General features: G+C 43.8%; 1 protein-coding gene across 1 annotated transcript; it reads left to right on the top strand.

Moving 5' to 3' along the window:
* The first annotated feature begins 36,416 nt into the window (after positions 1-36,416).
* LOC147095737 (zinc-binding protein A33-like) lies at positions 36,417-53,725 on the top strand. The gene is made up of 3 exons (XM_085973705.1): positions 36,417-36,496; positions 45,911-46,026; positions 52,888-53,725. Exons 1-3 carry the CDS (start codon positions 36,417-36,419, stop codon positions 53,430-53,432), a joined length of 741 nt encoding a protein of 246 aa, XP_085829831.1. The 3' UTR covers positions 53,433-53,725.
* The last annotated feature ends 18,364 nt before the right edge of the window (positions 53,726-72,089 follow it).

Genomic DNA, 72,089 nt, shown 5'->3' with positions numbered 1-72,089 from the left:
GATTGGGTTCTGGTTAATCTCACTATTGGAGATGACTGGGTTCTTGTTAATCTCACTATTGGAGATGACTGGGCTCTGGTTTAACTCACTATTAGAGATGACTGGGTTCTTGTTAACCTCACTATTGGAGATGACTGTTTTCTAGTTAACATCACTATTGTAGATGACTGGGTTCTGGTTAACCTCACTATTGGAGATGACTTGGTTCTGGTTAATCTCACCATGAGAGATGACTGGGATGTGGTTAATCTCACTGTTGGAGATGACTGGATTCTGATTAATCTCACTATTGGAGATGACTGGGTTCTGGTTAATCTCACTATTAGAGATGACTGGGTTCTGGTTAATCTCAATATTAGAGATGACTGGGTTCTGGTTAATCTCACTATTGGCGATGACTGTTTTCGGGTTAATCTCTCTATTGGAGAGGACAGGTTTCTGATTAAACTCACCATTAGAGATGACTGGATTCTGGTGAACCTCACCTTTAGAGATGACTGGGATCTCGTTAATCTCATTGTTGGCGATGACTGGATTCTGGTTAACCTCACTTTTGGAGATGACTGGGTTCTGGTTAAGCTCACTATTGGAGATGACTGGGTTCTGGTTAACCTCACGATTGGAGTTGATTGGGTTCTGGTTAAGCTCACTATTGGAGATGACTGGGTTCTGGTCAATCTCACTATTGGAGATGACTGGGTTCTGGTTAAACTCACTATTAGAGATGACTGAATTCTGGTTAATCTCACTATTGGAGATGATTGGGTTCTGGTTAGCCTCACTATTGGAGATGAATGGGCTCTGGCTATTCTCACTATTACAGATGACTGGATTCTGGTTAACCTCACGATTAGAGATGTCTGGCTTCTGTTTAACCGCACTATAGGAAATGACTGTTTTCTGGTTAATCTCGCTGTTGGAGATGACTCGGTTCTGGTTTATCTCACTATTGGAGATGACTGGGTTCTGGTTAATCTCACTATTGGTGATGACAGGGTTCTGGTTAACTTCACTATTGCTGATGACTGGGTTCTGGTTAATCTCACTATTGGAGATGACTCGGTTCTTGTTTATCTCACTATTGGGGATGACTGGGTTCTGGTTAATCTTACTATTGGAGATGACAGTGTTCAGGTTAACCTCACTATTGGAGATATCTGTGTTCTGGTCAATCTCACTATCGGAGATGACTGGTATCCGGTTAAACTCACTATTGAAGATGACTGGGTCCTGGTTAATGTCACGACTATAGATGACTGGGTCCTGGTTAATGTCACTATTAGAGATGACTGGGTTCTGGTTAATGTCACTATTGGAGAGGACTTGGTTCTGGTTAACCTCACTACTGGAGCTGATTGCGTTCAGTTAACCACACTATTGGAGATAATTGGGTTCTGGTTAATCTCACTATTGGAGATGACTGGGTTCTGGTTAACCTCACTATTGCAGATGACTGGGCTCTGGTTTACCTCACTTCTGGAGATGACTGGGCTCTGCTTTACCTCACTTCTGGAGATGACAGGGTTCTGTTTAGCCTCACTATTGGAGATGAATGGGTTCTGGCTAATCTCACCATTGGAGATGACTGGATTCTGGTTAACCTCACGATTAGAGATGTCTGGTTTCTGTTTAACTGCACGAAAGGAAATGACTGTTTTCTGGTTAATCTCGCTATTGGAGATGACTCTGTTCTGGTTTTTCTCACTACTGGAGATGACTGGGTTCTGGTTAATCTTACTATTGGAGATGACAGGGTCCTGGTTAACCTCACTATTGGAGATGTCTGTGTTCTGGTTAATCTCGCTATTGGAGATGACTGTAATCCAGTTAACCTCACTATTCGAGATGACTGGGTTCTGGTAAACCTCACTATTCGAGATGAATGGATTCTGGTTATCCTCACTCTTAGAGATGACTGGGTTCTGGTTAACCTCAGTATTGGAGATGTCTGTGTTCTGGTTAATCTCACTATTGGAGATGACTGGTATGCGGTTAACCTCACTATTCGAGATGACTGGGTTCTGGTTAACCTCACTATTAGAGATGACTGTGTTCTGGTTAACCTCACTATTCGAGATGAATGGGTTCTGGTCAACTTCGCTATTGGAGATGATTGGGATCTGGTAATCTCACTATTGGAGATGACTGGGTTCTGGTCAATCTCACCATTAGAGATGATAGGGATGTGGTTAATCTCACTGTTGGAGATGACTGGGTTCTGGTTAAACTCACTATTGGAGATGACGGGGTTCTGGTTAACCTCACTATTAGAGATGACTGGTTTCTGGTTAGCCTCACTATTGGAGATGACTGGGTTCTGGTTAGTCCCACTATTACAGATGACTGGGATCTGGTTCAACTCACTATTAGAGATGACTGGGCTCTGTTTAACCTCCCTATTCGTAATGACTGCGTTCTGGTGAACCTCACTATTAGAGATGACTGGATTCTGGTTAAACTCGCTATTAGAAATGACTGGGTTCTGATTAATCTCACTATTGGCGATGACTGGATTCTGGTTAACCTCACTGTTGGAGATGATTGGATTCTGGTTTAGCTCACTATTGGAGATGACTGGGTTCCGGTTAATCTCACTATTGGAGATGACTGGGTTCTGGTTAACTTCACTATTAGAGATGACTGAGTTCTGGTTAATCTCACTATTGGAGATGACTGGGTTCTGGTTAACCTCACTATTAGAGATGACTGGGTTCTGATTAGCCTCACTATTGGAGATGAATGGGTTCTGGCTAATCTCACTATCAGAGATGACTGGATTCTGGTTAACCTCACGATTAGAGATGTCTGGTTTCTGTTTAACCGCACTATAGGAAATGACTGTTTTCTGGTTAATCTCGCTATGGGAGATGACTCGGTTCTGGTTTATCTCACTATTGGAGATGACTAGGTTCTGGTAAATCTCACTATTGGAGATGACAGGGTTCTGGTTAACCTCACCATTGCCGATGACTGGGTTCTGGTTAATCTCACTATTGGAGATGACTCGGTTCTTGTTTATCTCACTAGTGGAGGTGACTGGGTTCTGGTTAATCTTACTATTGGAGATGACAGGGTTCTGGTTAACCTCACTATTGGAGATGTCTGTGTTCTGGTTAATCTCAATATTGCAGCTGACTCGGTTCTTGTTTATCTCACTACTGGAGATGACTGGGTTCTGGTTAATCTTACTATTGGAGATGACTGGGTTCTGGTAAACCTCACTATTCGAGATGACTGGGTTCTGGTTAACCTCACTATTGGAGATGACACTATTCTATTTAACATCACTATTGGAGATGACTGGGTTCTGATTAACCTCACTATTGAAGATGACTTGGTTCTGGTTAATCTCACTATTAGAGATGACTGGGATGTGGTTAATCTCACTGTTGGAGATGACAGGATTCTGGTTAATCTCACAATTGGAGACGACTGGGCTCTGGTTTAACTCACTATTAGAGATGACTGGTTTCTGGTTAACCTCACTATTGGAGATGATTCTGTTCTAGCTAACATCACTATTGGAGATGACTGGGTTCTGGTTAACCTCACTATTGGAGATGATTGGGATCTTTTTAATCTCACTATTGGAGATGACTGGGTTCTGTTTAATCTCACTATTGGAGAGGACTGGGCTCTGGTTTCACTCACTATTAGAGATGACTGTGTTCTGGTTAACCTCACTATTGGAGATGACTCTGTTCTAGTTAACATCACTATTGGAGATGACTGGGTTCTGGTTAACCTCACTAATGGAGATGACTTGGTTCTGGTTAATCTCACTATTAGAGATGACTGGGATGTGGTTAATCTCACTGTTTGAGATGACTAGTTACTGGTTAATCTCACTATTGGAGATGACTGGGTTCTGGTTAACCTCACTATTAGAGACGACTGGTTTCCGGTTGACCTCACTGTTGGAGATGACTGGGTTCTGGTTAAACTCACTATTGGAGATGACTGGGTTCTGCTTAACCTCACTATTAGAGATGACTGGGTTCTGGTTAGCCTCACTATTGGAGATGAATGGGTTCTGGTTAATCTCACTATTCGTGATGACCGGGTTCTGTTTAACATCTCTATTCGTGATGACTGGGTTCTGGTGAACCTCACTATTAGAGATGACTGGGTTCTGGTTAACCTCACTATTAGAGATGACTGAGTTCTGATTAATCTCACTATTGGTGATGACTGGGTTCTGGTTAATCTCACTATTGGAGATGACAGGGTTCTGGTTAACCTAACTATTGGAGATGTCTGTGTTCTGGTTAATCTCACTATTGGAGATGACACGGTTCTTGTTTATCTCACTATTGGAGATGACTGGGTTCTGGTTATTCTTACTATTGGAGATGACTGGGTTCCGGTAAACCTCACTATTCGAGATGAATGGGCTCTGGTTAACCTCACAATTAGAGATGACTGCGTTCTGGTTAATCTGACTATTGGAGATGACTGGTATCCGGTTAACCTCACTACTCGAGATGACTGGGTTCTGGTTAATCTCACTATTAGAGATGACTGGGATGTGGTTAATCTCACTGTTGGAGATGACTAGGTACTGGTTAATCTCACTATTGGAGATGACTGGGTTCTGGTTTTCCTCACTATTAGAGATGACTGGTTTCCGGTTGACCTCACAATTGGAGATGACTGGGTTCTGGTTAAACTCACTATTGGAGATGACTGGGTTCTGCTTAACCTCACTATTAGAGATGACTGGGTTCTGGTTAGCCTCACTATTGGAGATGACTGGGGTCTGGTTAGTCTCACTATTAGAGATGACTGGGTTCTGGTTAAAATCACTATTCGTGATGACCGGGTTCTGTTTAACATCTCTATTCGTGATGACTGGGTTCTGGTGAACCTCACTATTAGAGATGACTGGGTTCTGGTTATCCTCACTATTGGAGATGACTGGGTACTGGTTAATCTCACTATTGGAGATGACAGGGTTCTGGTTAACCTAACTATTGGAGATGTCTGTGTTCTGGTTAATCTCACTATTGGAGATGACTCGGTTCTTGTTTATCTCACTATTGGAGATGACTGGGTTCTGGTTATTCTTACTATTGGAGATGACTGGGTTCTGGTAAACCTCACTATTCGAGATGAATGGGCTCTGGTTAACCTCACTATTAGAGATGACTGCGTTCTGGTTAATCTGACTATTGGAGATGACTGGTATCCGGTTAACCTCACTACTCGAGATGACTGGGTTCTGGATAACCTCACTATTAGAGATGACTGTGTTCTGGTTAACCTCACTATTGGACATGACTGGGTTCTGGTTAATCTCACTATTATAGATGACTGGGTCCTGGTTAATGTCACTATTGGAGATGACTTGATTCTGGTTAACCTCACCACTGGAGCTGATTGTGTTCTGTCAACCACAGTATTGGAGATGATTAGGTTCTGGTTAATCTCACTATTGGAGATGATTGGGTTCTGGTTAATCTCACGATTGGACATGACTGTGTTCTTGTTAGCATCACTACTGGAGATGACTGGGTTCTGGTTACCCTCACTATTGGAGATGACTTGGTTCTGGTTAATCTCACTATTAGAGATGACTGGGTTATGGTTAATCTCACTGTTAAAGGTGACTGGGTTCTGTTTAATCTCACTATTAGAGATGACTGGGTTCTTGTTAATCTCAATATTGGAGCTGACTCGGTTCTTGTTTATTTCTCTGTTGGAGATGACTGGGTTCTGGTTAATCTTACTATTGGAGATGACTGGGTTCTGGTAAACCTCACTATTCGAGATGAATGGGTTCTGGTTAACCTCACTATTAGAGATGACTGGGTTCTGGTTAACCTCACTATTGGAGATGACACTGTTCTAGTTAACATCACTATTGGAGATGACTGGGTTCTGGTTAACCTCACTATTAGAGATGACTGGGTTCTGATTAGCCTCACTATTGGAGATGAATGGGTTCTGGCTAATCTCACTATCAGAGATGACTGGATTCTGGTTAACCTCACGATTAGAGATGTCTGGTTTCTGTTTAACCGCACTATAGGGAATGACTGTTTTCTGGTTAATCTCGCTATGGGAGATGACTCGGTTCTGGTTTATCTCACTATTGGAGACGACTAGCTTCTGGTAAATCTCACTATTGGAGATGACAGGGTTCTGGTTAACCTCACCATTGCCGATGACTGGGTTCTGGTTAATCTCACTATTGGAGATGACTCGGTTCTTGTTTATCTCACGAGTGGAGGTGACTGGGTTCTGGTTAATCTTACTATTGGAGATGACAGGGTTCTGGTTAACCTCACTATTGGAGATGTCTGTGTTCTGGTTAATCTCAATATTGCAGCTGACTCGGTTCTTGTTTATCTCACTACTGGAGATGACTGGGTTCTGGTTAATCTTACTATTGGAGATGACTGGGTTCTGGTAAACCTCACTATTCGAGATGAATGGGTTCTGGTTAACCTCACAATTAGAGATGATTGGGTTCTGGTTAACCTCACTATTGGAGATGACACTGTTCTATTTAACATCACTATTGGAGATGACTGGGTTCTGGTTAACCTCACCATTGAAGATGACTTGGTTCTGGTTAATCTCACTATTAGAGATGACTGGGATGTGGTTAATCTCACTGTTGGAGATGACTGGATTCTGGTTAATCTCACAATTGGAGACGACTGGGCTCTGGTTTAACTCACTATTAGAGATGACTGGTTTCTGGTTAACCTCACTATTGGAGATGATTGGGATCTTTTTAATCTCACTATTGGAGATGACTGGGTCCTGTTTAATCTCACTATTGGAGAGGACTGGGCTCTGGTTTCTCTCACTATTAGAGATGACTGTGTTCTGGTTAACCTCACTATTGGAGATGACTCTGTTCTAGTTAACATCACTATTGGAGATGACTGGGTTCTGGTTAACCTCACTAATGGAGATGACTTGGTTCTGGTTAACCTCACTATTGGAGAGGACTGGGCTCTGGTTTCTCTCACTATTAGAGACGACTGGTTTCCGGTTGACCTCACTATTGGAGATGACTGGGTTCTGGTTAAACTCACTATTGGAGATGACTGGGTTCTGCTTAACCTCACTATTAGAGATGACTGGGTTCTGGTTAGGCTCACTATTGGAGATGAATGGGTTCTGGTTAATCTCACTATTCGTGATGACCGGGTTCTGTTTAACATCTCTATTCGTGATGACTGGGTTCTGGTGAACCTCACTATTAGAGATGACTGGGTTCTGGTTAACCTCACTATTAGAGATGACTGAGTTCTGGTTAATCTCACTATTGGAGATGACTGGGTTCTGGTTAATCTCACTATTGGAGATGACAGGGTTCTGGTTAACCTAACTATTGGAGATGTCTGTGTTCTGGTTAATCTCACTATTGGAGATGACGCGGTTCTTGTTTATCTCACTATTGGAGATGACTGGGTTCTGGTTATTCTTACTATTGGAGATGACTGGATTCCGGTAAACCTCACTATTCGAGATGAATGGGCTCTGGTTAACCTCACAATTAGAGATGACTGCGTTCTGGTTAATCTGACTATTGGAGATGATTGGTATCCGGTTAACCTCACTACTCGAGATGAGTGGGTTCTGGTTAATCTCACTATTAGAGATGACTGGGATGTGGTTAATCTCACTGTTGGAGATGACTAGGTACTGGTTAATCTCACTATTGGAGATGACTGGGTTCTGGTTTTCCTCACTGTTAGAGACGACTGGTTTCCGGTTGACCTCACAATTGGAGATGACTGGGTTCTGGTTAAACTCACTATTGGAGATGACTGGGTTCTGCTTAACCTCACTATTAGAGATGACTGGGTTCTGGTTAGCCTCACTATTGGAGATGACTGGGGTCTGGTTAGTCTCACTGTTAGAGTTGACTGGGTTCTGGTTAAAATCACTATTAGAGATGACTGGGATGTGGTTAATCTCACTGTTGGAGATGACTAGGTACTGGTTCATCTCACTATTGGAGATGACTGGGTTCTGGTTTTCCTCACTATTAGAGACGACTGGTTTCCGGTTGACCTCACAATTGGAGATGACTGGGTTCTGGTTAAACTCACTATTGGAGATGACTGGGTTCTGCTTAACCTCACTATTAGAGATGACTGGGTTCTGGTTAGCCTCACTATTGGAGTTGACTGGGGTCTGGTTAGTCTCACTATTAGAGATGACTGGGTTCTGGTTAAAATCACTTTTCGTGATGACCGGATTCTGTTTAACATCTCTATTCGTGATGACTGGGTTCTGGTGAACCTCACTATTAGAGATGACTGGGTTCTGGTTAACCTCACTATTGGAGATGACTGGGTACTGGTTAATCTCACTATTGGAGATGACAGGGTTCTGGTTAACCTAACTATTGGAGATGTCTGTGTTCTGGTTAATCTCACTATTGGAGATGACTCGGTTCTTGTTTATCTCACTATTGGAGATGACTGGGTTCTGGTTATTCTTACTATTGGAGATGACTGGGTTCTGGTAAACCTCACTATTCGAGATGAATGGGCTCTGGTTAACCTCACTATTACAGATGACTGCGTTCTGGTTAATCTGACTATTGGAGATGACTGGTATCCGGTTAACCTCACTACTCGAGATGACTGGGTTCTGGATAACCTCACTATTAGAGATGACTGTGTTCTGGTTAACCTCACTATTGGACATGACTGGGTTCTGGTTAATCTCACTATTATAGATGACTGGGTCCTGGTTAATGTCACTATTAGAGATGACTGGGTTCTGGTTAATGTCACTATTGGAGATGACTTGATTCTGGTTAACCTCACCACTGGAGCTGATTGTGTTCTGTCAACCACAGTATTGGAGATGATTAGGTTCTGGTTAATCTCACTATTGGAGATGATTGGGTTCTGGTTAATCTCACGATTGGACATGACTGTGTTCTTGTTAGCATCACTACTGGAGATGACTGGGTTCTGGTTACGCTCACTATTGGAGATGACTTGGTTCTGGTTAATCTCACTATTAGAGATGACTGGGTTATGGTTAATCTCACTGTTAAAGGTGACTGGGTTCTGGTTAGCCTCACTATTGGAGATGACTGGGGTCTGGTTAGTCTCACTATTAGAGATGACTGGGATCTGGTTAAAATCACTATTAGAGATGACTGGGATGTGGTTAATCTCACTGTTGGAGATGACTAGGTACTGGTTAATCTCACTATTGGAGATGACTGGGTTCTGGTTTTCCTCACTATTAGAGACGACTGGTTTCCGGTTGACCTCACAATTGGAGATGACTGGGTTCTGGTTAAACTCACTATTGGAGATGACTGGGTTCTGCTTAACCTCACTATTAGAGATGACTGGGTTCTGGTTAGCCTCACTATTGGACATGACTGGGGTCTGGTTAGTCTCACTATTAGAGATGACTGGGTTCTGGTTAAAATCACTATTCGTGATGACCGGGTTCTGTTTAACATCTCTATTCGTGATGACTGGGTTCTGGTGAACCTCACTATTAGAGATGACTGGGTTCTGGTTAACCTCACTATTGGAGATGACTGGGTACTGGTTAATCTCACTATTGGAGATGACAGGGTTCTGGTTAACCTAACTATTGGAGATGTCTGTGTTCTGGTTAATCTCACTATTGGAGATGACTCGGTTCTTGTTTATCTCACTATTGGAGATGACTGGGTTCTGGTTATTCTTACTATTGGAGATGACTGGGTTCTGGTAAACCTCACTATTCGAGATGAATGGGCTCTGGTTAACCTCACTATTAGAGATGACTGCGTTCTGGTTAATCTGACTATTGGAGATGACTGGTATCTGGTTAACCTCACTACTCGAGATGACTGGGTTCTGGATAACCTCACTATTAGAGATGACTGTGTTCTGGTTAACCTCACTATTGGACATGACTGGGTTCTGGTTAATCTCACTATTATAGATGACTGGGTCCTGGTTAATGTCACTATTAGAGATGACTGGGTTCTGGTTAATGTCACTATTGGAGATGACTTGATTCTGGTTAACCTCACCACTGGAGCTGATTGTGTTCTGTCAACCACAGTATTGGAGATGATTAGGTTCTGGTTAATCTCACTATTGGAGATGATTGGGTTCTGGTTAATCTCACGATTGGACATGACTGTGTTCTTGTTAGCATCACTACTGGAGATGACTGGGTTCTGGTTACCCTCACTATTGGAGATGACTTGGTTCTGGTTAATCTCACTATTAGAGATGACTGGGTTATGGTTAATCTCACTGTTAAAGGTGACTGGGTTCTGTTTAATCTCACTATTAGAGATGACTGGGTTCTGGTTAATCTCAATATTGGAGCTGACTCGGTTCTTGTTTATTTCTCTGTTGGAGATGACTGGGTTCTGGTTAATCTTACTATTGGAGATGACTGGGTTCTGGTAAACCTCACTATTCGAGATGAATGGGTTCTGGTTAACCTCACTATTAGAGATGACTGGGTTCTGGTTAACCTCACTATTGGAGATGACACTGTTCTAGTTAACATCACTATTGGAGATGACTGGGTTCTGGTTAACCTCACTATTGGAGATGACTTGGTTCTGGTTAATCTCACTATTAGAGATGACTGGGATGTGGTTAATCTCATTGTTGGAGATGACTGGATTCTGGTTAATCTCACTATTGGAGATGACTGGGCTCTGGTTTAACTCACTATTAGAGATGACTGGGCTCTGGTTAATCTGACTATTGGAGATGACTGGTATCCGGTTAACCTCACTACTCGAGATGACTGGGTTCTGGATAACCTCACTATTAGAGATGACTGTGTTCTGGTTAACCTCACTATTGGAGATGACTGGGTTCTGGTTAATCTCACTATTATAGATGACTGGGTCCTGGTTAATGTCACTATTAGAGATGACTGGGCTCTGGTTAATGTCACTATTGGAGATGACTTGATTCTGGTTAACCTCACTACTGGAGCTGATTGTGTTCTGTTAACCACACTATTGGAGATGATTAGGTTCTGGTTAATCTCACTATTGGAGATGACTGGGTTCTGGTTAATCTCACTATTGGACATGACTGTGTTCTTGTTAACATCACTATTGGAGATGACTGGGTTCTGGTTACCCTCACTATTGGAGATGACTTGGTTCTGGTTAATCTCACTATTAGAGAAGACTGGGTTCTGGTTAATCTTACTATTGGAGATGACAGGGTTCTGGTTAACCTCACTATTGGAGATGTCTGTGTTCTGGTTAATTTCAATATTGCAGCTGACTCGGTTCTTGTTTATCTCACTACTGGAGGTGACTGGGTTCTGGTTAATCTTACGATTGGAGATGACTGGGTTCTGGCAAACCTCACTATTGGAGATGACACTGTTCTATTTAACATCACTATTGGAGATGACTGGGTTCTGGTTAACCTCACTATTGAAGATGACTTGGTTCTGTTTAATCTCACTGTTGGAGATGACTGGATTCTGGTTAATCTCACTATTGGAGACGACTGGGCTCTGGTTTAACTCACTATTAGAGATGACTGGTATTTGGTTAACCTCACTATTGGAGATGATTCTGTTCTAGCTAACATCACTATTGGAGATGACTGGGTTCTGGTTAACCTCACTATTGGAGATGATTGGGATCTTTTTCATCTCACTATTGGAGATGACTGGGTTCTGTTTAATCTCACTATTGGAGATGACTGGGCTCTGGTTTAACTCACTATTAGAGATGTCTGTGTTCTGGTTAACCTCACTATTGGAGATGACTCTCTTCTCGTTAACATCACTATTGGAGATGACTGGGTTCTGGTTAGCCTCACTATTGGAGATGACTTGGTTCTGGTTAATCTCACTATTAGAGATGACTGGGATGTGGTTAATCTCACTGTTGGAGATGACTAGGTACTGGTTAATCTCACTATTGGAGATGACTGGGTTCTGGTTAACCTCACTATTAGAGATGACTGGTTTCCGGTTGACCTCACTATTGGAGATGACTGGGTTCTGGTTAAACTCACTATTGGAGATGACTGGGTTCTGCTTAACCTCACTATTAGAGATGACTGGGTTCTGGTTAGCCTCACTATTGGAGATGACTGGGTTCTGGTTAGTCTCACTATTAGAGATAACTGGGTTCTGGTTAAAATCACTATTCGTGATGACCGGGTTCTGTTTAACATCTCTATTCGTGATGACTGGGTTCTGGTGAACCTCACTATTGGAGATGACTGGGTTCTGGTTAACCTCACTATTAGAGATGACTGAGTTCTGGTTAATCTCACTATTGGAGATGACTGGGTACTGGTTAATCTCACTATTGGAGATGACAGGGTTCTGGTTAACCTAACTATTGGAGATGTCTGTGTTCTGGTTAATCTCACTATTGGAGATGACTCGGTTCTTGTTTATCTCACTATTGGAGATGACTGGGTTCTCGTTATTCTTACTATTGGAGATGACTGGGTTCTGGTAAACCTCACTATTCGAGATGAATGGGCTCTGGTTAACCTCACTATTAGAGATGACTGCGTTCTGGTTAATCTGACTGTTGGAGATGACTGGTATCCGGTTAAACTCACTACTCGAGATGACTGGGTTCTGGATAACCTCACTATTAGAGATGACTGTGTTCTGGTTAACCTCACTATTGGAGATGACTGGGTTCTGGTTAATCTCACTATTATAGATGACTGGGTCCTGGTTAATGTCACTATTAGAGGTGACTGGGTTCTGGTTAATGTCACTATTGGAGATGACTTGATTCTGGTTAACCTCACTACTGGAGCTGATTGTGTTCTGTTAACCACACTTTTGGAGATGATTAGGTTCTGGTTAATCTCACTATTGGAGATGATTGGTTCTGGTTAATCTCACTATTGGACATGACTGTGTCCTTGTTAACATCACTATTGGAGATGACTGGGTTCTGGTTACCCTCACTATTGGAGATGACTTGGTTCTGGTTAATCTCACTATTATAGATGACTGGGTTATGGTTAATCTCACTGTTAAAGGTGACTGGGTTCTGTTTAATCTCACTATTAGAGATGACAGGTATGGTGATTATTTCTTGATTAGTAAAAGTATTGTGATTCGTTGTTTGTTAACTGCCTTGGGATATGTGTTGTAATCTCATTGGTAGTTGATGATCACATGACGTGTTGTGGCTACCTTAAATTCAGTCCTTTTCTAGCCTTAGTTGGGACTGGATGTAGAAATATATGCTGCCGATTTTAAAGTTAATAAAGCCTAACTTTGGAAGGCAAATCTATTCTTTATTTCAATTTATTAACTTTATGTTAGAATGGAGCGATATCTTCAACCAGAACGATTCAAGGCTGACCCCAATTCTGCTGGAGTGGATGATAAATGGAAACATTGGAATTGTACATTTAAAAACTTTTTGGGCGTGTTGGATCAAGAGGCTCTAAATAAGCTGAATATGCTGATCAACTACATTGACCCGGATGTATATAAATATATTTTGCACTGTAAAACTTATGAAGAGGCTACTTCTACATTGGAAAAGATTTTTGTTAAACCAAAGAATGAGGTATTTGCACGTCATCTTCTATCTGCCTGTAGGCAGCAGGTGGGAGAATCTTTGGATACTTATTTACAAGCACTTCGGTGCCTTAGTGTTGACTGTAATTATAAGGCTGTGACGGCTGAAGAATATAAGGACGAATCGGTACGGGATGCTTTTATTAATGGATTACTGTCTAGATCAATTCATCAGCGGTTGCTAGAAAATAAGACTCTGGATCTTAAAAGTGCTTTTGAGCAAGCTTCTACATTGGATATGGCTCAGAGAAGTTCGGATACTTATGCTCTTTTTAATCGGCCTGCGACTATGGTTTCGGCAGTTTCGGATGAAAAGGAATTATGTGGACTTAATGGGAGTGGTTTACTAGATTTTGAAACAGTTTCTACTTCGGCGGCCGTTGCCTCTAGGATTCAGAAGTGTTATTTTTGTGGGAATATCCGGCACCCTCGTCTGAAGTGTCCTGCTCGGGAGGCTGTGTGTAGTAAATGCGGCAAGAGAGGTCATTATGCACGTGTGTGCAAATCATCAGGTTCAATTACCTTCCCTTCTCCTGGTGTGGGAGGGTCTTCCTCCACTACCTCTTCTGTGACTAGTCAGCCTTTAGATAGGGCGTTTATTGCATCAATTTCTGCTGCATTTGCTCATGGCCTAAACAAAGCTATAGTTACGGCTCAAGTTAATGGGTTGGAAGTGAAGGCCCTTATAGATACGGGCAGTACTGAGAGTTTTATAAGTCTTCAGTTTGCGAAGGAGAAGCATTTGAAAATTTCGCCTGTTACGTATCAGGTGTGTATGGCTCAGGCGACCCTTACTTCACAAATAGCTGGTTGTTGCTTTGTGAAAATGGTTCTTCTAGGTAATACATATACTGATATACGCCTATCTGTTTTGCCTAATCTCTGTGCAGATATTTTGATTGGATATGATGTGCTTCAGTTACACGAGTCTCTTAGTCTTTCATTTGGAGGGACTAAGCCACCTTTATCTATTTGTGGATTAACCTCTTTATCTATTCCTTCATTATCACTTTTTTCCAATTTGATGTCGGATTGTAAGCCAATTGCTACCAAGTCAAGAAGATATAGTAGTCAGGATAGAGAATTTATTAATTCTGAAGTTCAACGTCTCTTATTGGAAGGAATCATTGAACCTAGTTGTTCGCCTTGGCGAGCACAGGTAGTTGTCACGACTAATGAGAGACATAAGAAACGAATGGTGATAGACTATTCCCAAACTATTAATAGGTATACTCAATTAGACGTGTACCCTTTGCCTAAGATTGATGAGCTTATCAATAAAGTATCTCAGTATAAAGTTTTTAGCACTATTGATTTAAAGAGTGCTTATCATCAGATTCCTATTGTTAAGAAGGATCAATCATATACGGTCTTTGAGGTTGGTGGAAAGCTGTATCAGTTTTGCCGAATACCATTTGGTGTTACTAATGGTGTTGCTTGTTTTCAACGGGCAATGGATGCTTTTATAAGTGATAACTTCCTCTCTCACACCTTTTCATACTTAGATGACATCACAGTGTGTGGCAAATCAAGGGTGGAGCATGATTCTAATTTAAAAAGATTCCTTCAAGCTGCGGAAAAAGTTGGTTTAACTTTTAACAAAGAGAAATGTGTCTTTTCGGCTACTGAGGTAAATCTATTGGGGTATATTATTTCGGGAAATAAGATTAAACCAGATCCAGAACGTCTGCGACCATTGATCGATTTACCTTGTCCTACTAATTCTAAGGCTTTTCAACGAGTTGTTGGACTATTTTCTTATTATTCTAATTGGATTGCAAATTTTTCACGGAAGATCTGGCCTCTTATTCGGGTTACGACATATCCTCTATCATGGGAGGCCAGGACATGTTTTGAGAATTTTAAAAAGGATATTTTAGGAGCAGTTGTGCATTCCATTGATGAGCAGGTTCCCTTTGTGATTGAGACGGATGCTTCGGATTTTGCAATTGGGGCTACTTTGAACCAAAATGGAAGACCTGTGGCCTTTTTCTCACGTACTTTAATAATAGTGAAAAAAGACATTCCTCAATAGAAAAAGAGGCATACGCAATAGCAGAAGCATTGCGTAAATGGAGACATTATTTATCGGGGTGACATTTCACGTTGGTAACTGACCAAAAATCTGTGTCCTTTATGTTTGATGTTAAACGTTTTGGAAAGATTAAAAATGATAAAATAATGAGATGGAGGATTGAGTTGGCATGTTACCATTTTGACATAGTTTATCGTCCGGGGAAGGATAATGCTGCTGCTGATGCACTGTCGAGGGCTTATTGTTCGGTGATTCACGGAGATACGCTTATTAATCTTCACAATGCCTTATGTCATCCTGGGGTTATGAGGATGATACACTTTGTACGCAGTAAGAACTTGCCTTTTTCAGTTGAAGACGTCAAGCGGATGACTTCATCATGTTCTATCTGTGCTCGGTGTAAACCGAATTTCTTTAAGCCTCAACAAGCTCATCTTATAAAGGCTACTTCTCCTTTTGAACGTTTGAGTGTTGATTTTAAGGGACCTCTTCCTTCAACTACTCAAAACCGATATATATTTACTGTTGTGGATGAGTTTTCAAGGTTCCCTTTTGCTTTTCCTTGTGCAGATGTATCAGCTGCTACAGTTATTAAATGTTTGACTCAACTTTTTGTCATCTTTGGGATGCCTGCGTATATCCATTCAGATCAGGGAAGTTCTTTTATGTCTTCCCAGTTGAAGGAATACCTTCAGAGTCGGGGAATTTCTACTAGTCGAACTACCCCGTATAATCCCCAGGGTAATGGACAGTGCGAACAATATAATGGGGTGATCTGGAAGGCAGTTATGTTGGTGTTGACATCCCGGAACCTTAAGAATACACAGTGGGAAATGGTACTGCCTGATGCCCTGCATTCCATTAGATCATTGCTTTCAACGGCTACTAATGTGACCCCCCATGAAAGGCTCTTTAACTATCCATGGAGATCTACTACGGGATATTCGGTACCTTCATGGCTTACTATGCAGGGACCTGTGTTGCTTCGACGCCATGTTAGATTGTCAAAATATGACCCCTTGGTGGAGGAGGTGGAGCTGTTGGAGGCAAATTCCCAATATGCTCATATTCGATTCCAAGATGGGAAAGAAAGTACTGTTTCAATTAAAGACTTGGATCCCTGTGGGGGCCAGCCCTCTTCTGAGGATAATAATAATGGTCATGATTCGGATAATGTGGATGCTGTTACAGATACTACGAATATTTCCAATCCGATTGCAGATAATCATACTTCTATTAGTCAGCCTTTGATAGATGTTTATGACCATCCCAGTTCATCTTCTGATGGGATTTCTAATCCAGAAACCGTTGAGAATCGGGATATGGATAGCCTTCCTGTTGAAGATACTTCTGTGCCTTCTGGCGTGGGAGGGCAAGGAATTTCACCAAGGTTAAGAAGGTCGACACGAACAAGATATCCAGTCGACCGATTGAAAATGGACTTTTAAATTGATAGTAATGTTTTAAAAATTGAAGTATTATAGTATATTGTTTTAGTTGAGAGATACTTAATACTTATGCGTAATGTTATTATTTGTTGTTGTTCATTTAGTATTGTGTTATGTAAATAGTTTTATTTTCGTGCATAGTTTAGTTGTAAACAATTAATTGTAAATTGTAAAAGTTATTAGGTTGGAGTATATTTTAAACGAGGGGTGAATGTGGTGATTATTCCTTGATTAGTAAAAGTATTGTGATTCGTTGTTTGTTAACTGCCTTGGGATATGTGTTGTAATCTCATTGGTAGTTGATGATCACATGATGTGTTGTGGCTACCTTAAATTCAGTCCTTTTCTAGCCTTAGTTGGGACTGGATATAGAAAGATATGCTGCCGATTTTAAAGTTAATAAAGCCTAACTTTGGAAGGCAAATCTATTCTTTATTTCAACAGGGTTCTGGTTAACCTCACTATTGGAGATGTCTGGGTTCTGGTTAATCTTACTATTGGAGATGACTGGGTTCTGGTAAACCTCACTATTCGAGATGAATGGGTTCTGGTTAACCTCACTATTGGAGATGATTGGGTTCTGGTTAACCTCACTATTGGAGATGTCTGCGTTCTGGTTAATCTCACTATTGGAAATGACTGGTATCTGGTTAACCTCACCACTCGAGATGACTGGGTTCTGGATAACCTCACTATTAGAGATGACTGTGTTCTGGTTAACCTCACTATTGGAGATGACTGGGTTCTGGTTAATCTCACTATTATAGATGACTGGGTCCTGCTTAATGTAACTATTAGAGATGACTGGGTTCTAGTTAATGTCACTATTGGAGTTGACCTGATTCTGGTTAACCTCACTCCTGGAGCTGATTGTGTTCTATTAACCACACTATTGGAGATGATTGGGTTCTGGTTAATCTCACTATTGGAGATGATTGGGTTCTGGTTAATCTCACGATTGGAGATGACTTGGTTCTGGCTAATCTCACTATTAGAGATGACTGGGTTGTGGTTAATCTCACTGTTAGAGATGACTGGGTTCTGGTTAATCTCACGATTAGAGATGGCTGGGTTCTCGTTAATCTCACTATTGACGATGACTGTGTTCGGATTAATCTCTCTATTTGAGATGACTGGTTTCTGATTAAACTCGCTATTCGAGATGACTGGGTTGTGGTTAATCTCACGATTAGAGATGACTGGGTTCTGGTTAATCTCACGATTAGAGATGACTGGGTTCTGGTTAATCTCACTATTGGCGATGACTGGTTTCTGGTTAACCTCACTATTAGAGATGACTGGATTGTGGTTAACCTCACTATTGGAGATGACTGGGTTCTGGTTAATCTCACTATTGGAGATGACTGGTTTCCTGTTAACCTCACTATTCGAGATGACTGGGTGCTGGTTAACCTCATTATTAGAGATGACTGGGTTCTGGTTAACCTCACTATTAGAGATGACAGGGTTCTGGTAAACCTCACGATACGAGATGACTGGGTTCTGGATAACCTCACTATAGGTGATGACTGGGTTCTTGTTAACCTCACTATTAGAGATGACTGGGTTCTGGTTAGACTCACTATTGGAGATGACTGGGTTCTGGTTAAACTTACTATTAGAGATGACTGGGTTCTGGTTAACCTCACTATTGGTGATGACTGGGTTCTGGTTAACCTCACTATTAGAGATGACTGGGTTCTGGTTAACCTCACTATTAGAGATGACTGGGTTCTGGTTAGCCTCACCATTGGTGATGAATGGATTCTGGTTAATCTCACGATTAGAGATGTCTCGTTTCTGTTTAACCGCACTATTGGAAATGACGGGGTTCTGGTTAATCTCACATTTGGAGATGAATCGGTTCTTGTTTATCTCACTATTGGAGATGACTGGGTTCTGGTTAATCTCACTATTGGAGAAGAAAGGGTTCTGGTTCACCTCACTATTGCTGATGACTGGGTTCTGGTTCACCTCATTATTAGAGATGACTGGGTTCTGGTTATCCTCCCTATTAGACATGAATGTGTTCTGGTTAATTCACTATTAGAGATGACTGGGTTCTTTTTAATCTCAATATTATAGATGACTGGGTTCTGGTTAATGTCACTATTGGAGATGACTGGGTACTGGTTAACCTCACTACTTGAGCTGATTGGGTTCTGGTTAAACTCACTATTGTTGATTGGGCTCTGGTTTCCCTCAATATTAGAGATGACTGGGTCTGTTAAACCTCACTATTCGAGATGACTGGTTTCTGGTTAAACACACTATTGGAGATGACTGGATTCTGGTTAACCTCACTATTAGAGATGACTGTGTTCTGGTTAGCCTCACTATTGGAGATGACTGGGTTCTGTTTAACCTCTCTATTCGGGATGACTGGGTTCTGGTGAACCTCACTATTAGAGATGATTGGGTTCTGGTTAATCTCACTATTAGAGATGTCTGGGTTCTGGTTAATCTCACTGTTGGCGATGACTGGGTTCTGGTTAAGCTCACTATTGGAGATGACTGGGTTCTGGTTAATCTCACTATTGGAGATAAATGGGTTCTGTTTAAACTCACTATTAGAAACAACAGCATTATGGTTAAGCTCACTATTGGAGATGACTGGGTTCTGGTTAATCTCACTATTGGAGTTGACTGGGTTCTGGTTAATCTCACTATGAGAGATGACTGTGTTCTGATTAACATCTCTATTGGAGATTACTGGGTTCTGTTTAATCTCACTGTTGGAGATGTCTGTGTTCTGGTTAATCTCACTATTGGAGGTGACTGGTTTCCGGTTAAGCTCACTATTCGAGATGACTGGGTTCTGGTAAACCTCACTATTAGAGATGACTCGGTTCTGGGTAACCTCATTATTAGAGATGACTGGGTTCTGGTGAACCTCACTATTAGTGATGACTGGGATCTGGTTAATCTCACTATTGGCGATGACTGGATTCTGGTTAACCTCACTTTTGGAGATGATTGGGTTCTGGTTAAGCTCACAATTGGAGATGACCGCATTCTGGTTAATCTTACTATTGGAGATGACTGGGCTCTGGTTAACCACACTATTAGAGACGACTGGTTTCTGGTTCACCTCACTATTGGAGATGACTGGGTTCTGGTTAAACTCTCTATTGGAGATGACTGGGTTCTGGATAACCTCACTATTAGAGATGACTGGGTTCTGGTGAACCTCACTGTTAGAGATGACTGGGTTCTGATTAATCTCACTATTAGAGATGTCTGGGTTCTGGTTAAACTCACTATTAGATATGACTGGGTTCTGTTTAACCTCTCTATTCGAGATGACTGGGTTCTGGTGAACCTCACTATTAGAGATGACTGGGTTCTGGTTAAGCTCACTATTGGAGATGACTGTGTTCTGGTTAATCTCGCTATTGGAGATGACTGGGTTCTGCTTAACTTCACTATTAGAGATGACTGGATTCTAGTTAACCTCACTATTGGATTTGACTGGGTTCTGGTTAATCTCACTATTGGAGATGACTGGGTTCTCGTAAAACTAACTATTAGAGATGACTGGGTTTTTGTTTAATCTCACCATTGGAGAAGACTGGGTTGTGGATAATCTCACTATTGGCGATGACTGAGTTCTGGTAAACCACACTATTAGGGATGGCTGGGTTCTGGTTAACCTCACTATTGGAAATGTCTGTGTTCTGGTTACTCTCATTATTGGAGATGACTGGTTTCCTGTTCACCTCACTATTCGAGATGACTGCATGCTGGTTAACCTCATTATTAGAGATGACTGGGTTCTGGTAAACCTCACTATTCGAGATGACTGGGTTCTGGTTAACCTCACTATTGGAGATGACTAGGTTCTGGTTAATCTCACTATTGGAGATAACTGGGTTCTGTTTAAACTCACTATTAGAAACAACAGCATTATGGTTAACCTCACTATTGGAGATGACTGGGTTCAGGTTAATCTCACTATTGGAGATGTCTGGGTTCTGGTTAATCTCACTATGAGAGATGACTGTTTTCTGATTAACCTCACCATTGGAGATGACTGGTTTCTGGTTAATCTCACTATTGGAGATGACTGGGTTCTGTTTAACCTCACTATTAAATGTGGCTGGGTTCTGGTTAACCTCACTGTTGGCGATGTCTGTGTTCTGGTTAATCTCACTATTGGAGATGACTGGTTTCTGGTTAACCTCACTATTCGACATGACTGGGTTCTGGTAAACCTCACTATTAGAGATGACTCGTTTCTGGTGAACCTCACTATTAGAGATGACTGGGAGCTGGTTAATCTCAGTATTGGCGATGACTGGATTCTGGTTAACCTCACTATTGGAGATGACTAGGTTCTGGTTAAGCTCACTGTTGGAGATGACCGGGTTCTGGTTAATCTTACTATTGGAGATGACTGGGTTCTGGTTAACCACACTATTAGAGACGACTGGTTTCTGGTTCACCTCACTATTGGAGATGACTGGGTTCTAGTTAAACTCACTATTAGAGATGACTGGGTTCTGGTGAACCTCACTATTAGAGATGACTGGGTTCTGGGTAACCTCTCTATTAGAGATGACTGGCTTCTGGTAAATCTCACTATTAGAGATGTCTGGGTTCTGGTTAAACTAACTATTAGAGATGACAGGATTTTGTTTAACCTCTCTATTCGAGATGACTGGGTTCTGGTGAACCTCACTATTAGAGATGACTGGGTTCTGGTTAAGCTCACTATTGGAAATGACTGGGTTCTGGTTAACTTCACGATTAGATGACTGGATTCTGGTTAACCTCACTATTGGATCTGACTGGGTTCTGGTTAATCTCACTATTGGAGATGACTGGGTTCTGGTTAATCGCACTATTAGAGATGACTGGGGTTTTGGTTAATCTCACCATTGGAGAAGACTGGGTTCTGTTTAATCTCACTATTGGTGATGACTGAGTTCTGGTAAACCTCGCTATTAGAGATGGCTGGGTTCCTGTTAATTCACTGTTAGAGATGACTGTGTTCTCGTTCATCTCACTATTATAGATGACTGGGTCCTGGTTAATGTCACTATTAGAGATGACTGGGTTCTGGTTAATCTCACTATTGGAGATGACTGGGTTCTGGTTAATCTCACTATTAGAGATGACTGGTGTTTTTGTTAATCTCACCATTGCAGAACACTGAGTTCTGATTAACCTCACTATTAGAGATGGCTGGGTTCTGTTTAACCTCACTATTGGAGATGTCTGTGTTCTGGTTAATCTCATTATTGGAGATGACTGGTTTACTGTTAACCTCACTATTCGAGATGACTGGGTTCTGGTGAGCCTCACTATTAGAGATGACTGGGTTCTGGTTCACCATACTATTAGAGATGTCTGGGTTCTGGTTAAACTCACTATTGGAGATGACTGGGTCCTGGTTAGCCTCACTATTAGAGATGACTGGATTCTGGTTAACCTCACGAGTCGAGATGTCTGGGTTCTGTTTAACAGCACTATTGGAAATGACTGAGTTCTGGTAAATCACACTTTTGGAGATGATTCGGTTCTGGTTTATCTCACTATTGGAGATGAATGTGTTCTGGTTAATCTCACTATTGGAGATGACTGGTTTCTGGTTAATCTCACTGTTGGAGATGACTGGGCTCTGGTTTTCCTCCATATTAGAGATGACTGGGTCTGTAAAACCTCACTATTAGAGATGACTGGGTTCTGTTTAACCTCACTATTGGAGATAACTGGGTTCTGGTTAAGCTCACTATTAGAGATGACTGGGTTCTGGTTAACCTAAATATTGCAGATGACTGGGTTCTGGTTAACCTCACTATTAGAGATGACTTGGTTCTGGTTAACCTCACTATTCGAGATGACGAGGTGCTGCTTAAACTCACTATTAGAGATGACTTGGTTCTTATTAAACTCACTATTGGAGATGACTGGTTTCTGGTTCATCTCACTGCTGGAGAAGACTTGGTTCAGGTTAACCTCACTATTGAAGATGACTGGGTTCTCCTTAACCTCACTATTGGAGATGGCTGGGTTCTGGTTAACCTCAATATTGGAGATCACTGGGTTCTGGTTAATTTCACTATTGGAGATGACTGGGTTCTGGTTAACCTCACTATTGGAGATGACTGGGTTCTGGCAAACCTCACTATTAGAGATGGCTGTGTTCTGGTTAGCCTCACGATTAGAGATGACTGGGTTCTAGTTAGCCTCGCTATTGGAGATGACTGGGTTCTGGTTAATCTCACTGTTGTCGATGACTGGGTTCTGGTTCATCTCACTATTGGAGATGACTGAGTTCTCGATAAACTCACTATAGGCAATGACTTGGTTCTGCTTAATCTCACTGTTAGAGATGACTGGGTTCTGGCTAATTTCACTATTGGCGATGATTGGGTTCTGGTTTAGCTCACTATTAGTGATGACTGGGTTCTGGTTAATCTCACTATTAGAGATGACTGGGTTCTGGTTAATCTCACTATTAGTGATGACTGGGTTCCGGTAAATCTCGCTATTAGAGATGACTTTGTTCTGCTTAATCTCACGATTAGAGATGACTGAGTTCTGGTTAACCTCACTATTAGAGATGACTGGGTTCTCATTAAATTCACTACTGGAGATGACTGGGTTCTGGTTAACATCACTATTGGAGATGACTGGTTTCTGGTTAACCTCACTATTGGAGATGACTGGGCTCTGGTTAATCTCACTTTTAGAGGTGACTGGTTTCAGGATAACTTCAGTATTGGAGATGAATGGGTTCTGTTTAATCGCACTATTAGAGATGACTGGTTTCTGTTTACTCTCATTATTGGAGGAGACTGGGTTCTGGTTAACCACACTATTGGAGATGACTGGGTTCTGGTTAATCCCGCTATTAGAGATGACTGGGTTCTGGTTAATTTCACTATTGGAGATGACTGGGTTCTGGTTAACCTCACCATTAGAGTTGATTGGTTTCTGGTGAATTTCACTGTTGGAGATGACTGGTTTCTGGTTAATTTCACTATTGGAGATGACTGGGTTCTGGTTAACCTCTCTGTTAGAGATGACTGTGTTCTGGTTAACCTCACTATTCATGGTGACTGGGATCTGGTTAACCTCACTGTTGGAGATGACTATGTTCTGGTTAACCTCACATTGGAAGTGAATGGGTTCTGGTTAATCTCGCTTTTGGAGATGACATGGTTCTGGTTAATCTCACTATTAGAGTTGACTGGGTTCCATTTAATTTATCTATTAGAGATGTCTGGGTTCTGGTTAATCTCACTGTTAGAGATGACTGTGTTCTAGTTAATCTCACTAATAGAGATGACTGGGTTCTGGTTAATGTCACTATTGGAGGTGACTGGGTACTGGTTAACCTCACTGCTGCATATGATCCGGTTCTGGTTAACCTCACTACTGGGGATGACTGGGTTCTTGTTAATTTCACTATTGGAGATGACTGGGTTCTAGTTAATCTCAATGTTGGAGATAACTGGGCTCTGGATAATCTCACTATTAGCGATGACTGGGTTCTGGTTAACCTCAATATTAGAGATGACTGGGTTCTAGTTAACATCACTATTGGAGATGACGGGGTTCTGGTTAACCTCACTATTGGAGATGACTGGATTCAGGTTAATCCCACTATTGTCGATGACTGGGTTCTGGTTATACTCACTATTGGAGATGACTGGGTTCTGGTTAACCTCACTATTGGGGATGACTAGGTTATAGTTAACCTCACTTTTAGAGATGACTGTGTACTTGTTAACCTCACTATTAGAGGTGACTGGGTTCTCGTTAACCTCACTATTCGAGATGACGGGTTCTGGTTAAACTCTCTATTAGAGATGACTGGGTTCTGGTTAAGCACACTATTAGAGATGATTGGGCACCGGTTAACCTCGCTATTGGAGATGACTGGGCTCTAGTAAACTCACTATTAGAGATGACTGGGTTCAGGTTAACCTCACTATTGGAGATGACTGGGTTCTGGCGAATCTCACTATTGGAGATGACTGGGGTTCGGGATAATCTCACTATTAGTGATGACTGGGCTCTGGTTAACCTCACCATAGTAGATGACGGTGATCTGGCAAAGCTCACTATTGGAGATGACTGGGTTCTGGTTAATCTCACTATTGGCGATGACTGGATTCTGGTTAACCTCACTATTGCAGATGACTGTGTTCTGGTTAATCTCACTATTGGAGATGACTGGGTTCTCCTTAATCTCACTATTAGAGATGACTGGGTTCGGGTTAACCTCACAATTGGAGATGACTGGGTTCTGGTTAATCTCACGATTAGAGGTGACAGGTTATCTGGTTCATCTCAATATTGGAGATGACGGGTTTCTGGTTAATCTCACGATTAGATATGAATGGGAACTGGTTAGCCTCACTATTGGAGATGACAGTATTCTGGTTAATCTCACTATTAGAGGGGACTGGGTTCTGGTTAACCTCACTATTAGAGATGACTGGGTTATGTTTAACCTCTCTACTTGAGATGACTGGGTGCTGGTGAAACTCACTATTAGAGATGATTGTGTTCTGTTTAACCTCACTATTAGAGATGACTGGGTTCTGGTTAAAACATTATTCGGGACAATTGTGTTCTGGTTAACCTCACTATTAGATATGACTGGGTTCTGGTTAACCTCGTTATTCAAGTTGACGTGGTTTTGCTTTATCTCAATATTTGAGATGACTGTGTTCTGGTTAATCTCACTATTGGAGATGACTCAGTTCTGGTTAACCTCTCTATTAGAGATGACTGGGTTCTGGTTAACCTCACTATTAGAGATGGCTGAATTCTTGTTAACCTCACTATTAGAGATGACTGGGTAGTCTTTAGCCTCACTATTGGAGAAGACAGGGTTCTGGTTAATCTCACTACTGTCGAAGACTGGGTTCTGGTTAATCTCATTGTTGGAGATGACTGGGTTCTGGTTAATTTCACTATTGGAGATGACTGGGTTCTGATTAGCCTCACTATTAGAGATGACTAGTTACTGGTTAATCTCACTGTTGGAGATGACTTGGTCCTGGTTAAACTCGCTATTGGAGATGACTGGGTTCTGATTAATCACACTATTAGAGATGACAGTGTTCTGGTTAATTTCACTATTGTAAATGACTCGGTTCTGCTTTATCTCACTATTGGAGATGACTGGGTTCTGGTTAATCTCACTATTGGAGATTACAGGTTTCTTGTTAACCTCACTATTGCAGATGACAGGGTTCTGGTTAATCTCATTATTAGAGATGACTGGGTTCTGGTTATTCTCACTTTTAGAGATGACTGTGTTCTGGTTATTTTCACTATTAGAGATGACTGCGTTCTTGTTAATGTCACTATTAGAGATGACTGGGTTCTGGTTAATGTCAATATTGGAGATGACTGGGTACTGGTTAATCTCACTACGGCAGATGATTGGGTTCTGGTTAATCACTCTATTGGAGATAACTGGGCTCTGGTTAACCTCACTATTAGAGATGACTGGATTCTGGGTAACATCACTATTGGAGATGACTGGGTTCTGGTAAACCTCACGATACGAGATGACTGGGTTCTGGATAACCTCACTATAGGTGATGACTGGGTTCTTGTTAACCTCACTATTAGAGATGACTGGGTTCTGGTTAGACTCACTATTGGAGATGACTGGGTTCTGGTTAAACTTACTATTAGAGATGACTGGGTTCTGGTTAACCTCACTATTGGTGATGACTGGGTTCTGGTTAACCTCTCTATTAGAGATGACTGGCTTCTGGTAAATCTCACTATTAGAGATGTCTGGGTTCTGGTTAAACTCACTATTAGAGATGACAGGGTTTTGTTTAACCTCTCTATTCGAGATGACTGGGTTCTGGTGAACCTCACTATTAGAGATGACTGGGTTCTGGTTAAGCTCACTATTGGAAATGACTGGGTTCTGGTTAACTTCACGATTAGATGACTGGATTCTGGTTAACCTCACTATTGGATCTGACTGGGTTCTGGTTAATATCACTATTGGAGATGACTGGGTTCTGGTTAATCGCACTATTAGAGATGACTGGGGTTTTGGTTAATCTCACCATTGGAGAAGACTGGGTTCTGTTTAATCTCACTATTGGTGATGACTGAGTTCTGGTAAACCTCGCTATTAGAGATGGCTGGGTTCCTGTTAATTCACTGTTAGAGATGACTGTGTTCTCGTTCATCTCACTATTATAGATGACTGGGTCCTGGTTAATGTCACTATTAGAGATGACTGGGTTCTGGTTAATCTCACTATTGGAGATGACTGGGTTCTGGTTAATCTCACTATTAGAGATGACTGGTGTTTTTGTTAATCTCACCATTGCAGAACACTGAGTTCTGATTAACCTCACTATTAGAGATGGCTGGGTTCTGTTTAACCTCACTATTGGAGATGTCTGTGTTCTGGTTAATCTCATTATTGGAGATGACTGGTTTACTGTTAACCTCACTATTCGAGATGACTGGGTTCTGGTGAGCCTCACTATTAGAGATGACTGGGTTCTGGTTCACCATACTATTAGAGATGTCTGGGTTCTGGTTAAACTCACTATTGGAGATGACTGGGTCCTGGTTAGCCTCACTATTAGAGATGACTGGATTCTGGTTAACCTCACGAGTCGAGATGTCTGGGTTCTGTTTAACAGCACTATTGGAAATGACTGAGTTCTGGTAAATCACACTTTTGGAGATGATTCGGTTCTGGTTTATCTCACTATTGGAGATGAATGTGTTCTGGTTAATCTCACTATTGGAGATGACTGGGTTCTGGTTAATCTCACTGTTGGAGATGACTGGGCTCTGGTTTTCCTCCATATTAGAGATGACTGGGTCTGTAAAACCTCACTATTAGAGATGACTGGGTTCTGTTTAACCTCACTATTGGAGATAACTGGGTTCTGGTTAAGCTCACTATTAGAGATGACTGGGTTCTGGTTAACCTAAATATTGCAGATGACTGGGTTCTGGTTAACCTCACTATTAGAGATGACTTGGTTCTGGTTAACCTCACTATTCGAGATGACGAGGTGCTGCTTAAACTCACTATTAGAGATGACTTGGTTCTTATTAAACTCACTATTGGAGATGACTGGTTTCTGGTTCATCTCACTGCTGGAGAAGACTTGGTTCAGGTTAACCTCACTATTGAAGATGACTGGGTTCTCCTTAACCTCACTATTGGAGATGGCTGGGTTCTGGTTAACCTCAATATTGGAGATCACTGGGTTCTGGTTAATTTCACTATTGGAGATGACTGGGTTCTGGTTAACCTCACTATTGGAGATGACTGGGTTCTGGCAAACCTCACTATTAGAGATGGCTGTGTTCTGGTTAGCCTCACGATTAGAGATGACTGGGTTCTAGTTAGCCTCGCTATTGGAGATGACTGGGTTCTGGTTAATCTCACTGTTGTCGATGACTGGGTTCTGGTTCATCTCACTATTAGTGATGACTGTGTTCTGGTTATTTTCACTATTAGAGATGACTGCGTTCTTGTTAATGTCACTATTAGAGATGACTGGGTTCTGGTTAATGTCAATATTGGAGATGACTGGGTACTGGTTAATCTCACTACTGCAGATGATTGGGTTCTGGTTAATCACACTATTGGAGATAACTGGGCTCTGGTTAACCTCACTATTAGAGATGACTGGATTCTGGTTAACATCACTATTGGAGATGACTGGGTTCTGGTTAACCTCACTATTGGAGATGACTGTCTTCTGGTTAATCTCACTATTGGCGATGACTGGGTTCTGGTTAATCTCACTATTAGAGATGACTGATTTCTGGTTAATCTCACTATTAGAAATGACTGCGTTGTGGTTAATCTCACTATTAGAGAAGACTGGGTTCCGGTTAATCTCACTATTGGCGATGACTGAGTTCTGGTTCATCTCACTATTGGAGATGACTGAGTTCTGGTTAACTCCAATATTAGAGATGGTTGTGTTCTGCTTAATTTCACTATTGGAGATGACTGGGTTCTAGTTAACCTCAGTATTAGAGATGATTGGGTTCTGGTTAACTTCACGATTATAGATGACAGGGTTTTGGTTAATCACACTGTTAGAGATGACTGGTTTCTGTTTAATTTCACTATTGGAGATGACTGGGTTCTGGTTAACCGCACTGTTAGAGATGACAGGTTTCTGTTTAATTTCACTATTGGAGAAGACTGGGTTTCGGTTAATTTCACTATTGAAGATGACTGGGTTCTGCTTAATTTCACTATTGGAGATGACTGGATTCTGATTAGCCTCACTATTAGAGATGACTAGTTACTGGTTAATCTCACTATTGGTGATGAGTGGGTTCTGGTTAGCCTCACTATTGGAGATGACTGGATTCTGGTTAATCACACTATTAGAGATGACTGTGTTTTGTTTAATTTCACGCTTGGAGATTTCTGGGTTCTGGTTACCCTCACTATAATAGATGACTGCGTTCTGCTTAATCTCACTACTAGAGATGACAGTGTTCTGGGTAATTTCACTATTGGAGATGACTGGGTTCTGGTTAACCTCACTATTGGAGATGACTGGGTTCTGGGTAACCTCACTATTAGAGATGGCTGGGTTTTGGTTAGCCTCCCGATTAGAGATGACTGGGTTTTAGTTAGCCTCGCTATTGGAGATGACTGGGTTCTGTTTAATCTCACTGTTGTCGATGACTGGGTTCTGGTTCATCTCACTATTGGAGATGACTGAGTTCTGGATAATCTCACTATAGGCAATGACTTGGTTCTGGTTAATCTCACTGTTAGAGATGACTGGGTTCTGGCTAATTTCACTATTGGCGATGACTGGGTTGTGGCTTAGCTCACTATTAGAGATGACTGGGTTCTGGTAAATCTCACTATTAGAGATGACTGGGTTCTGGTTAATCTCGCTATTAGAGATGACTTTGTTCTGCTTAATCTCACGATTAGAGATGACTGAGTTCTGGCTAACCTCACTATTAGAGATGACTGGGTTCTGGTTAAATTCACGACTGGAGATGACTGGCTTCTGGTTAACATCACTATTGGAGATGACTGGTTTCTGGTTAACCTCACTATTGGAGATGACTGGGCTCTGGTTAATCTCACTTTTAGAGGTGACTGGTTTCAGGTTAACTTCAGTATTGGAGATGAATGGGTTCTGTTTAATCTCGCTATTAGAGATGACTGGTTTCTGTTTACTCTCATTATTGGAGGTGACTGGGTCCTGGTTAACCACACTATTGGAGATGACTTGGTTCTGGTTAATCCCGCTATTAGAGATGACTGGGTTCTGGTTAATTTCACTATTGGAGATGCCTGGGGTCTGGTTAAGCTCACCATTAGATTTGATTGGTTTCTGGTTAATTTCACTGTTGGAGATGACTGGGTTCTGGTTAATTTCACTATTGGAGATGACTGGGTTCTGGTTAACCTCTCTGTTCGAGATGACTGTGTTCTGGTTAACCTCACTATTCATGGTGACTGGGATTTGGTTAACCTCACTACTGGAGATGACTATGTTCTGGTTAACCTCACATTGGAAGTGAATGGGTTCTGGTTAATCTCACTTTTGGAGATGACATGGTTCTGGTTAATCTCACTATTAGAGGTGACTGGGTTCCATTTAATTTCACTATTAGAGATGTCTGGGTTCTGGTTAATATCACTGTTAGAGATGACTGTGTTCTAGTTAACCTCACTATTAGAGATGACTGGGTTCTGGTTAACTTCACGATTATAGATGACAGGGTTTTGGTTAATCACACTGTTAGAGATGACGGTTTCTGTTTAATTTCACTATTGGAGATGACTGAATTCTGGTTAACCTCACTGTTAGAGGTGACAGGTTTCTGGTTAATTTCACTATTGGAGATGACTGGGTTTCGGTTAATTTCACTATTGAAGATGACTGGGTTCTGGTTAATTTCACTATTGGAGATGGCTGGGTTCTGGTTAACCTCAATATTAGAGATGACTGGTTTCTGGTTAACCACACTATTGGAGATGACCGGGTTCTGGTTGCTCACACGATTAACGATGACTGGGAGATGGTTAATTTCACTATTGGTGATGACTGGGTTCTGATTAGCCTCACTATTAGAGATGACTAGTTACTGGTTAATCTCACTATTTGAGATGACTGGGTTCTGGTTAACCTCACTATTGGAGATGACTGGATTCTGGTTAATCACACTATTAGAGATGACTGTGTTCTGTTTAATTTCACGCTTGGAGATGACAGGGTTCTCCTTAACCTCTCTATTAGTGATGACTGGCTTCGGGTTAATCTCACTATTGTAGATGACTGGCTCCTGTTTAACCTCACTATTAGAGCTGACTGGGTTCTGGTTAACCTCACTATTCTAGATGACTGGGTTCTGGTTAACCTCTTTATTAGAGATGACTGGGCTTCTGGTTAATCTCACTATTGGAGATGACTTGTCTCTGGTTAATCCCACTATTAGAGATGACTGGTTTCTGGTTAACCTCACTATTGGAGATAACTGGGTTCTGGTTAAGCTCACTGTTAGAGATGACTGTGTTCTGGTTAACTTAACTATTGCAGATGACTGAGTTCTGGTTAACCTCACCATTCGAGATGACGAGGTTCTGCTTAATCTCATTATTAGAGATGACTGGGTTCTTATTAAACTCACTATTGGAGATGACTGCTTTCTGGTTCATCTCACTGCTGGAGATGACTTGGTTCTGGTTAAACTCACTATTCAAGATGACTGTGTACTGCTTAACCTCACTATTGGAGATGACTGGGTTCTGGTTAACCTCACTATTGGAGATGACTGGGTTCTGGTTAACCTCACTATTGGAGATGACTGTGTTCTGGTTAACCTCACTATTAGAGATGGCTGGGTTCTAATTAACCTCACTATTAGAGTGATGCGCTATCAATTACTCATAAAAGACTGAGAGTTAGAAGAGTAACTAAAGGCTTTTATTAACAACAGAATGGAGGTCTGCCTCGCGTGGTCGACCGGTCCATGATACTAAGGGCTGGGGAGCAGTCACCTTTATACTAGGACCTGTGGGAGGAGTCAGCCGAGGCATGTCCAGGCATGTACACAGTGGAATACAAACAGGACAAACAGGAATACAAACAGTGGTTTACCACATTCACCCCTTGTTTAAAATTGAGTCCGGCGGGGTGAAGTGTATTAAAAGTTAGTGTATTGGAGTCTCTCCGGAGGTCTTGTCTGCCGCTGTGATCTGCGTGGCGACGGCAGGGGTAGTGAAGTTTCCGGTGTCGAGTCCAGCGTAGGCTGTGGCACAGGCGTGTCGTCCTCGTAGACGTCGAGCGGGTCGCGGGGCCCAGGCCTGCCGTCTGCTGGGGCTGGATATCGGATCGTGGGGGGGGGTGGTAGTGGGTAGTGGGTTACTGCGGCCCCCGAGGGTGCAAGGTCTCTTATGGAGACTGTGTCCTCCCGCCCGTCCGGGTATGCGATGTAAGCATACTTGGGGTTGGCGTGGAGGAGGTCGACCCTCTCGACCAGGGGGTCCGTTTTATGGGTCCTCACGTGTCTTCTCAGTAGGACCGGCCCTGGGGACGTCAGCCATGGCGGTAGCGATGTCCCCGATGTGGACTTCCTTGGGAAGACAAACATTTTCTCATGAGGGGTGGCGTTAGTGGCAGTGCAGAGCAGTGACCGAATAGAGTGGAGCGCATCGGGGAGCACATCCTGCCAGCGGGAGGTTGGAAGGCCCCTAGACTTTAAGGCTAGCAGGACGGCCTTCCAAACTGTCGCATTTTCTCTTTCCACCTGTCCGTTCCCCCGGGGGTTGTAACTGGTGGTCCTGCTTGTGGCAATACCCCTAGTTAGCAGGTACTGATGGAGTTCGTCGCTCATAAACGATGAGCCCCGGTCGCTATGGATATAGCTGGGGAAGCCGAACAGGGTGAGGAGGTTGTTCAGACATTTAATGACCGTGGCACTGGTCATGTCCGGGCAGGGGAAGGCGAACGGGAAATGGGAGTACACATCAATAATATTGAGGAAGTACACATTGCGGTCGGAGGAGGGGAGAGGCCCTTTAAAATTGACGCTCAGGCGCTCGAAGGGTCGAGTGGCTTTTATCAGGTGGGCCCTGTCTGGTCTATAAAAGTGCAGTTTGCACTCAGCGCAGACTTGGCAGTTCCTGGTCATGGTCCTGACCTCCTCAATAGAGTAAGGCAGGTTGCGGGCCTTGATGAAGTGGAAGAACCTGGTGACCCCCGGGTGGCAGAGGTCATTGTGGAGGGCCCGCAGTCTATTGATCTGCGCGCTGGCGCAGGTGCCACGCGATAGCGCATCCGGGGGTTCATTTAGCTTCCCGGGCCGGTACAAGATCTCGTAGTTGTAGGTGGAAAGTTCGATTCTCCACCTCAAGATCTTGTCATTTTTGATTTTGCCCCTCTGCTTGTTGTTAAACATAAAAGCAACTGAACGCTGGTCAGTGAGCAGGGTAAATCGTTTTCCGGCCAGGTAGTGCCTCCAATGACGCACAGCCTCCACAATCGCCTGGGCCTCCTTCTCAACAGCGGAGTGTCTGGTCTCCGGGCCTTGGAGGGTTCGTGAAAAGAAGGCCACGGGTCTCCCCGCCTGATTGAGGGTAGCGGCCAGGGCAAAGTCAGACGCGTCGCTTTCCACCTGGAAGGGGATGGATTCGTCCACTGCATGCATCGTGGCTTTGGCAATGTCCTCCTTGATATGGTGGAAGGCTAAGCGGGCCTCTGCCGTCAAGGGAAAAGAGGTGGACTTGATCAGCGGGCGGGCCTTGTCCGCATAGTAGGGGACCCACTGGGCGTAATAGGAGAAAAACCCTAGGCACCTCTTCAGGGCCTTGAGGCAGTGGGGCAGTGGAAGTTCCATAAGGGGACGCATCCGGTCAGGGTCGGGGCCGATGACTCCGTGTTCCACAACACAGCCAAGGATGGCGAGGCGGTTTGTGCGGAATATGAACTTCTCCTTGTTATATGTCAGGTTTAGGAGTTGGGCGGTGCGGAGGAATTTTTCGAGGTTTGCGTCATGGTCCTGCAAGTCACGGCCGCAGATGGTCACATTGTCCAGATATGGGAAAGTGGCCTGCAACGCATTTTGATCTACCATCCGGTCCATCTCCCTTTGGAAGACGGAGACCCCATTGGTGACGCCAAAGGGAACCCTAAGGAAGTGATAGAGGCGGCCGTTTGCCTCAAAGGCAGTGTACTGGCGGTCCTCAGGGTGGATGGGGAGCTGGTGGTACGCTGATTTCAGGTCAATGGTCGAGAAGACGCGGTACTGCGCGATCTGGTTGACCATATCAGCTATACGGGGGAGTGGGTAGGCGTCCAGCAGGGTGTAGCGATTTATTGTCTGGCTGTAGTCGATGACCAGGCGCTGCTTCTCGCCGGTCTTAACGACCACAACCTGGGCTCGCCAGGGGCTGGTGCTGCCCTCAATAATCCCTTCTTTCAGGAGCCGCTCCACTTCGGTTTCAATGAAAACCCTGTCCCCGGCACTGTATCGCCTGCTCTTTGTGGCGATGGGCTTACAGTCGGGGTGAGGTTAGCAAACAGTTGGGGGGGGGGTGACTCTGAGTGTGGAGAGGTTGCACCTGGTGCGCGGCGGGCAGTTTGGAAGCTGCTGGCTGCGGACTGTGAGTGGGGGTAGGGGTCCACCGTATGCCATCGTAACACTTTTAAGGTGGCACTGAAAATCTAACCCCAGCAGGACGGCAGCGCAGAGGTCAGGCAGGACCAGAAGTTTAAAATGATCGTACACGGTCCCGTCTACTACGAGTGTCACCACGCAGTAGCCGCCGATGTCCGCCGACTGGGACTCGGAGGCCATAGAAATCCGCTGTTGCACAGGCAGGACTGGGAGAGAGCAACGCCGCACCGTGTCGGGGTGGATGAAGCTCTCCGTGCTCCCAGAGTCAAAAAGGCAGATTGTATCGTGACCATTTACCTTAATGTCCATTGTGGAACTGGCCAGTTGGTGCGGTCTCGCTTGGTCCAGTGTAACAGATGCCAGCGTAGGGGTCGGTGTGTCGCTGCGGGTATCAGATGAGGCGGTGTCGGGGGCCTGCTGCATCCCGGCTGTCATCCAAGATGGCGGCGTCCATGATTCCCATGTGGCTGGAGGCGTCCAAAATGGCTGCTGTACCGGCGATTCGCACATGGCCGGGGAGGTCCAAGATGGCGGCCCGCATGGCCCACATGCGGCGCTGCTGGGGTTCGGGGTGGCTTTGGCCCTGCAGACGCTAGCGTAGTGTCCCTTCTTCCCGCAGCCCGAGCAGATCGCGTTTTTCGCCGGGCAGCGCGCTCTGGGGTGTTTTGCCTGGCCACAGAAGTAGCATTTCTGGCCTTGGGGCACTGCTGTCTGGCCTTGGGACACTGCTGCGGTAGTTGGGCCGTTGTTGGGGTGTGGCTGGGGTGGCACGGTGCTATGAGGCGGTCCTACTGTGTCCCAGGCTGTCATTCCCCGTGGCGTCCATGGTGCAGAGGAGTAGGCATCCATGCCCTGGTAGGCTGCATCCAACGATAGTGCGCATTCAGAGGCCTTGTTGAGGTCGAGGTTACTCTGCTCCAACAATCGTTGTCGGGTGTAATTGGATCTGTGGCCCGCTACAAAAGCGTCCCGGATAAGTTCCTCTGTGTACATGGCGGCCTTTACATCCTTACAACCACAGGCCCGGCCAAGCACAGACAGTGCCTGAAGGTATTCCACGGTCGATTCCCCAGGTTGTTGTTTACGACTCCCCAGGAGGTGCCTGGCGTACACTTCATTCACTGGGCGCGTGTACTGGTCCTTGAGGAGCTTGATAGCGTCCGCGTACGAGGTCGCATCTTGGATGACCGAGTACACTCGGTGGTTCACTTTGGAGGTCAGGACATCCAGTTTGTCCTCGTCCGATTTGATTGCTTCGGAGGCGGTCAGGAATTCTTCGAAACACTTAAGCCTGTGAGTAAACTTGGTGGATGAGTCCGCCTCCCGATGATCTAAGTCCAGGCATGCTGGTGTGAGGATCTTCTCCATTATAAAAATGTTGTTAATAAAATTGATGCGCTATCAATTACTCATAAAAGACTGAGAGTTAGAAGAGTAACTAAAGGCTTTTATTAACAACAGAATGGAGGTCTGCCTCGCGTGGTCGACCGGTCCATGATACTAAGGGCTGGGGAGCAGTCACCTTTATACTAGGACCTGTGGGAGGAGTCAGCCGAGGCATGTCCAGGCATGTACACAGTGGAATACAAACAGGACAAACAGGAATACAAACATTGGTTTACCACATAGAGTGGACTGGGTTCTGCTAAATCTCACTATTGGAGGTGAATGGGTTCCAGTTAACCTCACTATTCGAGATGACTGGGATCTGGTTAACCTCACTATTAGAGATTACTGAGTTCTGGTTAACATCACTATTAGAGATGACTGGGTTCTGGTACACCTCGCTGTTCGAGATGACTGTGTTCTGGTTAACCACAGTATTAGAGATGAATTTGCTCTGGTTAATCTCACTGTTGGAGATGACTGGTTTCTGGTTAACCTCACTATTCGAGATGACTGGTTTCTGGTTAACCTCACTGTTGGAGATGACTGTGTTCTGGTTAATCTCACTGTTCGAGAAGACTGGTTTCCGGATATCCTCACTATTCGAGATGATTATATTGTGGTTAATCTCACTATTCGAGATGATTTGGTTCTGGTTAACCTCACTATTAGAGATGGCTGGGTTCTTGTTAACCTCACTATTAGAGATGACTGGTTTCTATTTAGCCTCACTATTGGAGATGACTGGGTTCTGGTTAATCTCACTATTGTCGAAGACTGGGTTCTGGTTAATCTCATTGTTGGAGATGACTGGGTTCTGGTTAATTTCACTATTGGAGATGACTGGGTTCTGATTAGCCTCACTATTAGAGATGACTAGTTACTGGTTAATCTCACTGTTGGAAATGACTGGGTTCTGGTTAAACTCACTATTGGACATGACTGGGTACTGATTAATCACACTATTGGAGATGACTGTGTTCTGTTTAATTTCACTATTGGAGATGGCTGGGTTCTGATTAGCCTCACTATTACAGATGACTAGTTACTGGTTAATCTCACTATTGGAGATGACTGGGTTCTCCTTATCCTCACTATTAGTGATGAGATGACTGGGTTCTGGTTAGTCTCACTATTGGAGATGACTGGCTCCTGGTTAACCTCACTATTAGAGCTGACTGGGTTCTGGTTAACCTCACTATTCTAGATGACTGGGTTCTGGTTAAACTCACTATTAGAGATGACTGGGTTCTGGTTAAGCTCACTATTAGAGATGACTGGGTTCTTATTAACCTCACTATTGGAGATGACTGGTTTCAGGTTAATCTCACTACTGGAGATGACTTGGTTCTGGTTAACCTCACTATTCAAGATGACTGGGTTCAGCTTAATCTCACTATTGGAGATGACTGGGTTCTGGTTACCCTCACTATTGGAGATGACTGGGTTCTGGCTAACCTCACTATAAGGGATGACTGGGTTCTGGTTAACCTCACTATTAGAGATGACTGGGTTATGCTTAATCTCACTATTGGAGGTGCCTGGGTTCCAGTTAACCTCACTATTCGAGATGACTGGATTCTGGTTAACCTCATTATTAGAGATAACTGAGTTCTCGTTAACCTCTCTATTAGAGATGACTGGGTTCTGGTAGACCTCGCTGTTCGAGATGACTGGTTTCTGGTTAACCTCACTATTCGGGATGACTGGTTCTGGTTAACATCACTATTGGAGATGACTGTGTTCTGGTTAATCTCACTGCTGGAGATGACTATTTTCCGGTTATCCTCACTATTCGAGATGATTGGGTTCTGTTTAATCTCACTATTCGAGATGATTGGGTTCTGGTTAACCTCACTATTAGAGATGACTGGGTTCTGGTTAGCCACACTATTAGAGATGACTGGGTTCTAGTTAGCCTCACTGTTGGAGATGACTGGGTTCTGGCTAATCTCACTATTGTGGATGACTGGGTTCTGGTTCAGCTCACTATTGGAGATGACTGGGTTCTGGCTAATCTCACTATTGGCAATGACTGGGTTCTGGTTAATCTCACTGTTAGAAATGACTGGGCTCTGGCTACTTTCCCTATTGGCGATGATTGGGTTAAGTTCACTATTAGAGATGACTTTGTTCTGGTTAATCACAAAATTAGAGATAACTGGGTTCTGTTTAATCTCAGTATTAGAGATGACTTGGTTCTTGTTAATCTCACTATTAGAGATGACTGGGTTCTGGTTAATCTCACTGTGGCGATGACTGGGTTCTGGTTAAATACACTACTGGAGATGACTGGGTTCTGGTTAACCTCACAATTGGAGATGACTGGTTTATGGTTAACCTCACTATTGGAGATGACTGGGTTCAGGTTAACTGCAGTAATGGAGCTGACTGTGTTCTGGTTAATCCCTCTATTAGAGATGACTGGTTTCTGTTTAATCTCATTATTGGAGGTGACAGGGTTCTGGTTAACCACACTATTGGAGGTGACTGGGTTCTGGTTAACCACACTATTGGAGATGACTGGGATCTGGTTAATCTCACTATTAGACATGATTGGTTTCTGCTTAATTTCACTATTGGAGATGACTGGGTTCTGGTTAATTTCACTGTTGGAGATGACTGGATTCTGGTTAACCTCACTATTCAAGGTGACTGGGATCTGGTTAACTTCACTATTGGAGATGACTAGGTTCTGGTTAACCTCACTATTGGAAGTGACTGGTTTCTGGTTATCTCACTTTTGGAGATGACTGGATTCTGGTTAATCTCTCTATTAGAAATGAATGGGTTCCGGTTTATTCCACTATTAGAGATGACTGGGTTCTGGTTAATCTCACTGTTATAGACGACTGGGTTCTGATTAATGTCACTAATAGAGATGACTGGGTTCTGGTTAATGTCAGTATTGGAAATGACTGGGGACTGGTTAACCTCACTGCTGCATATGATTGGGTACTGGATAACCTCACTATTTGGAGATGACTGGGTTCTGGTTAATCTCACTACTGACGATGACTGGGTTCTGGTGAATCTCACTGTTAGAGAAGACTGGTTTCTGGTTAATTTCCCTATTGGCGATGACTGGGTTCTGGTTAATCTCACTATTCGAGATGATTGTGTTCTGGTTAATCTCACTATTAGAGATGGCTGAGTTCTGGTTAACCCCACTATTAGAGATGACTGGGTTCTGGTTAATTTCACTATTGGAGATGACTGAGTTCTGGTTAACCTCACTATTAGACATGACTGGTTACTGGTTACCCTCACTATTGGAGATGACTGGGCTCTGGTTAGTCTCACTATTAGATATGACTGGGTTCTGGTTGACTTCACTATTGGAGATGACGGGGTTCTGGTTAATCACACTATTCGAGATGACTGGGTTCTGGTTAATTTCACTTTTGGAGATGACTGGGTTCTGGTTAACCTCACTATTAGGGATGACTGGTTTCTGGTTAATTTCACTGTTGTAGATGACTGGGTTCTAGTTAATTTCATTATTGGAGATGACAGGGTTCTTGTTAACCTCACTATTAGAGATGACTGGTTTCTGGTTAATTTCTCTGTTAGAGATGACTGGGTTCTGGTTAAGATCACTATTAGAGATGACTGGGTTCTGATTAACCCCTCTATTAGAGATGACTGGGGTTCTGGTTCACCTCACTATTCGAGATGACTAGGTTCTGGTTAATCTCACTATTAGAGATGACTGGGGTCTTTTTAACCTCACTATTGGAGATGCCTGGGTTCTGGTTTATCTCACTACTGCAGATGACTTGGTTCTGTTTAGCCTCACTATTCAAGATGACAGGCTTCTGCTTAACCTCACTATTGGAGATGACTGGATTCTGGTTAACCTCACTATTGGTGATGATTGGGTTCTGGTTAACCTCACTGTTGGAGATGAGTGTGTTCTGGTTAACCTCATTATTGGAGATGACTGGGTTCTGGTTATCCACACTATTGGAGATGACTGGGTTCTGGTTAACCTCACTATTGGAGATGAGTGGGTTCTGGTTAACCTCATTTTTGGAGATGACTGGGTTCTGGTTAGCCACACTATTGGAGATGAGTGGGTTCTGGTTAACCTCACTATTGAAGATGACTGGGTTCTGGTTAATCTCAATATTGGAGATGACGTATTTTGGGTTAATCTCACTATTGTGCATGAATGGGTTCTGGTTCATCTCACTATTGGAGATGACTGGGTTCTGGTTAACCTCACTATTGGAGATGACTGGCTTCTGGTTAATCTCACGGTTGGAGATGACTGGGTTCTGGTTAACCTCGCTATTGGAGATGATTGGGTTCTGGTTAATCTCACCATTGGAGATGACTGGGTTCTGGTTAATCTCACTGTTGGAGATGACTGGGTTCTGTTTAACCTCACTATTGGAGATGACTGGGTTCTGGTTAACCTCACTATTACAGATGACTGGATTCTGGTTAATCTCACTGTTGAAGATGACTGGGTTCTGGTTAACCTCACTATTGGAGATGACTGGATTCCGGTTAATCTCACTGTTGGAGATGACTGGGTTCTGGTTAATCTCACTATTGGAGATGACAGGGTTCTGGTTAACCTCATTATTGTGGATGACAGGTTCCGGGTTAACCTCACTTTTAGAGATGACTGAATTCTGGTTAATCTCACTATTGTCGATGACTGGGTTCTGGATAATCTCACTTTTGGCAATGACTGGGTTCTGGTTAATCTCACTGTTAGAGATGACTGGGTTCTGGCTAATTCCACTATTGGCGATGACTGGGTTGTGGTTAAGCTCACTATTCGAGATGACTGGGTTCTGGTTAATCTCAAAATTAGAGATAACTGGGTTCTGGTTAATCTCAGTATTAGAGATGACTTCGTTCTTGTTAATCTCACTATTAGAGATGGCTGCAATCTCGTTAATCGCACTATGGCGATGACTGGGTTCTGGTTAATCTCACTATTGTAGATGACATTTTTCTGCTTAATTTCACGATTAGAGAAGACTGACTTCTGGTTAACCTCTCTATTAGAGATGACTGGGTTCTGGTTAAATTCCCTAAGAGAGATGACTGGGTTCTGGTTAACCTCACTATTGGAGATGACTGGTTTCTGGTTAACCCCACTATTGGAGATGTCTGGCCTCTGGTTAATCTCACTTTTAGTGGTGACTGGGTTCAGGTTAACTTCAATAAAGGAGATGACTGGGTTCTGGTTAATCTCACTATTAGAGATGAATGGTTTCTGTTTAATCTCATTATTGGAGTTGACTGGGTTCTTGTTAATTTCACTATTGGAGATGACTGGGTTCTGGTTCACCTCACTATTCAAGGTGACTGGGATCTGGTTAACCTCACTATTGGAGATGACTAGGTTCTGGTTAACCTCACTATTGGAAGTGACTGGGTTCTGGTTAATCTCACTTTTGGAGATGACTGGGTTCTAGTTAATCTCACTATTCGAGACGACTGGGTTCCTGTTTATTCCACTATTAGAGATGACTGGGTTCTGGTTAATCTCACTGTTAGAATCGACTGGGTTCTGGTTAATGTCACGAATAGAGATGACTGGGTTCTGGTTAATGTCAATATTGGAGATGACTGGCTACTGGTTAACCTCACTGCTGCATATGATTGGTTTCTAGTTAAACTCACTACTGGAGATCACTGGGTTCTTGTCAATTTCACTATTGGAGATGACTGGGTTCTAGTTAATCTCAATATTGGAGATAACTGGGCTCTGGTTAACCTCACTATTAGAGATGACTAGGTTCTGGTTAAACTCAATATTCGAGATGACTGGGTTCTAGTTAACATCACTATTGGAGATGACTGGGTGCTGGATAACCTCACTATTTGGAGATGACTGGCTTCTGGTTAATCTCACGGTTGGAGATGACTGGGTTCTGGTTAACCTCGCTATTGGAGATGATTGGGTTCTGGTTAATCTCACCATTGGAGATGACTGGGTTCTGGTTAACCTCACTGTTGGAGATGACTGGGTTCTGTTTAACCTCACTATTGGAGATGACTGGGTTCTGGTTAACCTCACTATTACAGATGACTGGATTCTGGTTAATCTCACTGTTGAAGATGACTGGGTTCTGGTTAACCTCACTATTGGAGATGACTGGATTCCGGTTAATCTCACTGTTGGAGATGACTGGGTTCTGGTTAATCTCAACATTGGAGATGACTGGATTCTGGTTTATCTCACTATTTGAGATGACTGTGTTCTGGTTAACCTCACTGTTGGGGATGACTGGGTTCTGGTTAATCTCACTATTAGAGATGACTGGGTTCTGGTTAATCTCACTATTGGAGACGACAGGGTTCTGGTTAACCTCACTATTGTGGATGACAGGTTCCGGGTTAACCTCACTTTTAGAGATGACTGAATTTTGGTTAATCTCACTATTGTCGATGACTGGGTTCTGGATAATCTCACTTTTGGCAATGACTGGGTTCTGGTTAATCTCACTGTTAGAGATGACTGGGTTCTGGCTAATTCCACTATTGGCGATGACTGGGTTGTGGTTAAGCTCACTATTCGAGATGACTGGGTTCTGGTTAATCTCAAAATTAGAGATAACTGGGTTCTGGTTATTCTCAGTATTAGAGATGACTTCGTTCTTGTTAATCTCACTATTAGAGATGGCTGCAATCTCGTTAATCGCACTATGGTGATGACTGGGTTCTGGTTAATCTCACTATTGTAGATGACATTTTTCTGCTTAATTTCACGATTAGAGAAGACTGACTTCTGGTTAACCTCTCTATTAGAGATGACTGGGTTCTGGTTAAATTCCCTAAGAGAGATGACTGGGTTCTGGTTAACCTCACTATTGGAGATGACTGGTTTCTGGTTAACCCCACTATTGGAGATGTCTGGCCTCTGGTTAATCTCACTTTTAGTGGTGACTGGGTTCAGGTTAACTTCAATAAAGGAGATGACTGGGTTCTGGTTAATCTCACTATTAGAGATGAATGGTTTCTGTTTAATCTCATTATTGGAGTTGACTGGGTTCTTGTTAATTTCACTATTGGAGATGACTGGGTTCTGGTTCACCTCACTATTCAAGGTGACTGGGATCTGGTTAACCTCACTATTGGAGATGACTAGGTTCTGGTTAACCTCACTATTGGAAGTGACTGGGTTCTGGTTAATCTCACTTTTGGAGATGACTGGGTTCTAGTTAATCTCACTATTCGAGACGACTGGGTTCCTGTTTATTCCACTATTAGAGATGACTGGGTTCTGGTTAATCTCACTGTTAGAATCGACTGGGTTCTGGTTAATGTCACTAATAGAGATGACTGGGTTCTGGTTAATGTCAATATTGGAGATGACTGGCTACTGGTTAACCTCACTGCTGCATATGATTGGTTTCTAGTTAAACTCACTACTGGAGATCACTGGGTTCTTGTCAATTTCACTATTGGAGATGACTGGGTTCTAGTTAATCTCAATATTGGAGATAACTGGGCTCTGGTTAACCTCACTATTAGAGATGACTAGGTTCTGGTTAAACTCAATATTCGAGATGACTGGGTTCTAGTTAACATCACTATTGGAGATGACTGGGTGCTGGATAACCTCACTATTTGGAGATGACTGGGTTCTGGTTAATCACACTACTGGCGATGACTGGGTTCTGGTTAATCTCATTATTAGAGATGACTGGGTTCTGGTTAATTTCCCTATTGGCGATGACTGGGTTGTGGTTAGTTTCACTATTAGAGATGACTGGGTTCTGGTTAATCTCACTATTAGAGATGACTGGTTTCTGGTTAATCTCACTATTAGAAATGACTGGGTTCTGGTTAATCTCACTATTCGAGATGACTGGGTTCTGGTTAATCACACTATTGGCGATGATTGGATTCTGGTTAACCTCACTATTGGAGATGACTGGGTTCTGGTTAATCTCACTATTAGAGATGGCTGAGTTCTGGTGAACCCCACTATTAGAGATGACTGGGTTCTGGTTAATTACCCTATTGGCGATGACTGGGTTGTGGTTAGTTTCACTCTTAGAGATGACTGGGTTCTGGTTAATCTCACTATTAGAGATGACTGGTTTCTGGTTAATCTCACTATTAGAGATGGCTGAGTTCTGGTGAACCCCACTATTAGAGATGGACTGGGTTCTGGTTAATTTCACTATTGGAGATGACTGGGTTCTGCTTAACCTCACTATTAGAGATGTCTGGTTACTGGTTAACCTCACTATTGGAGATGACTGGGTTCTGGTTAATCTCACTATTAGATATGACTGGGTTCTGGTTGACTTCACTATTGGAGATGACTGGGTTCTGGTCAATCATACTATTAGAGATGACTGGGTTCTGGTTAATTACACTATTGGAGATGACTGGGTTCTGGTTAACCTCACTATTAGAGATGACTGGTTACTGGTTAACCTCACTATTGGAGATGACTGGGTTCTGGTTAATCTCACTATTAGATATGACTGGGTTCTGGTTGACTTCACTATTAGAGATGACTGGGTTCTGGTTAATTTCACTATTGGAGATGACTGGGTTCTGGTTGACCTCACTTTTAGGGATGACTGGTTTCTGGTTAATTTCACTATTGTAGATGACTGGGTTCTGGTTAATTTCACTATTGGAGATGACAGGGTTCTGGTTAACCTCACTATTAGAGATGACTGGTTTCTGGTTAATTGCACTGTTAGAGATTACTGGGTTCTGGTTAAGCTCACTATTAGAGATGACTGGGTTCTGATTAACCTCTCTATTAGAGATGACTGGGGTTCTGATTCACCTCACTATTAGAGAGGACTGGGTTCTTTTTAAGCTCACTATTGGAGATGACTGCGTTCTGGTTAATCTCACTACTGCAGATGACTTGGTTCTGTTTAACCTCACTATTCAAGATGACTGGGTTCTGCTTAACCTCTCTATTGGAGATGACTGGGTTCTGGTTAACCTCGCTATTGGTGATGACTGGGTTCTGGTTAATCTCTCTATTGGAGATGACTGGATTCTGGTTAACCTCACTATTGGAGATGAGTGAGTTCTGGTTAACCTCATTATTGAAGATGACTGGGTTCTGATTATCCTCACTGTTGAAGATGACTGGGTTCTGGTTAATCTCAATATTGGAGATGACGTATTTTGGGTTAATCTCACTATTGTGCATTAATGGGTTCTGGTTAATCTCACTATTGGAGATGACTGGGTTCTGGTTTACCTCACTATTGGAGATGATTGTTTTCTGGTTAATCTCACTGTTGGAGATGACTGGGTTCTGGTTAACCTCACTATTGGAGATGACTGGGTTCTGCTTAATCTCACCATTGGAGATGACTAGGTTCTGGTTAATCTCACTGTTGGAGATGACTGGGTTCTGGTTAACCTCACTATTGGAGATGACTGGGTTCTGGTTAATCTCACTGTTGGTGATGACTGGGTTCTGGTTAATCTCACCATTGGAGATGACTGGTTTATCTCACTATTGGAGATGACTGTGTTCTGGTTAATCTCACTATTGGAGATGACAGGGTTCTGGTTAGCCTCACTGTTGGAGATGACTGGGTTCTGGTTAATCTCACTATTGGCGATGACTAGTTTCTTGTTAATTTCACTATTGGTGATGACTGGGTTCTGATTAATCTCACTATTGGCGATTACTAGTTTGTGGTTAATCTCCCTATTGGAGATGACTGGGTTCTGGTTAATGTTACTATTGGTGATGACTGGGTTCTGGTTAATCTCACTATTATTGATGACTGGGTTCTGGTTAACCTCACTCTTGTATATGACTGGGTTCTAGTTAACCTCACTATTAGAGATGGATGCTTAAAGGAGGAAGAAAATTTGTTTTAACTTTCAAAAAAATTGTATTCCTTCAAAGGTCCTACATGAAGTTTAAGAAACCAGCTGAGGTTCCTCTCAAGCTGCTTCTTGGCGAATTTGGCGGCCCCCTACAGCTCATCGTATGGAGACGGATGTTAAGTTTCATCAGTCCAGGTAACATCATCTTGCTTGTGGTGGAAGAGAATTATTTGTTTTCCTGCTCAATCTAATGATATGACCCTGATACCAATGGCCAATTACATGTGGGCCTTGTTGTTCAATGTTTCTCTGAGGCTTCACCAAATGCTTGGCTGGCTGTTGATGTTGACTGAGCGAGGATTGAGGGTCAAAGTAAAAACAGACCATGCTGGTAAATACTCAGCAGGTCATGGCAGCATCTGTGGAGATAGAGCGAGAGTTAACCTTTCAGTTCAATGAACTTTCATCAAAACTGGAAGAGATTTAACAGCTTTTAAGCAAGTACAAGGCAGAGAAAAGGGGGAGGGGTGGTGTGGGGAAGAAGGAATAAAAGAAAAGCAAAAAGAATGTAAGATTTGCATTTATACAGCACCTTTCGCAACCTCAGGATGTCCCAAAGCCCTTTACAGCCAATGAGGTATTTTTTGAAGTGTAGTCACTGTTGTAATGTAGGAAACGTGGCAGCCAATTTGCGTACAGCAAGCTCCCACAAACAGCAATGTGATAATGACCACATAATCTGTTGTAATGATGTTGTTTGAGGGATAATTATTGGCCAGGACACTGAGGAGATCTCCCCTGCTCTGCTTTGAAATCTTTTACATCCACCTGAGAGGGCAGACGGGGCCTCGTTTAACATCTCATCCAAAAGACGGCACCTCCGACAGTGCAGCGCTCCCTCAGTACTGCGCTTGGAATGTCAGCCTAGATCACGTGCTCAAGTCTCTGGAGTGGGGGCTTGAACCCATGACCTTCTGGCTCAGAGGCGAGAGTGCTACCCACTTTTATTTTTAATATACTTTATTGAACATTAAGAACATTTACAACATCATGATCATTTCTTTATATCATACAAATCAATTGCGCCGCTCTGCACAGCCATTCCGCCACCACATATTAACATCAAAACCTGAAGTTTAATTTGTCTCCTGTAACATATATTAATCGATTGTAGTTTAAAAATTGATTTAAAATACTACCTTTAAATTCCTTTCTGAATGAAACATCCACAGAGCCTTATAATGGTCATTTAGCTTATGTTTAAAAACTATTTTAGATTGATTCTCCTCCCCTTAAAAAACAGAGCATTCCTTCTTTGCACAATCACGAATCTAGCCAAACTGAACATTAAATTAATTGCCGCTCTGCTGGACTCGGGCAGACTCTCCTGCAATCCCCATCTCAAAATTGAGTCCCATGGGATTCCCATTCTCACTCTTCGGTCCCCACTGAGCAAAAATACTTTACACAACTGTTGAACATAGTACTTAAAATCATTTAACTGTGGACATAACACCAGTAAATGGGACAGAGTCTCATCCCGTGTCCCACACACTGGGCAAGTTGCCCCCTCCACTCGTCCAATCCTGCATAAGACTGTCATGGTAAAAATTCAGTTGTGAGCCAATTTGAAATCCAGTTAAATCCACTCTGGACATTTAAAATTCGCCCACATTCCCTTCCAAATCCTGTTGAATTCCAGCTGTCAGTATATACTCTGCCAAAACTCCTGACCAGCTGGTGTCTTGAATCTCCATTCTCTAAATACCTCATAGAAATCTCGAGTATTACAGTTCTCAAATTGGACCAACTCTCCCCCTTTCTCCAGCAGAAAGCTTGGAAAAGCGGGACACATTTTACTCCCTTTGGAAATTTCCGCATTTATTTCTTCCATCCAATCCTGTGGCATTGCCCTCACAATCTTCTCATACATGATTTTTCCTCTACCTCTTGATCCTCCTCCCACACCATGTCCCTCACCATCGCTTCCGGCAACCAACCTGGAATTACCTCATATAATACATCTTTCTCACATATAATACCAGCTTTTATAAAAGCTTGATTAAATAAAACCTCTCCTTCGATGCTGACCCACCTGTTCAAACATAAGGGCTGTTCTACAAATTCCTCAGCCCCCTTGGGCATAAACTGCACACTTTTTAAAAATTGGGCCCAAGTCTCTACAGCCCCCTTATAAAACCTAGGGAGAAGTTTAATCAATTTCAAAAACATATTATTGTATTCCATATACAATATCCCCTGCCTTCCTATCCCACTTCGTTTTAAAAAATGCTCAAAACAACTCTTCCAAAAACTTTTTTTGACTTCTGAAGAAATCTCTTCACCCATTTGATTCTAAAGGATTTTTTCTTCAAATCAATATCTGGGAAATTGAGTCCTCCCTGAGTTCTCCATCCAATGATGGTATTGTAAGCCACCAAGGCTGGTTTCCCTTCCCATAAAAACCTCACACAAGCCTCTCGGATGGACTTTTCTGCCCACTCAGGAATATCCTCCACCGTCAAGAAGTACCATAGCTTAGATAGCAGGAGAGCAGACACCACTGTCGCTCTTCCTGGCACTTTCAACCACCTTCTTTCCCATCTTCACAAAATCTTTTTAATTTTCATAACCTTCGGTTCCCAATTTAATCGATCCACTTCATCCCTGTCTTTCTTGCACCCCATATGCACCCCCAGAACTTCCAAAACTTCCACCACCTTAAAGGGACTTTCCCCAACCATTGCCCCCTACCCCTTCCTGCAGCCAGGCATTGGGACTTACTATAATTCACTCTGGCTCCTGAAGCTCTACAATATTCCTCCACTACATCCATAGCTTTCCTCAATGGCTCCTCATTTCTCAATGTTAAGGTTGTGTCATCTGCATATTGGTGTATCACCGACACCAGCCCGGAACTGGGAACCACAATCCCAACTACACCTTGTTTCTTTCGCATCATGTAACCTAATGGTTCTGCTACCAATGTGTACAACAATGGGGACAGGGGACAACCCTGTCTCACTGATCTCTGTATCGGAAAATACTTGGATAAAAAACCATTACATTTAACACAGCCAAATATGTTTGAATAAAAAATCCTTATCCACTCCATGAAATTTTCCACGAAACCAAATGCTTCCAAAACCTTCAATAAAAACTCATGAGAGACCGTATCAAAGGCTTTCTCTTGATCTATCTTTAATACATAAGCCTCCCTCCCACTCTCTTCCATGAGCTCTATCACATCTTGAATTGAGACCGCAGAGTCTGCGATGCCCCGGCCAATGACTCCATAGGACTGAGAGGGCAAAACTATCTGCGGCAACACCTCCTTCATACAATTTGCCATAACCCTCGCCAAGATCTTATAATCCACATTTAATAATGTGATGGGCCTCCAATTCTTCAGATCCCTTCTATCCCCTTTATTTTTATAAGCTAAGCTTATGACACCTCTCCTCATAGATGGGACCAGGCTTCCCTCAATTTTAATTTCCATAAAAACTTCTAAGAGCAATGGACACAAAATCTCAAAAAATTCTTTATAAAATTCTGCACTTAGTCCATCAGACCCTGGGCTTTCCCCCCCCCCCCCTTTGTTCCACTTATTGCTACTTTTATTTCCACTAATCCTACTTCTTTGTCACACATGCTTCTCTCATCCTCCTTTAAACCCTCTTCAAGCAGTAACGTTCTCCATCGCCAAATTGGAAATATCTTCTTTTGTATATAACTCTTGATAAAAGCTGCTAGCCACCTCTAAATCTCCCCACTTCCATGAATTATCTTCTCCCCAACCTTCAACTCTCCAATTAAATATAATCTCTGTCGCAGCTTCTCTTGCTCTAGAAAATATCTAGTGCTTCTTTCTCCCTCCAATGCATCTTTAGCCTTTGCCCGGAGAATGGTCCCCTTGCATTTTTCAGCTTGCAATAATTCCCACTCTTCCTTTAGTACCCGGAACTTAGTCTCAGCTCCCTTATCCCCTCCGTCAACTGCTTTACAGACATCTGTAAACCTTTTGTTTATATTCTCTTCTCGACGCCAGTTAGCTGCCGTTCTCTCCCATAACCTACCGAAAAAACTTTTACCTCATATTTGAAATTGCCCCACCAAACTCTTCTTTCTTTCAAGAACAAAGGTTCCTTCCGAGCATTCTTTATTATATTTAAAATCCCTTCTTTATAAGCAATTTCTTTCAGGTATTGATTGTTTAAAATCCACAGCCCTGAACCGATCTTAACTCTCCTGTTCCTAATTCTAAGAACCAAAGCCAAGTGGTCACTAAAAAATACTTTTTTATAATAAATCTCCATCACCTCAGAACTTAACCCTTCCCGCATTAACACAAAATCTATTCAGCTCTATTTTAAAACATCACCCACCCAACCTGTTCTGGAGAACTCCCTTTTTATGGGGTTCCGGTCCCTCCATAAGTCTCTCAAATTTAAATTTGCCATCATTTTTACAATCATCCCTCTGGAGTTATCATCCTTAAAGGTCATCTGGGCTGAAATGTCCATCCGAGATAAAAATACATTAAAATCCCCCACTATACAAGGATTTTCCACCTCTGCCACTTCAGTGAATAACCCCAAAAAAAACTCGCAACGCTTGCAATGGTCGTTCAGTGCATAGATATTAAAGAGATCGCAATTAAATTCCTCCATTTTTATCCTTAGCCATAATAATCTCCCCTCAGTGTCCTTGTTCACCAAGGCAACGTTCTCTTTTATGGGCAGACTCACCAAAACAGCCACACCTCTACGGTTATTTTTGCACAACTTGCAAACATCTCTCCCTTCCAAACCTTCTGAACTCTTTCTAGGATATCCTCATCCCAAAAGGTTTCTTGCAGACTCAACAAGTCCATGCCTTTAAAACCCTGCAACAACTGCTGCAATTTCTTCTCACCCCTCAGTCCGTTCACATTAATCAAGACCAATGTAATCATGGCTCCGAAGAAGGGAAGTATGCTTGATAATCTCCCCATCATTTAATCTCTGGCCCTTCCCTCCTCTCATGCTCCTTCCCAACTTTTCGGCCAGCTGTTGCTTTTTCCTGCAGCCTCCGACACTTTTTCACCTCCTGTTTGAACCTTCCCTGCTGTTTCAGCCTCTTCCTTGCATTAAGTTTGGGCCAAGGAGCTGCCCTTTCTCCCTCCTTCTGCCCCTCACTAACCTTTCCCTTTCCACATGATGCCAGCCCACCCCCCACTTCCATATCTCTGTCCCCCTCTAATTCCTCACTCAAGCTCTTCTGTAACCCTCTGTGCCTGCTTCCCGTCAGATACATAATCCTGCTCCCCATCAGATACATCATCTCCCACAGAGAGTCTTCCTGCTATCGCGGTTTCTCCAACAGTGCCTCTCCCTTTGACCTCATCTCCACGTCTGACCCTTGTTCCCTGATCCTTCTCTCTCTGGGACAATGGCATACCTATATTGCTCCCTTCTGGTGCCTTTGTCTCGCCGCTCCAGTCCTGCTGCCCATTTAAGGCACCTGCCTCTTGCACCCTATCCTTGTCTTGCACCCTCCTGCTCACCGAGATGTCCGACACCCCATCTTTCTTTGGAGTACTTACATTTACCACATACCCCGCTCCCTCTTCCTCTCCCCCCATGGACACCAGATTCTTTAGGGAGAGCTGAACTCTATTAAGGCTCGAGTCTGCACTCGACCCTTGCTGCCATCTGCTGTCTTTGTTCTTTTCCACTGTACTTGGTGTGTTTTCCACCATCTCCATCCTGTTCTCTGCTCTGCAATTTTCTGCCTCTTCCTGTGCTCTTTTCTCCTTCAATTTACCAGCTGTGTCCTCCGACTGCTCCACTCCTCCAGCCGTTCCACTCACACCTCCTGCTCCTTCTCCCATCTCTTCATCACTCATAGAGCTTCCTTCTGCCTCACACTCACAGCGGGTGGGGCCTTTGTGACACACCCCACAGCTCTCCGCCTTGCAGCTCCGAACAATGTGTCCAGACTTGCCACAATTATAACAGTACAAGTCTGGACAGTTTCTTACAAGGTGGTCGTGTCCAAGACAATAGTAACAAACTTTCACTTGGTTATCATGCAGTACTCGGAAGTACTGCACTCCTTCCAATGTCTCGAATTTCATGCTGTACGGTAATGACTTCACCCCCTCTGGGAACTGCACCTTTACGTAATGGGTTCCATCTGCTACCCATGTTCCTGGATAGTATCTCTTCTTTATTGCTGAGCAAATTTTAATGTCCCATGACTCCAACTTTTTGATTAGCACATCGTCCTCAATATAAACTGGTAAGTTTAAGAATGAGACCACCACCTCTTCCGAATATAGCAGAGATACCTCCAAGAACTTATCGCCAACTTTCAAACTGAGTAAAAAAGTCTTTCCACCTCCTCTCGGCCACTGACCATCACCTCGAACCCAACATTTGGCTTTGGTCGGCAGGCAAAGCAGCTTCCCTCACCACAGTCCTCATGTACCGCTTGGATAATATCCCAAACTTGTATCTCCTTATCCTCACACTGAACCACCACCGCGTTTTCTTTTCCAAACCTCCAGGGGTCCCAGCCCAAATCTTTGGGCTTTTTTCTTTCCCTTCCAACCACAGTTTCTCCCCTAATTAAATTCATCTTGGGAACACTGTCATCTGAGGGGCCCAGCACTCCGGACCCCTCAGCAGCCATCTGGCTGTTGTTTATGAGCCAAAAAGGCCCTACAACCTGAATAGAAAACCCACCACCAACCTTTTACAAACTCACTCCAACTCCCTGCAGAAATCAGGCAACCAGTAGCACCTGCTCACTCCTAGCCCCACCCACCTAGAGAGTGCTACCCGCTGAGCCACCGCTGACACTTTAAAAGTAAGGGGCCCAAAGCCATCCAAAAGTGTCTAACTAACCACCAGATGGACAAGGTGGCAAAAGACCTTTGTTCTTTCCGTTGCCCATGGGTTGTATCTCCCTTGTATCTGGGCATGGATGGGAGAGGTTTAGTGAGAAGGGGGGGAAGGTAGCACATCCATTGAAAGTAACACCCGTCTTCTCTTTCCATCCCTCTCTCAGTCCCGGCCGCCCTGACCCTTGAACCCAACACGGCACACCCCGAACTCTTGATCTCCGAAGACTTCAGGAGCGTGCAGCTCAGCGACACGTGGCAAGACCTCCCCGACAACCCCGAGCGCTTCGATGACTGCGTCAGCGTGCTCTCCGCCCAGGGCTTCGGCTCGGGCAGGCACTACTGGCAGGTGGAGGTGGGCAACAAGACCATGTGGGACGTGGGCCTGGCCAAGGAGTCGGTCAGCCGCAAGGGCAATATCATCCTGTCACCCGAGGACGGGTTCTGGACTATCTGGCTGCGTAACGGCAATGAATACGAGGCCCTATCCACGCCCTCAGCCTTCCTGTCTCTCCGGGTCAAACCCAAGACGATCGGGGTCTTCTTGGACTACGAGAAGGGTCATGTCTCCTTCTACGATGCCGACGACATGTCCGTCATCTACACCTTCACTGACACGTTCAACGAGAGACTCTTCCCTTATTTTAGCCCAGGCGAGAGCGACGGTGGTAAAAACGCAGAGCCCCTAAAGCTGTGCGTCCTGCGCTTATAGAACTTCCAGTTTACCAAAACATTAGACGATTCAGGAGCCTGTATGTTTTTCACAGAAAATATATGCCATTGTGTGTATATTTTGATACAGCGTTGTGGAAAGATTTCATTTTTTTTTTCTCAATGAAGTTACGGTTTCGATAGCGTGTCGGACTTTCCGGTCGACGTGATGGGAAATTTCAACGACAGGTGTTCAGCAATTCGCTCCCTGTGTTTCTAGGCTGGCTGTTTAAAAAAGAAAAATGTGATCTGTACAGTTTAAACGCTTTGGCGGGGAACGTATGTGTGTTCGATCCCTCTCCCCCCACCATTTACAACCTGAGACAACTGTGTTTGCTTCATTGATTCCTGATGTTCACCGCAGGTCTGTTCAGTTTCCTATTCATGGTCCAGTTGGATCTGTTTGTATCTGTTGTACTAATCACCTCTTCCGCTCTCCTCCCATGCCCCCACACCACCCTCCCCAGCCCCCCAAGCCCTCACACCCTCACCCCCACACCGTAACCCCCATCCATCGACCACCCCAACCCCTGACATCCCCCAACCTCATCCCCATCCCCAAACCCTCACCCCCACACCCCAACTCCTTAACCCCCGCCCATCAACCACCCCAACTCTTGACATGCCCAGCCCCAAACACTCACCCCACTCCTTAACCCCCACCTATCGACCACCCCAACCCCTGACAACCCAACCTCATCCCCCAGCCCCAAACCCTCACCCCAACTCCTTAACCCCCACCCATCGACCACCCCAACCCGACATCACCCAGCCCCAAACCCTCACCCCCACACCCCAACTCCTTAACCTCCACCCATCGACCACCCTAACCCAACATCCCCCCAACCCTCCCCAGCCCCAAGCCCTCACCCCCACACCCCAACCCATCGACCACCCCAACCCCTTACATCCCCCAACCCCATCCCCCAGCCCCAAACCATTACCCACCACATTCTATCCTCCACCTCCACCTCTTTAGCCTCACCCGCCACACCCCCCATTTTAACTCCCTACACCCACCCCTCTCCCACCCCAACCTCTTACTCCCAACCCCTTCCTTCCCCACTCCGCACCCCCACCTCACCCCAGCCCCTTACCCCACCGCTACTCTCCAGCTCCCCCACCCCCGACCACACTCCACACCTGCCCGCTAACAATGGGGAGCAGTTGGGTGCTTCTCTGTGACTTGCCATTGGCTTCCTGCTGCCAGACTATCAAGCGTCCCACTTTCAGTTCCCTTGCGCCCAGCGTTCGTGTGGATCCGCAGGCACCGGGGGCAGCCAATGGCGAACAATTTTAACCCAACCCGTCCGTCGGGAAACTGATGGGATGGGGATATGGGGGGGAGGGGCAGAGCCGCTTTTACACCCCGCTCCGATTTTTTTTGGAGTCAAATATATTTATTTAAATATGATAGTACCTGTTACAACTCATCAATTACATAACAAATCCATTACATTCATTGCAATAAAACAAAGCCTTAAGAACAGAACAGTATAAATGCAGTTATACATTTTTGCAGATAAATCAATATTAACAGTACAGTACCCTTAGTAAAATAAACAATTTTGCACCAGTCCTATTGGCAATCTAGTGACTCCTCGCTTTTCCGCTCCGATTTTAGTGGAGTCAGCGGAGAGTAAATACCGGGCAGGGTGTAAAACTGGCGTTCCGCCCGATCCGGTGGGATTCCTGCCCGGCGAGTTAGGTTAAACTGAACCCACGGTGCTTTTCGTAGTTGGACCAGTGCGGATTTCGCAGCTGCTGTTGTGGGGAGGGGTCGATGCTGCTCTCTATAATGTGGATTTTGGCAGCGACGCAGGAGAGAATGTGTTCCGGGGTGTGGGGGTGTTTATGTGGCCTCTCTCAATGCAAAGAAGCCATTAAATGCGTGGTAACATTACACCAGAGTATTACGTTTAAGGATATGTTACAAAGAGGGTATTTTATAAGATTTCTCAAATGACAAGGGAGCAATAATGAGCACATGTTTATATATCCGTGTAAGAAAGAAATTCTGCTTATGAACCTTTATTTGCAAGTTAAAGGGTCTTTCCTTCGAGCTTATAAGTATATGATGTTAAGAGTTTCTGGTTTTCTTTGATTAGGGACTGCATTTAATGATCGCTTCTTGTAATGACTGAGTTCGAGCCCGTGTTATTTTGTTGGAGTTTAGAAATGTCGTGAGTAAGAATTCATCCCTTCCCTGCACACTGCAACATCGCCAATTCACGCACCAAGTTCCTCTCCCGATCCTCTGGCTCATCCAACACTCCTGTCCCATCCTCATTGAACTAGATTGGCTCCCTGCATACTTCCACCCCACCTCTCCCTCTCCCTCTCCCTCTCAGTGCATTCAATTTAAAATCCACGTCCCCATTTTCAGACCGCTCCAGCACTTTGCCCCACTCTATCTCTGAAAGCTCATCCAGTCCTAGATATATATAAACATATAAATAGAAAGCACTCACGTGTGAATAGCGACCTCACTCTCGGCTGACTAAAGGGGCGGAGATCCGGGCGGGAATTTCCACCGTCCCAAGCCCAGGGACTTCAGGGCTCAATCGGTTAGCAGTTGCCAATCCTGATTTTACTGATTTTTGTCATTTTAACTGTGCGCTCTTATTCCAATTCATAATTCCCATCGTTCATTGCCGATGAATTTGCTTCGGATTAGGGCTCATGATTTTAATTGTTCAGCAATTAAAAGAAAGAACTTGCGTTTCTACATCGCCTTTCGCAACCTCAGGCTGTCCCAAAGGGCTTTACAGCCAATGAAGAGCTTTCTTTGTTGTGTAGTCACTGTTGTCATGTAGGGAAACGTGGCAGCCATTTTTGCGCACAGCAAGATCTCACTAACAGCAATGTGATAATGGCCAGATAATCTGGGTTTTATTTTTTAAGTGATGTTGGTTGAGGGATAAATATCAGCCCCAAGACGGGGAGAACTCCGCCCCCCCCCGCTCTTCTTCGAAATATTGGACGCGGGATCTTTCACGTCCACCCCCTGTGAGAACAGAGGGGGCCTCGGGTTAACGTCTGATCCGAAAGACGGCACCTCCGACAGTGCAGCACTCCCTCAGTACTGCACTGGGAGTGTCGGGCTGGATTGTATCACTTTTGGTTAGGATTAGGAACCTAGAACAGGAGGGGGCCATTCAGCCCCTCGAGCCTGTTCCACCATTCAAACTGATCATGGCTGATCTGTAGCCTAACGACATTTACCTGCCTTAGCTCCATGTTCCTTGATACCCGTACCTAATTAAAAATATACCGATCTCCAATTGAAGGCTCCAATTGACCTCCAGCATCCAGAGCCTTTTGAGGGAGAGTGTTTCAGATTCCTGACTATCCTTTGTGTGGAAAAACTGCTTCCTGATTTCATTCCTGAATGGCCAAGCTCTAATTTTAAGATTATGCTCCCTTCTTCTGGATTTCCCCCACCAGAGGAAATAGTTTCTCTGTGTCTACCCAATCGAATCATTTTATCATTTTAACCACTTCCATTTGATCATCCCTCAATCTTCTAAACTCAAGGGAATACAAGCCAACTTTATGCAACCTGTCCTCATAACTTAAACACTTTAAGAAATTCACCTTCCTTAATTTAAAAAAAGATGAGAGTCTAATTATTTAGCAATGACCATAATAGCCTTGAAATCACTCTAGTGATGTTAGTGGATAAATACTTAACGTGCTTGTCTGAAATTCCCGGCTGCTATTTAGCTTGAAGTGTTAACCCATTTAAAATAAATGGACTGATGTCTCTGTTTAAATAGGAGAGAGCAATGCCTCACAAACGCATCAAACATTCATCTGCTAACATCGCCAATAACACTTACATTTAGCTGAAAGCCATTTATTGCATCAAGCGATGTGACAATTCAGGGTATGGTAGTGCGGTGGTTCTGTTACTGGGTCAGAAATTCAGAGGCCTTGGATGTATAATCTAGGTGAATGTGAGAAGGGAATTTGAATTCGGACACCGGGAACAGTAGCATGGTGGTTATGTCACTGGACTAGTAATCCTAGCTAGGCCTGGACTAATGATCTGTGAGACATGAGTTCAAATCCGCACAGCTGGGGAATTTATATTCAGTTAATTAAATAAATCTGGCATTAAAAAGCTAGTATTAGTGATGGTGACTATGAAACTATCGGATTGTGGTAAAAACCCATCTGGTTCACTAATAACCTTTAGTGGAAGGAAATCTACTGTCCTTACCCGGTCTGGTCTATATGTGACTCCAAACCCACAGCAATGTGGTTGACTCTTAACTGGCCCAGCAAGCCACTCAGTTGTATAAGATGGCTCACCACCACCTTCTCCAGGGCAATTAGGGATGGGCAATAAATGCCAGCTTTGCTGGCAAAGCCAACATCCCATAGAACGAATAAAGAAAAATTCACTTTTTTAAAAATCTGACAGTAAAAAGCTGGTCTCAGTAAAAGTGACCATGAAGTTGCCCGAATTGTCGTAAAAAACCCAACTGGTTCAGTTTGGGGAAGGAAAGCTGCCATCCTTACCCGGTCTGGCCTCGATGTGTCCCCAGTCCTACTCTGAACTGCCTTCTGATGTGGCCCAGCGAGTCACTCAGTCATATCAAAGAAGGTGGGTCACCACCACCTTCACACAGCAACTAGGGGACGGGCAATAACAGGCTGGCCTTGCCAGCGACACCCACAACCTTAGAACGAATAAAAAAAAACATTAAAAAGCTTTTAGCATTAAATTCCTGTTTTCCTATCTTATTTACATTACTTAATTTAAATGACTGGATAGTTTAAAGGCTTTTAGTGCCTTTGAATTATCGAAGGCAGGGAGGCGCGGGGTGGGGGCGGGATTTCCTCAGGGTTTTGACCGTTGCGGCTCTCTAACTATGGTGGCAGCTCAGCGGGGATGCTGTTTACATGTGCAAAGGGGGATTCCGCCAAACCACAGTGGAGACGGAGGCGCTGAAAGGAGATCAGCCCAACAGCAGTCGAGTGTAGTAACTCTGATCGTTCACATTGTAGATTTTATATCAAGACTGTTTTCGTACCTCGCTGCTGATATGGCAGAAGATTTGTTCCGTTCAATATTTAGCGACACTGTGAATCCATTTTTTATACAAATGTTCATGATTTCCCTGTAAAGGTCCCCCACTTCTCCCTCTGATGGTTCCTGGTCCCTTGATGAGTTTTACGTGGACCATGTGATATTATGGCCATGAAAGATGTTAATATAATCATAGTCTCTGATCAGCACTGTCTCTGAAACAATGTGAACAGGGTTCAGGGGAATGAGGGTTCCTCTGTTAGTAGCACTGGACAATAATTGACAAAATGGTATAATGACAGTTTGGTATATCACACTATATCATGGTGAGGGGTGTGGTATGTCACAGTGTGTTATGGTGAGGGGTGTGGTATATCAATGTGTAATGCTGAGGGGTGTGGTATACCACAGTGTTATGGAGAGGTGTGTGGTACATCACTGTGTAATAGTGATGGGTGTGGTATATCACAGTGTGTAATGGTGAGGGGTATGGTATATCACAGTGTGTCATGGTGAGGGTGTGATATATCACAGTGTGTTATGGTGAGGGGTGTCGTATATCACTGTTATAGTGAGGGTGTGACAGTGTGCTATGGTGAGGGGTGTGGTATATCACAGTGTGTTATGGTGAGGGGTGTGGTGTATCACTGTGTTATGGTGAGGGGTGTGGTTAATCACAGTGTCTTATGGTGAGGGGTGTGGTATATCACAGTGTGTTATGGTGAGGAGTGTGGTATATCAGTGTATTATGGTGAGGGGTGCAGTATATCACAGTTATGGGGAGGGGTGCGGTATATCGCAGTGTGTTATGGTGAGGGCTGTGGTATATCAGTGTGTTATGGTGAGGGCTGTGGTATATCACAGTATATCACAGTGAGTTATGGAGAAGGTGTGATATATCACAGTGTTATGGTGAGGGATGTGGTATATCACTGTGTTAGGGTGAGTGGTGTGGTATATCAGAGTGTGTTATGGAGAGGGGTGTGGTACATCACAGACCACACCCCTCACCATAACACAATGTGATGTACCACATCCCCCTCATAACACACTGTGATATACCACACCACTCACCCTAACACAGTGATATACCACATCCCTCACCATAACACACTATCACAGTTTGTTATGGTGAGGGGTGCGGTATATCACTGTTTTATTGTGAGGGGTGTGGTATATCACAGTGTATTATGGTGAGTGGTGTGGTATATCACAGTGTGTTATGGAGAGGGGGGTGGTATATCAGTGTTATGGAGAGGGTGTGGTATATTGCAGTGTGTTATGGTGAGGAGTGTGGTATATCAGTGTGTTATGTGAGGGGTGTGGTATATCATGGTGTGTTATGGTGAGGGTTGTGGTATATCACAGTGTGTTACGGTGAGGGGTGTGGTATATCACAGTGTATTATGGTGAGGGGTGCAGTATATCACAGTTATGGGGAGGGGTGCGGTATATCGCAGTGTGTTATGGTGAGGGGTGTGGTGTATCACAGTGTGTTATGTGAGGGGTGTGGTATATCATGGTGTGTTATGGTGAGGGTTGTGGTATATCACAGTGTGTTACAGTGAGGGGTGTGGTATATCACAGTGTGTTACGGTGAGAGGTGTGGTGTATCATGATGCGTTATGTGAGGGGTGGTGTATCACTATGTTCTGGAGGGGGGTGCGGTATATCACAGTGTTACGGTGAGGGGTGTGGTATATCATGGTGTGTTATGGTGAGGGGTGTGGAATATCACGGTGTGTTATGGTGAGGGGTGTGGTATATCACGCTGTGTTATGGTGAGGGATGTGGTATATTACAGTGTGTTATGGTGAGGGGTGTGTTATATCATAGTGTGTTGTAATGAGGGGTGTGGTACATAACAGTGTGTTATGGTAAGGGTATGGTATATCACAGTGTGTTATGGTGAGTGGTGTGGTATATCACAGTGTGTTATGGTGAGGGGTGCGGTATATTGAAGTGTGTTATGGTGAGGGGTGTGGTATATCACAGTGTGTTATGGTGAGGGGTGTGGTATATCACTTTGTAATGGTGAGGGGTGTGATATATCACAGTGTGTAATGGTGAAGGGTGTAATATATCACAGTGTGTTATGGTGAGGGGGTGGTATATCACAGTGTGTTATGGTGAGGGTGTGATATATCACAGTGTGCTATGGTGAGGGGTGTGCTATATCAGTGTTATGGTGAGGGGTGTGGTGTGTCACAGTGTATTATGGTGAGGGGTGTGGTATATCACAGTGTATTATGGTGAGGGGTGTGGTATATCACAGTGTGTTATGGTGAGGGTGTGATATATCAGTGTGTTATGGTGAGGGTGTGATATATCACAGTGTGCTATGGTGAGGGGTGTGGTGTATCACAGTGTATTATGGTCAGGGGTGTGGTATATCACAGTGTATTATGGTGAGGGTTGTGGTATATCACAGTGTGTTATGGTGAGAGGTACGGTATATCACAGTGTGTAATGGTGAGGGTGTAATATATCACAGTGTGTAATGGTGAGGGTGTAATATATCAGAGTGTGTTATGGTGAGGGTGTGATATATCACAGTGTTATGGTGAGGGGTGTGGTGTATCACAGTGTGTTATGGTGAGGATGTGGTATATCACTGTTATGGTGAGGGGTTTGGTATATCACAGTGTGTTATGGTAAGAGGTGTGGCATATCACAGTGTGTTATGGTGAGGGGTGTGGTACATCACAGACCACACCCCTCACCATAACACACTGTGATGTACCACACCCCTCTCATAACACACTGTGATATACCACACCACTCACCCTAACAGTGTTATACCACATCCCTCACCATAACACGCTATCACACTTTGTTATGGTGAGGAGTGCGGTATATCACTGTTTTATTGTGAGGGGTGTGGTATATCACATTGTGTTATGGTTAGTGGTGTGGTATATCACAGTGTGTTATGGAGAGGGGTGTGGTATATCACAGTTTTATGGAGAGTGTGTGGTATATTGCAGTGTGTTATTGTGAGGGGTGTGGTATATTGCAGTGTGCTATGGTGAGGGGTGTGGTGCATCACAGTATGTTATGTGAGGGGTGTGTTATATCACGGTATATTATGGTGAGGGTTGTGGTATATCACGATGTGTTATGGTAAGGGATGTGGTTTATCATGGTGTAATCTGTGAGGGGTGTGGTACATCACTGTGTTCTGGAGGGGGGTGCGGTATATCACCATTTTACGGTGAGGGGCGTGGTATATCATGGTGTGTTATGGTGAGGGGTGTGGTACATCATGGTCTGTTATGGTGAGGGGTGTGGTATATCACGCTGTGTTATGGTGAGGGATGTGGTATATCACAGAGTGTTATGGTGAGGGGTGTGTTATATCATAGTGTGTTGTAATGATGAGTGTGGTATATAACAGTGTGTTATGGTAAGGGAATGGTATATCGCAGTGTGTATGGTGAGTGGTGTGGTATCATAGTGTGTTATGGTGAGGGGTGCGGTATATTGAAGTGTGTTATGGAGGGGGTGTGGTATGTCACAGTGTGTTATGGTAAGGGGTGTGGTATATCACAGTGGGTTACGGTGAGGGTTGTGGTATAACACTGTTATGGTGAGGGGTGTAGTATATCACTGTTATGGTGAGGGGTGTGGTATATCACAGTGTATTATGGTGAGGATGCGGTATCTCACAGTGTGTAGTAATGAGGGGTGTGGTATATAACAGTGTGTTATGGTAAGGGTATGGCATATCACAGTCTGTTATGGTGAGGGGTGTGGTATATCACTGTGTTATGGTGAGGGGTGTGTTATCTCACAGTGTGTTATGGTGAGGATGCGGTATATCACAGTGTATTATGGCAAGTGGTGTGGTATATCGTAGTGTGTTATGGTGAAGGTTGCGGTATATCAAAGTGTGTAATGGTGAGGGGTGCGAGATACCACAGCATTTTATGGTGAGGGGTGCGGTAGCTGGTATATCACAGTGGTGTATCGGTATTATGGTGAGGGGTGTGGTATATCACTGTTATGGTGAGGGCTGTGGTATATCATGGTGTGTTATGGAGAGTGGTGTGGTGTATCACAGTGTGTTATGGTGAGGTGTGTGGTATATCACTGTGAAATGGTGAGGTGTGTGGTATATCTCTGTGTTATGGTGAGGGTGTTTTATATCACAGTGTGTTATAGTGAGGGGTGCTTTATATCAGTGTTTAAGGTGAGGGGTGTGGTATGTTGCAGTGTGTTATGGTGAGGGGTGTGGTGTATCACGGTGTGTTATGTGAGGGGTGTGGTATATCACAGTGTGTTATGGTGAGGGGTGTGGTATATCATGGTGTGTTATGGTGAGGGATGTGGTATATCACAGTGTGTAATGGTGAGGGGTGTAATATATCACAGTGTGTTATGGTGAGGGGTGTGGTATATCACAATGTGTTATGGTGAAGTTGTGATATATCAGAGTGCTATGGTGAAGGGTGAGTTATATCACAGTGTTATGGTGAGGGGTGCGGTGTATCACAATGTGTTATGGAGGGGGTGTGGTATATCACAGTGTGTTATGGAGAGGGGTGTGGCATATCGCAGTGTGTTATGGAGAGGTGTGCGGTATATCACAGTGTATTATGGTGAGGGGTGTGGTATATCACAGTGTATTATGGTGAGGGGTATGGTATATCAGTGTGTTGTAATGAGGGGTGTGGTATATCACAGTGTGTTATGGTAAGAGTATGGAATATCAGTGTGTTATGGTGAGGGGTGTGGTATATCACTGTGTTATGGTGAGGGGTGTGTTATCTCACAGTGTGTTATGGTGAGGATGCGGTATATCACAGTGTATTATGGCAAGTGGTGTGGTATATCGCAGTGTGTTACGGTGAAGGTTGCGTTATATCACAGTGTGTTATGGTGAGGGGTGCGGTAGCTGGTATATCACAGTGGTATATCAGTATTATGGTGAGGGGTGTGGTATATCACTGTTATGGTGAGGGCTGTGGTATATCACGGTGTGTTATGTAGAGTGGTGTGGTATATGGTGAAGTGTCTGGTATATCACTGTGAAATGGTGAGGTGTGTGGTATATCACTGTGTTATGGTGAGGTGTGTGTTATATCACTGTTATGGTGAGGGGTGTGGTATATCACAGTATGTTATAGTGAGGGGTGTGGTATATCACAGTGTGTTACGGTGGGGGGGTGGTATGTTGCAGTGTGTTATGGTGAGGGGTGTGGTGTATCACGGTGTGTTATGTGAGGGGTGTGGTATATCACAGTGTGTTATGGTGAAGGTGTGATATATCACAGTGTGCTATAAGAACATAAGAACATAAGAAATAGGAGCAGGAGTAGGCCAATCGGCCCCTCGAGCCTGCTCCGCCATTCAATAAGATCATGGCTGATCTGATCCTAACCTCAAATCTACGTTCACTCTCCATCCCACCCGAACCCATGTGATCTCCCGGGAGAGGCGAAAAACCAGATAAAAAACCCAATGTGCCAATTTGGGAGAAAAAATCTGGGAAATTCCTCTCCGACCCATCTAGGCGTTCGAAACTCGTCCAGGAGATCACTCTGCCCCGATATTTCCTACAGTACTTACCTTCTGTAAGAGGTGATCTCCACCCCAGCCAGGAACAGGCCCAATTTACCCTTGAAGGACTCCTAGCTGGCAGCCTGTTCCCGAGGTCTCCACTAATCCCTGTGAATAGAACATTCTCCTGAAATCTAACACAGAATTAGAACACAAGAAGTGGAGCAGGACCAGGCTACACGGCCCCTGGGCCCGCTCCGCCACCCACAGGGCCATGACCGATCTGAACCTAACCTCATGTCCGATTTCCTGCCCGCTCCCCGTAACCCCTAATTCCCCTTACTTCTAGGAAGCTGTCTATTTCTGTTTTAAATTTATTTAATGATGTAGTTTCCACAGCTATCTGGGGCAGCAAATTCCACAGACCTACCACCCTCTGAGTGAAGAAGTTTCTCCTCATCTCAGTTTTGAAAGAGCAGCCCCTTATTCTAAGATTATGCCCCCTAGTTCTAGTTTCACCCATCATTGGGGACATCCTCACTGCATCCACCCGATCAAGCCCCTTCACAATCTTATATGTTTCAATAAGATCGCCTCTCATTCTTCTGAACTCCAATGAGTAGAGTCCCAATCTACTCAACCTCTCCTCATATGTCAACCCCCACATCCCCAGGATTAATCGAGTGAACCTTCTTTGTACTGCCTCGAGAGCAAGTATGTGTTTTCTTAAGTATGGACACCAAAACTGTATGCAGTATTCCAGGTGTGGTCTCACCAATACCTTGTACAACTGCAGCAATACATCCCTATGGTGAGGGTGTGATATATCACAGTGTGTTATGGTGAGGGGTATGGCATATCACAGTGTGTTATGCAGACTTGTGTGGTATATCACAGTGTGTTATGGTGAGGGGTGTAGTATATCGCAGTGTGTTATGGAGAGGGGTGTGGTATATCAGTGTGTTATGGTGCGGGGTGTGGTATATCACAGTGTGTTACATGAGGGGTGTGCTACATCACAGTGCATTATGGTGAGGGGTGTGGTATGTCACAGTGTTATGGTGAGGGGTGTGGTATATCGCAGTTCGTTATGGTGAGGGGTGTGTTATATCACAGTGTTTTATGGAGAGGGGTGTGGTCTATCACAGTGTGATATGGTGAGCGGTGTGGTATATCACTGTGTAATGGTGAGAGGTGTGGTATATCAGTGTGTTATGGTGAGGGGTGTGTTATGGTGAGGGGTGTGGTATATCACAGTGTGTTATGGTGAGGGTGTGATATATCAGTGTGTTATGGTGAGGGTGTCATATATCACAGTGTGTTATGGTGAGGGGTGTGGTATATCACAGTGTGTTATTGTGAGGGTGTGATATATCACAGTGTGCTATGGTGAGGGGTGTGGTATATCAGTTTTATGGTGAGGGGTGTGGTATATCACAGTGTGTTATGGTGAGGGTGTGGTATATCACAGTCTGTTATGGTGAGGGGTGTGGTATATCAGTGTGTTATGGTGAGGGTGTGGTATATCACAGTTTGTTATGGTGAGGGGTGTGGTATATCACAGTGTGCTATGGTGAGGGGTGCGGCATATCAGTTATGGTGAGGGGTGCGGTACATCACAGTACATCACAGTGAGGGGTGTGGCATATCAGAGTGTGCTATGGAGAATGTGTGATATATCAGTGTTATGGAGAGGGATGTGGTACATCACTGTTTTATGGTGAGGGGTGTGTTATATCATGGTGTGTTATGGGGAGGTGTGTGGTATATCATGGTGTGTTATGGAGAGGGGTGTGGTATATCACAGTTTTATGGTGAGGTGTGTGGTATATCACTGTGTTATGGTGAGGGGTGTGTTATATCACAGTGTGTTATGGAGAGGGGTGTGGTCTATCACAGTGTGTTATGGTGAGCGGTGTGGTATATCACTGTGTAATGGTGAGAGGTGTGGTATATCAGTGTGTTATGGTGAGGGGTGTGTTATGGTGAGGGGTGTGGTATATCACAGTGTGTTATGGTGAGGGTGTGATATATCAGTGTGTTATGGTGAGGGTGTCATATATCACAGTGTGTTATGGTGAGGGGTGTGGTATATCACAGTGTGTTATTGTGAGGGTGTGATATATCACAGTGTGCTATGGTGAGGGGTGTGGTATATCAGTTTTATGGTGAGGGGTGTGGTATATCACAGTGTGTTATGGTGAGGGTGTGGTATATCACAGTCTGTTATGGTGAGGGGTGTGGTATATCAGTGTGTTATGGTGAGGGTGTGGTATATCACAGTTTGTTATGGTGAGGGGTGTGGTATATCACAGTGTGCTATGGTGAGGGGTGCGGCATATCAGTTATGGTGAGGGGTGCGGTACATCACAGTACATCACAGTGAGGGGTGTGGCATATCAGAGTGTGCTATGGAGAATGTGTGATATATCAGTGTTATGGAGAGGGATGTGGTACATCACTGTTTTATGGTGAGGGGTGTGTTATATCATGGTGTGTTATGGGGAGGTGTGTGGTATATCATGGTGTGTTATGGAGAGGGGTGTGGTATATCACAGTTTTATGGTGAGGTGTGTGGTATATCACTGTGTTAAGGTGAGGGGTGTGGTATATCACAGTGTGTTATGGTGAGGGGCAGGGGCGCAGTATATCATGTTGTGTTATGGTGAGGCATGTGGTATATAGCAGTGTGTTACGGTGAGGGGTGTGGTGTATCACAGTGTGTTATGTGAGGGGTGTGGTACATCACAGTGTGTTATGGAGGGGGCTGCGGTATATCACAGTGTTACGGTGAGGGGTGTGGTATATCATGGTGTGTTATGGTGAGGGGTGTGGTAGCGTATGTGCCTTTAAGAGCCCCAGGTGTGCTGTAATGCCAGTAATGGCCACTCGGGCTATATAAGCCTGTGTATTGTGTATATCCGTTAGAACCCCCCCCCCCAGACTTTGCTTAGTAAACACCTATGAACCAACTCCTGTCTTCAGTGTCTTTATCAACACACGGACACTACAGTATATCGCGGTGTCTTATGGTGAGGGGTGTGGTATATCACCGTGTGTTATGGCGATTTGTGTGATATATAACAGTGTGTTATGGTGAGGTGTGTGGTATATCATGGTGTGTTATGGTGAGGGGTGTGGTATATCATGGTGTGTTACGGTGAGGGGTGTGGTATATCACAGTATGTTATGGTGAGGGGAATGGTATGTCACAGTGTATTATGGTGAGGTGTGTGATATATCACAGTGTGTTATGGAGAGGGGTGTGGTATATCAGTGTTTCATGATGAGGGGTGTGGTATATCACAGTGTGCTATGGAGAGGGGTGTGGTATATCAGTGTTTCATGGTGAGGGGTGTGGTACATCACAGTGTGTTATGGAGAGGGGTGTGGTTTATCACTGTGTTATGGTGAGGTGTGTGGTATATCACAGTGTGTTATGGTGAGGGGTGTGGTATATAACTGTGTTATGGAGATGGGTGTGGTATATCACTGTGTTATGGAGGGGTGTGCGGTATATCACAGTGTGTTATGGTGAGGGGTGTGGTATATAACAGTGTGTTATGTTGATGGGTGCATTATATCACAGTGTGTTATGGTTAGGGGTTTGTTATATCAGTTTTAGGGTGAGGGCTGTGGTATATCACTGTGTTATGTTGATGGGTGCGGTATATCACAGTGTTTTATGGTGAGGGGTGTGGTATATCACTGTTATGGTGAGGGGTGTGGTATTTCACGGTGTGTTATGGTGAGGGGTGTGGTATATCACGGTGTGTTATGGTGAGGGGTGTGGTATATCACAGTGTGTTATGGTGAGGGGTGCGGTACATCGCAGTGTCTTATGGTGAGGGGTGCGGTATATCACAGTGTTGTGGTGATGGGTGTGGTATATCACAGTGTGTTATGGTGAGGGGTGTGGTATATCACTGTGTTATGGTGAGGGTTGTGGTATATCACAGTGTGTTATAGTGAGGGTGCGGTATATCACAGTGTGGTATATCACAGTATGTTATGGTGAGGGTGTGGTATATCACAGTGTTATGGTGAGGGTGTGGTATATCAGTGTTTCATGATGAGGGGTGTGGTATATCACAGTGTGCTATGGAGAGGGGTGTGGTATATCAGTGTTTCATGGTGAGGGGTGTGGTATATCACGGTGTGTTATGGTGAGGGGTGTGGTATATCACAGTGTGTTATGGTGAGGGGTGCGGTACATCGCAGTGTCTTATGGTGAGGGGTGCGGTATATCACAGTGTTGTGGTGATGGGTGTGGTATATCACAGTGTGTTATGGTGAGGGGTGTGGTATATCACTGTGTTATGGTGAGGGTTGTGGTATATCACAGTGTGTTATAGTGAGGGTGCGGTATATCACAGTGTGGTATATCACAGTATGTTATGGTGAGGGTGTGGTATATCACAGTGTTATGGTGAGGGTGTGGTCTATCAGTGTGTTATGGTGAGGGGTGTGGTATCTCAAAGTGTGTTATGGTGAGGGGTGTGGTATATCACTGTTATGGTGAGGGTTGTGGTATATCACAGTGTGTTATAGTGAGGGGTGCGGTATATCACAGTGTGTTATAGTGAGGGGTGTGGTATATCACAGTATGTTAAGGTGAGGGTGTGGTATATCGCAGTGTTATGGTGAGGGTGTGGTCTATCAGTGTGTTATGGTGAGGGGTGTGGTATATCACTGTGTTATGGTGAGGGTGTGGTATATCACAGTGTGTTATGGTGAGGGGTTTGTTATATCACAGTGTGTTATGTTAAGGGGTGTGGTATATCACAGATGAGTTTGGTTTCAAGAAAGAAAGATGCATTTTTACAGTGCCTTTCCTGACCTCGGGACGACCCAAAGTGCTTTACAGCGAATGATGTACTTTTGAAGTTTTGTCAGTGTTGTAATGTAGGAAACGCAGCAAGCTGCCACACACAGCAACATGATAATGACCAGTTAATCTGTTTTAGTGATGTTGACTGAGCGATAAATATTGGCCAGGACACCAGTAGAACTCCCGTGCTCTTCTTTGATATCGTGCCATAGGAATTTTCTTTTACGTCCACCTGAGAGGGCAGACGTCTCATCTGAAAGACGGCACTTCTGACATTACACATTACGATGAAGGGTGTGGTATATCCCAGTGTGTCATGGTGAGGGCTGTGGTATATCAGTAAAGGTTTCTCCATTAATTTGCGATCAATATATTATATCTGCTCTTACATTTTGCAGTGTTATGATGAGGGGGAGTTGATACCATAACAGTGCATTTTGTCAGAACAAACTATATGGTGGGACATTACATATGTGTTAAATGGAGGTGTTCTATTATTATAGTGCTGGGATATGGATTTCAGAGGATGCTATACTGCAAGCTGTGGTATAACAACAACAACAACTTGTATTTGTATCGCGCCTTTAATGTAGTAAAACGTCCCAAGGCGCTTCACAGGAGCATTTTAAGACAAAAAATTTGACACCGAGCCACATTATGATAAATTAGGGCAGGTGACCAAAAGCTTGGTCAAAGAGGTAGGTTTTAAGGAGCGTCTTAAAGGAGGAAAGAGAGGTAGAGAGGCAGAGAGGTTTAGGCAGGGAATTCCAGAGCTTAGGGACTAGGTAACAGAAGGCACGGCCACCAAAGGTTGAGCGATTATAATCAGGGATGCTCGAGAGGGCAAAATTAGAGTAGCGCAGATATCTCGTGGGGAGAGGGCCGGTGGTGGTTGTGGGGCTGAAGGAGATTACAGAGATAGGGAGGGGTGAGGCCATGGGGGGGTTTGAAAACAAGAATGAGAATTTTGAAATCGAGGCATTGCTTAACCGGGAGCCAATGTAGGCCAGCGAGCACAGGGGGTGATGGGTGAACGGGACTTGGTGCGAGTTAGGACACTGGCAGTCAAGTTTTGGATGACCTCAAGTTTATGTAGGGTGGAATGTGGGAGGCCAGCCAGGAAACAACACTGTCGTGAATAGTGCGCTATATCAATGTGTTACAGTATGTGTGAGTATTTTATAAGGGGTGTAGTACAACACAGGGTTATTGCAAAGGGCATGGCTCTTTGCAAAGTGTTAAGATGAAAATCATGGCATAGCGAGGCTGTTAAAGTAAGGCCTACAGTGCATTAGAAAGTGTTACAGTCACAGTCGTATTACATCAGTTATAGTCAGAACCATGTCATCCTGAATTGTGGAGTATACTATATCAGAGAATGATATCTGCTGAGAAAGTGCAGTCGTCGATGCTAACAAGCGTGCGCATCATAGCTTCCTATATCTGTCATTTAAACGCACGTTAACTCGTTTATTTTAAAATTAATTCATGCTTGTTCAAAGAGTGGACGTCAATGTGTTAAATAAGCACACCAGTACCGCCGACAGTAATTCCTTGGCTGTGTTCAGACCCATGGTATAATGTAGCAGAGAGGACTGATCCTTTCTGCCCAAGCGTTTGATATACATTCATTGCAAAAAGACAGATTTTCATAAGCAGGTGTCGAGTCTGCTATGAACCGAAATCTGCATCCGAATACGCGCGCTGTGAATATGACCGCTTGGTGCAATTACTCTTTAATTACAACAAAACACACCAGAGTCCATGTGGGGATGCCCAGCACGTTTTCCGTGTCCACGCTAAAAGATTGGCCCGGAGTTTCCGCTCAGTTGCGCTGGGTTTTTATTTCGCCGCAATCCAGCTGAAATCAGCTGTAACCGGCCCAAAGGATCGCGGAATTTTAAGTGCCAATTCCGTTCAGAGCAAGTTGAGTTTCTGCCATCTTTTGCGCTGGTTTTAAAAGCGTCACACAGGAAGCCGGCCCTGCCAAACAAAACTGGCCACGTCCCCCCAGTTTGCAGGTCTTCGCGGAGGCTCCGAAAATTATGCTGGATCTGTTGGACACGTTAATGCTTAAAATAGGGATGTATAAAACGCTTTTGGATGTAAAGTTTTTTTTTTTAATTTACTAAGAAATTGGCTACTTGTACCCCTAATATAATCAACAAATGGTTCTGTCATTTTTTTAAAGTCATTTAAGATCGGGTCAACTCACAGGCGCTGGTTTGTGGTGGATTCTGTGTTCACTGATATGCAAATGACTGAGCGAAAACGCCCAGGGAAAAAGAACTCTTCTCAAAACGGGCGTCATTTGTGCCCGGATCGCCAATTGCGCCCAAAATGGAAACTATACCCCGATTGTAAATACCACACACAGCAGGCTCTTCTCTGCAGGCTAAAACTGATAGTGAGATTTATTTACAAGTAAGGTGATTACATGGAAGCATAATAACAAAGCAAAATACTAATGGATACATAATACTGAGAAAGCAATAAAGATTGAATCAACCCACGAGAGTTCAAAATATCTTCATTGGGACATTTTTCTTACAGTCTAATGGTTTGTTTTTTTGATCGCCCAATGTGATGTTTGTACAATGGTGAAGTGATAAGTCGACACACCACACTGAGTTCAAGCACCATTCATGAAACTGAACCAAACTGAACTAAAGTTGAGCAGCTATGGCAGTGCCTTCATGCCAAAAGAAGCCTTTCCTGTCATAGACGTTAACGTTGAGATGTTAGCTATCTTTGTCACGAGGATATCCCATAAAGGGGCACCCATTAGTAATATTGAATGTATCTACTTCTCCCTCAGCCTACTAGCTCACATGCATTAACTCTTCAAAGAAAGACTGGCCCAGCCACCAAACAGACTTGACCTGAAATAAAAACAGAAAATGCTGGAAACGCCATCATAGAATTTACAGCACAGGCTATTCAGCCCAACATTATGCTCCACACGAGCCTCCTCCCACTCTAACCCTACCAGCATATCCTTCTGTTCCTTTCTCCATCACGTATTTTTCTAGCTGCCCCTTAAATGCATCTATACTATTTGCCTCAACCACTCCCTGTGGTAGCGAGTACCACATTCTCAACACTCTCTGGGTAAAGAAGTTTCTCCTGAATTGCCTATTGGATTTATTAGTGACTTTCTTATATTCACGTCCCCTAGTTTTGGACTCCCCCCACAAGTGAAAACATCTCTACGTCTAACCTATCAAACCCTTTCATAATTTTAAAAGATTTCTATCAGGTCACCCCTCAGCCTTCTCTTTTCTAGA

The sequence above is a fragment of the Somniosus microcephalus genome, unplaced genomic scaffold, assembly GCF_052327205.1.
Source record: "Somniosus microcephalus isolate GS21.2 unplaced genomic scaffold, FLI_Smic_1.0 unresolved_chr1, whole genome shotgun sequence".
NCBI lineage: Eukaryota > Metazoa > Chordata > Chondrichthyes > Squaliformes > Somniosidae > Somniosus > Somniosus microcephalus.
The sequence above is the reverse complement of the archived record's forward strand: the minus strand, read 5'-3'. Positions and strand labels throughout refer to the sequence as shown.

Bases quoted from the DNA above. Each gene is read 5' to 3' on its own strand.
- LOC147095737 (XM_085973705.1), top strand. From the start codon at position 36,417: ATGACTGGGTTCTGGTACACCTCGCTGTTCGAGATGACTGTGTTCTGG. The intron at 36,497-45,910 runs GTTAATCTCACT...ATTCCTTCAAAG, and splicing joins TTAGAGATGAATTTGCTCTG to GTCCTACATGAAGTTTAAGA. The intron at 46,027-52,887 runs GTAACATCATCT...TCCCTCTCTCAG, and splicing joins GTTAAGTTTCATCAGTCCAG to TCCCGGCCGCCCTGACCCTT.